Below are 72,089 nucleotides of genomic sequence, written 5' to 3' on the forward strand. Positions count from 1 at the left end.
GTGGTTAATCTTAATTAAAAATTTTCTCTCAGTCTCATATTCGTGCATCTTGCGAAATTACCCCCAGTTTATGAGATGAGGGCATCTCGCATTTTTCAAGTGGGAGAGAATGTAAGATTCCTCCTTAGCCTCTCAAAATGTCCAGCATATTCCCCTGTAATCAATTCCCTCTTCAGAAATATAAGAGATCTCATCTCTACCTGTTTTAACCTAGAGAGAGAAAATATTCTAGAGAGAGAATATTCAGATTTTGAATATTTTTGGATAGAAAAATATCTCTTATAATTAAGATGAATTCCCCTGAAACATAAATTCAAAAAGAATTTTCCAATGTGCAATTGGAATTAATTGGAAATAGGTATAAAGAACCTTAGTCTAAGGGTCTAGATTTTCAGAAATCTTTGGATTATGGTCCAATTAAGGTTCCTATGGGCCAATAGCATCAATCTATGTGTAGGGAGGAGATAAATCCAATTTGTAAAAGAAGATACCCAAAAATGAGTAAATGCTCACATAAGATGAAGAGTTGAAAATGTACAAGGTTTATTAGTAAAAAACTATGAGCAATATTAAAATATATGAGATATTTTGGGTATCCAAAAATGAGTAAATGTTCACATAAGATGAAGAGTTGAAAATATACAAGGTTTATTAGTAAAAAACTATGAGCAATATTAAAAATATGAGATATTTTGGGTATAATGATTCCATTTTGACACATATGTAAGGAAGGGGAGTTCTTTAAAGGAGGTGCATATTTCACATAAGATGAAGAGTTGAAAATGTACAAGGTTTATTAGTAAAAAACTATGAGCAATATTAAAAATATGAGATATTTTGGGTATCCAAAAATGAGTAAATGCTCACATAAGATGAAGAGTTGAAAATGTACAAGGTTTATTAGTAAAAAACTATGAGCAATATTAAAAATATGAGATATTTTGGGTATAATGATTCCATTTTGACACATATGTAAGAAAGGGGAATTCTTTAAAGGAGGTGCATATTTCACATGCTTGAATGAGTTTTAAACTCTAAAATAATGTGATATTTTTATCTCTCCTCTCTCTTGAACCAAACCAAATCAAAATGGAACCAAACCGAATCAAAAAGTAACCAAACTAGGTTCAAATCTAGTCAAAAAGTAACCAAACTAGGTCCAAATTCAACCAAACTGAATTTGGAAAATTCTAGAATTCAGTTAGCTTTGGTTAGAGCTTCCCTCTCCTATAAATAGAACATGAGACCTTTGAAAAAAGGAGAAGAATTTTACTATACTAGAGTTATGCTGAAATAATGCTAGTTTCTACTATTCTCTAAAATTCTCTCCAAATTGAAGAAATTGAAACTTTCCTCTTTCTTCAATCCCCATTGGTGGCTCCATCAACATACTTAACCAATTGATTGGTTGGGGGCCTCTACCGTGAATAAAGAATCAAGCAATTTGTAAGGTAAATGGTGAATTTTGATCTTTTCTATAATTTCTCAATGCTTCTCTCTTCTCAACCCCTCTCAAGCTTGAGAAGCTTAATTGGAATGGTTTTTGAATGCTATTGAAGTTAATTGATGAATGGTAGTGAAGAGTTACATAATTTGATGAATGCTATTGAAGTTAATTGATTAATGATAGTTAAGAGTTACATAAATTTTCATTTATGTTTAATTCAAATGGTTTTTATGTAATTTCTCTCTCTCACTCAAGAAATGGTCACTCATGACCCATTCTCAATCCAAATGAAGCTTTTCATAAAGTTTTTCCTTAATCCAAGATTAATCTATGCTTGAGGCCAAATTAATGGCTTTTTTCTATGCTTTTAGTTTATGTATTTCATGAATATTGATGATTCAATCCATTAGGGATTAATGATCCAATTAGGGATCATTCTAATTATTTCCTTAAAGATAAGCTTTATCCCTTAGAAAAATTGAGATTTATCAGTGATAGCAGCGGAGCTATGGTAAAATTTTTATAAAAATTACTCATAAAATAATTTCATTCAAAGCATAAAAAGAGGACTTCCTACCATATTCTAGGAATTATCATCCTAGATTAATTGCAAGATATTCATTTTAATCCTAGAGAAATTGATTTTTATATTATGCATATTGAATTTCATGCATAGAGGTATGCATAAGAGATGAATATTTTATTATCAAAAGAGTTACTTTTAGCTTAATTGAAATTCATGCATAGAGGTATGCATAAGAGATGAATATTTTATTATAAAAGTGTTACTTTTAGCATAATTGGATTTCATGCATTGAGATATGCATAAGAGATGAATATTTTATTATCAAAAGAGTTACTTTTAGCTTAATTGAAATTCATGCATAGAGGTATGCATGAGAGATGAATATTTTATTATAAAAGTGTTACTTTTAGCATAATTGAAATTCATGCATAGAGGTATGCATGAGAGATGAATATTTTATTATAAAAGTGTTACTTTTAGCATAATTGAATTTCATGCATAGAGGTATGCATAAGAGATGAATATTTTATTATAAAAGTGTTACTTTTAGCATTATTGAATTTCAGGCATAGAGGTATGCATAAAAGATATGGGAAGTGATAAGATATGATAAGATGCATATGAGATGAGTTAGGATGTGATAAGATGAGTTAAGAAGTGATAGGATGTGTATGGGATGAGGTAAGAAGTGTATGTGATGGGATAAGATGTATATGGGTTGTGATAGGGTGAGAATATGGATGTGAATGTGGATGGGTATGTATGGATGTATGCATGTAGATGTGGATGCATGAATGTGGATGTATGGATGTGAATGAGGATGTGGATGTGGATGCATGGATGTAAATGTGGATGTGTATGTATGGATGTATGCATGTAGATATGGATGCATGAATGTGGATGTATGGATGTGAATGAGGATATAGATGTGGATGTATGGATGTGAATGTGCATGTAGATATGGATGTATAGATGTGAATGGGAATGTGGATGTGGATGTATGTATGTATGTGGATGTGGATGTATGAATGAGGACGTGATAATGGATGTATGCATGTGGATGTGGATATGGATGTGTACATATGAATGTGGATGTGGATATGGATGTATAAATGAGGATGTGAAAATGGAGATAATGGATGTATGCATGTGGATGTGGATATGGATGTGTATGTATGAATGTGGATATGGATGTGTATGTATGAATGTGGATATGGGATGTGGATGTATAAATGAGGATGTGAAAATGGAGATAAGTATGTAGATGTGGATGTATGGATGTGAATGTGGATGTGGATGTGGATGTATGGATGTCGATATGGATGTGAATATATGATATGTGATGTGAAGGAATCTGAAGTGAAGAGATGGAAAATGAGGTGATTGGATGAGTACACATATAAATGGAATGTGGAATAAGTAATGTGGATTAATGAGGGATAATGTGAAAAAATGAGAATTAATATAGAAACTGTATTTGTAAACTGTTTGTAAATGCTATTTGTAAATGGCTGTTTTATGTCAAGAATGCTGGGGAAGCATTTTGACCGTCTTGTGATTAAGGTCGTGGAGACCTAATTGATAAAGTTGCAACTGCTGACGGAGAGTCAATGGAGGATGTCTCGCGTAGCAAAGTCGGCCGAGGTCTTGACCAGCCTCAGTTCGATTAAAATGGTGAGCTTCCGGTACGGTGGATGAGGGACCAAGGAAGCGGCCTATGAGTGAAGCGCTAGGTCACCTGCGAAGGATCCTAGAGGGTGCTGACCATACGGTGCTCGGGCTCTGGGTCCCTAGGATACCCACGCGTGCGTCGAGGAAGATATTGGAATAAGGAGTAAGAGTTGTTTTTCTGAAAACGGGCATGGATCTGGTTGATTGACCTTGCTGGTCTTCAATGGACGAGTCCATGGCTCTTTTTATGGATCTGGTTGATTGACCTTGCTGGTCTTCAATGGACGAGTCCATGGCTCTTTTTATGGATCTGTTGGTTGATCTTGCTGATCTTCAACGAGAGTCCATCTTGATTTTTATAAGTGATTATATTGCCGAGTATTATGGGCTAGGAACTATTGAAAAGGCCCCTAAGTGGACAGGTGGTGAGCGTTCTAATTGCCAATGATGCCATAGATACTCTGATGAAGGAATGATGGGAAATTTGAGAATCAACCGGATAATTTGGAAGACTGTGATCAGTGGTACTATGGTTTCATTAAAGGATTGTTTTAAAGTTAGCTGATGCTAAGAAAAAGGCAATTTCATATTGGGTGTGTAAGTGGTGTGCCTAATTTTATGTTTGCATGAACTTCCGGCTAGGGGGCCTTGGAACTCTTTTCCTTGGTACCTGGGACAAAACCTAACCAAATTCCAAATTGGATCCCATCACTACAGCGGTTGGCTAACCCATGGGATCGGATGGGGTTAGGCTGGACTGATGGATCCGTAAATCGAGACTCAATTTCTGTTACTACGATAGATAAAGTAAATCCCGGATAGTAATTGTTCTATGGATAGGAATCAACGGCTGTGCCTCTTGATGGGGAAAAAAGCATTGATCCCAATGATCCAAGTGCAAGTTTCTTCCTTGATCTGACCGTATCTTTATAGATGCAGTCGGATCAGTTTGATCTAATGGTCTTGACTATGTTAGAGTAAAAAGTTATCCTGGAGGAATCGCCCGTGCTTTCCAGATAAGGGAAGTTTTTCCGGGTTCGGTTTGGAAAAACCGACGGATTAGTCTTTTGTCTGGATATCCGTGGACGAGGCCCCGAGTGTGGGACCCTACCTCGCGCATGAAGTGCTACTTCCGCTGCTAGTACCCCGAATCCGTTGCGCGGTGGGAACATGGATCTCACATTTACCATCCATTTGCATAAGCTTGATTATGGTAGTTCTCACGGTCTAATCTATGTTGTAGTTATGTTTGGCTATCCAACCCCTTCCAAGGATGATTTCTTCTAGCATTATCCCTACAGTAGAGAAAGTTGAAAAGGCATCAATTGCCACTCATATGAATGATCTTAGGTGTCTCATTGATCGGCTCTCTGGAGCAGGTGTTACCATCTTAGAAGAAGAAGAAGAAGAAGAAGAAGAAGAAGAAGCTATTTTTGTACTTTTAGCATGCCTCCAACTTTTAAACAATGTGTTTATGTCATTTCAAATCAACCTAACCTCACACTTGTCTCAATAGCATCATCTTTAATTTTAGAAGAAACACGAATGGAGGCAAGTGCACTAGCATGCCGCCATTGGTTTTCCCATGCAACGCCCACATGTCCCATGCATTATTAGCGTCGTGTAAATCCAATGTATCAGTGTGTCTTCATACCACACGTGTTGCCATGTTTAAGGGTCATACATTCTTTTCCCCTTTTAGGAATCATCGTCCTTGATGACAAACTGAGGATAACGTTTATGAAATTGAAACTCCGTTTCCCAAGTTGCATCTAGTCCTTTCCATTTTACACTCACAAAAAATACGATTTCATAATCATATTTCTCTTTGTTCTAGGTTCTATTCTAGTCTATGACCTTCTTGATTAGTTTCCTGCAAATCAATCATACCATCAACTAAATTATCATCGTCGTAAAGATAACACTTCAATCAACTCACATAAAATACTGGGTGGACACGAGAGTCTTGTGGTAAGTCTCTAACTTATAAGCCACATATCCGACTAGTTTCAAAATCATCCATGGCCCAGAATATCTAGGCACCACAACTTAGTAGAATTACTTGCACGAAGCATCTCAATCCTCCAAGGAGCAAAAAGAACCACTTTCTTCCCCTGTGTAAAAGAACGAGCTATCCACTTGGGATTAGTTACTTAACTACTTGATCCGGATATAATCTCAAGATCTAACTAAATTTAATTATATCTAAGAAAAATTCAGTGACATTGGGTGTCTTTTGAGGTAATTTAATTGTACCTAGCATCAATGGATTATACCCATAATTCAATTCAAATGGAGAAAATTTTATAGAGGAATTCTTGTGTAAATTATATGCAAACTCAAATAAAGGTAAATATATTTCCTAGTTCCTTGACATAAGCTCTTAATATATCCTCCAAGACTTGTTTGACTCTCTTGGTCTGACCATCAGCCTATGGATGCTCACCCTACTCATGCAGATTTGTGTGCTGAGTTTGCTAAAAACATGCTACCAAAAATAACTTGTAAACTCCAGATCTCTATCCAACACAATTGATTATGGCAAGAAATGCAATCTAAACACATTGGCAATAAATAATTTTTCTATTTCCGAAGCTTCAACTTTGTTCATAGTAGAAACAAAATGTGCCATCTTAGATAATCTATCCACAATGACAAAGATAACATGATAGCCTTTCCTAGTTCAAGGTAAACCCATAATGAAATCCATGGAAATATTATGCCATGGTGGATTTAGATGAATATAAATTTCTAATAAAGATAGTGGCATCAATCCATAAAAAGGTCATTAATTTATTAACAAGAAGAGCCCATCTCTCTTGTTATGCATGCAAAGGGCCTCAAATAAAAGCAAGGTGGAAAGCTTTCTTGTGCAAGCGGTTAGAAGCCACTTATCGTTGTGCTTGTGTGCCATTGGGTGTTTCCCAATGTTGAACTTGTAGTTCCAATCAAGAGCTTGGTCTGCCACTTCTCCCTCCAAGATTGTTAAGCTTAGGGAGTCTCAATGGGTTGTAGAGCCACTCACTACACCAAATTCAAAAGAAGAGGGGTTGGTGAAAAGCCCTTCTCACATTCTCTACCCTCCTCTACTTCTTGCTCCCTCATCACATAAGTAAGTAATCAAGCATGTGTAGAAGCAAATAATAATCTTAAGAAAAGTAAGAGCTCGATAGACTAATGGGAGAGTGTGTTTTATTATGAGAGGACATTGACTTATATACAAATTTGGTGTGCCCTAGAGTGCCCAAAATAAATGCTCGAGCTCTACACTCTAGTAACTCTCCTCCCTTGGACAATGAAGCACATAGCGGGTAGCTTTTATAGATCCGATTCCGCTTATAAACAATAAAGGATGGAAAATTTTACAAAGTAACCATCAAAAGAGTGTCCCACTATTATTCAAAGAAGGCAACCAATACATTTATATTACTTTATGAGTGGAATTTAAGGCTAAAATGAGTCAAGAATGTATTGAGAAAAGCCCTTAGACCCTATGCTAATTGTCGACGCTTCCTAAATGTGATCACGTCCTTGGGTCATTGGTAAGAAATGTCACATGATTAGAAGTTGTTCATAAAGCCTTTACAAAAAGCCTTGACAAGTGATCCTTATCAAGGGTTATGATGCATAAAACTTATTTCTCTTTAAGATGCATGTACTACTGATATGGTAAATGTAATTTTGTAAAGCAGTAAGGCAGTCTCTTACTCTCAAGGCAAGCACATAGAGGACCAACCTTAGAGAAACTAACAGAATAGATGTCCAGAAGCCCAGCCCAAGTGGTCCTTACAATCAATTAGGTAACTGAAGGAATACCCATGTTAAGGCACCTACCCCCCCTAACTGGTGCACAAATATATGCGGGGAGGCCATAGAAGATCAATTTTAAGGAGCATGATATAACCACTACTCCTCAAGGAGCAGTAGAAGTCATAGACCAAGTGGAGAGCAAGAATGCAGAAGGTGTCGTGCCCACCCCACCTAGTAGCGGTGGGACTACAAGGTCCTTTACAACAATAAGTAATAAAGAACCATCATATGGGTCCACTACAAACATAGGGGTAGGTGGCTTAGGCATGCAAAATGGCATAAGAGAAGTACCACACATCAATATTAGAGGAAGCAGCAAAAAAATAAAGATTGCTTTGAAAATTAAAGCCACGATGGTAGAAGAAGTGTAGAGTATAGAGCAAAGCATGAAGTTTTTAAGATCGAATCACATGGGGACGATGCACACATTGGAAAATATGATGTGCATGTGAAAGACGAACCGTGTTATACGTGTCCTGATTTTGGCAGATAAAGAATCCAAGAAGAAGCCTTCTCTTGCATGCAAGCACTTGTACTTTATATATTTATGTGTTCTTGGCTTGAGCCAAAATGAGCATATGTTCATCCACCAACCTATCCTCTTAGACTTGGAGCTCTACAATGCCTTGTCTCGTAGCAGAACCTACCCTACTTTAGACCATTGAATGCATGGAATTTCACATCCTAAATTTTCTCGTTTCATGTTCTATAGTATTTTGGGACTTCTATAACTCATTGGAAGAAACCTCATTGTAGAGGGTTCGATTGTGCAATATTATTGTCTCTCCCTCCCTCCCTCCCTCCCTCTCGCCTCTCTCTCTCTCTCTCTCTCTCTCTCTCTCTCTCTCTCTCTCTCTCTCTCTCTCTCTCTCTCTCTCTCTCTCTCTCTCTCTCTCTCTCTTGATAGAGGTAATGTTTATGAATTATGTGATCATGCTTCTAAACAAAGTCTGTTAAGCTTCTCATATTACATTATGAGACTAAAGTTGAGTTTGTTGAATATTGTTAATCCATTCCGTTTTCAAGTAGGTATTGTATTGCAGAACGTGGTCTTCTATTGATGAATGGTAATCATGTTACCAACATTAAACGGTTAGAAATCTTAGGGAAATGAGTAGGCTTTTTTGAATGTAGAAACTTCATAATGCAACTTTATAGTGCCAACTTTTTTAATGTATTTGTCGAGTTTTTTAGATGGTTATGTTTTTTGATGTTTATCTTGTAAACCATGATGAAGGAGAGTACAAAGAGAATAAGGAGAGAGATGACTAGATGCTAATTTTAAAAAAAATAAAAAATAATTATATATTTATTTTTATATATACACATATATATACATACATACATATATATATACACACACACACACACACACACACACACACGCATATATATATATATATATATATATATATATATATATATATATATGTACTCTATGTACACACATATATATATATATATGTACTCTATGTACACACATATATATGTGTGTGTGTGTGTGTGTGTGTGTGTGTGTATGTGTGTGTACATTATTTTTGACCCTTTTCATATATGTGTATAATGTACAGATATAGGCATTACACATGGCACACACCACATGTAATACCACATTGAGGCATTACAAATGGCATGTGTCACACGTGGCACCACAGCAATACACGTGGCTTGCCACATGTAATGCTATGTCAAGGCATTACACATGGCAATGTCACGTGTATTGCTCGAACACGAGTAATACACATGACAATGATGTGTCAACACCATGTATATTACGTGAACTCGGGTAATACATATGGCACCCGCCAGCACCATTGGGCAGGTGCCGTTTAAATGGCTCTCACCCTTGCTCGTTCTCATCACATAAAGCACCCCCTCTCCCTCAATCGCCCCCTCACATAAAGTGCCCCACTCTCCCTCAATCGCTTCGTTCACATAAAGCACCCCCTCTCCCTCATTCGCCCCTTATCAAACCCCCTAGGAAACAACTCTGCCCTTCTAATCACCCCCCTCTTAGCATCTCAAACCCTCCTTTCCCTCTCATGCAATGAGAGACACCCAAATTTCTTCTTTGGATGAGCATTCATCGTGTGGATACATTGTCATGTGTACTGGTTCTAATTGACCAAATACATGCTACAACTCTACGCAAAGTTGGAGGAGAACTCATCCACCATGCCGACATGTATGAGAGAGCCACACTCGACTCTGGTGTGGGTATCATGGATGCCTTCAAAGCTTTTAGGAAGGCGCGCTTTGAAAAGGCGTTCGTAAGGTGGAAAGGGCAAATGCGTGCCACCTTGGATCCTAACCAGCAACCACACTTGTTGTGCACGGCACAGTGCCAACATAATCAATTATATGTCTCTCATTTTATTGTTAGTCCATCGTATTGAAAAGAGTATTCAAATGTTTCTATATTAGGTGGTGGAGAAATTGTGTGTGTAATCGAGTATGTATTCTCGAGCACCCTTTGGATGCATGGGTGCAATCCGAGAGAGAGGAGATGGTATTCTACCCCAAAGGAGTGGATCAATGAGCTACTTGGCAAGGAGACATAGACATCGTGCCCATGGTGGATAGACTACCCCAAGGGAGAGTTTCCTCTTATTTAGCAAGGCTGAGCAGTTTTAGAGTAAGTATCATTGTGTAGGGTAGCATTTTTGTATGAACTATGAAGTTCGTATAGGGAGTTTATAGTTGCTATATGGGTTGGATGCAGGAGTAAAAAAGGGCAAGAAGTTGGCCATACATGCATCTCCATCAGCCACAACCATGACATAAACACCCACAAAGAGGTCACGGGGGGCAGAGTGGAAAGGGGAAGACGATGATAAGGATGTTGAGAGGAGTGTCCCTAAGCATGATGAGAGCATTGATCGGTAGGATTCCTATGCACAGGGTGATGAGAAGATGATCCCTAGTGGTGAGAGCAAAGAGCATGGGATGAAGAGTCCAAAGGAAGATGACATATACCTATTGGGATTCGGTAAGTGAACTTAACATCTTTGTATTTTAGCATAAGTTTATTATTTAAACATTGGGAATAGCATGTGATTGGTCTTATCAAAATGACTTTGAAGCTGATTCATAAGTGGTAGACCATCTCCATTTAGGTCTCAACTCCAACATTGATAACCTCCGTCTTGCACTTTTACGAAAGCAAAAGCAAAGGTATGATCTCTTACCCATGCCAATCACTCTCTCCATTTGTCGTGGTTATATAGTTTGCAAAGAACTTATATTTTATGTTGTTCCAGGAATATTACACTATTGTAACAATTCATGGGATTGTTGATGAAGTTGGGAACCATGGACACATACGATAGCCTTGGAGGCCTACATGCTTGGTGTGGGTAGATTTTCTTACTACAAATCTTAAGAAAGAAAGTGACAACCTATATTTAGCCTCATTAGCCTAGAATTAAGGAAAGCATAAGAGATTAGCCTAGGATTAGAACAAGAAGAGAAAGCAAAGAACTTGTGTAATCTTGATTATCATGCTCGGTTGGCCATAGTTTAAGTGAGTGTGAACACTTATGGCCATGTATATAAGTGAATTTCTCTCATAATACGAGCGATTCTCCCATTGTACAATTAAGTCTTGCTCTTGCTCATCCTCTTGCTAATCTCTCTCTCTCTAATGCATGCTAATGAGTGTGTGCGAGTGAAGTGAGGTGAAAGGAGAGGGACGAGTACTCGTAGTGCAACGCAGTCGGTGGAATTGCTTCTCAAGGAGTTGTAGATCTTGGAGACCTCAAGGATTATGAGCTCATCCATTGGAAAGATCCTCACGATAATTACGGTTCACTAGGTAATCTCTTGTTGGATGTGTTTCAAGGGGGGTTAGGGTGAGCCATAACATTTTTGGCACTGCTTTGGGGAGCCATCCCTTGGCTTTTTCTATCGTTTTTTCTCTTATCTATGCATCAACCATTTCCCATTGTCTTTATTAATGGTTTTTCATGAAAAAGATGTGGATTTATGTGTGATTTGTGTTTGATTTGGTGTGGAATAGCTCTCTTTTTTATTTTTGTAGAGAATGTTTTTTTGCTTAATTTTAAGCTTAATTTGTTGTTTTTGTTGTTAAGTGGTTTTTCACGTTCTTATAGGACTTGCACATAGTTTGTATTAGGTTTAGTTTGCATCAAACAATGCAATAGAATGCAATTTTTAGTGAATGTAAGCTCTCTTTAGTATTAAACATAGAACTAAAATCATTAATTTTAGCTTAACGTGTGTTTTTTGTTTGTATGCATTAGAGTGTTAGCAACTATTAGGAGTAGCTTAATCCTTCCAAACATTTCTCAAAAACATCAAAAAACTCTTGAAAATGACTAATTTCTCTTAATTAACTAGTTTTTGTCATTAAGAGTGATTAATCCACTTTAAGCAAAAAAATTTAGAAATGGATAAATTGGGGTCCAAATTGATCATGTAAGTAGTCAAAATTAGTGTTTTTGAGTGTTTTGAGAGCATTTGCATGCATCAAAACACCTAATTACATCAATTTCTTCATCAATTGGAGGAATTTGACTCTCTTTTGCTTAATTTTGCCTTTAAAAAACCAAAATTAAGAGCTTAATTAATCTCTAATTATATATTAATTTACACATTAGTTGATACAGATAGCTTAGAAATTTCTTGCTCTATCCAATGATGTGCTCAATTGTGTGAATTAATTAGTAATTAGGGGTTAATTAGAGACCTTGATTAGTATAAAAGAGAGAAAGATTAATGAAAATATTAATCTTTGATTAATTCTTAATCACTTTTTTTTATATAACTCATTAAGGCTAATGAGCATTGAATGAGTAGATGCTCACGAGTTGTCAAATCGTCCATTTTGGGGATCATTTATGAAGGATGTAAGGGGGTGACATAAAAAGGTTGACTTTTTTTAATTTATACTTACCTTTTTGGAAAAATTCCCATATCTTCTTAATTTTAAATTCAAAAAATATTCCTCCCAACAATAAAATTTAAATTTTTCACTAGACTTAAAAAATAATAATAATTAATTTTTCCATGAAGCGGTTCACGACGTGAAACACTAAATATGTCACGGCATGAAACAATCCAAAAATAAATAAATTTGATAAAATTTGTGAAGTCCGCTTCACGCCGTGAACTGCACCCTGCTAGTTCACAACGTGAAAGGTATGTCGGCTTTAAGAAAAACACTCTTAATTTTAAATTCAAAAAATATTCCTCCCAAACAATAAAATTTAAATTTTCCACTAGACTTAAAAAATAATAATTAATTAATTTTTCCATGAAGCGGTTCACGACGTGAAACACTAAATATCTCACAGCACGAAACAATCCAAAAATAAATAAACTTGATAAAATTTGTGAAGTCCGCTTCACGCCGTGAACTGCACCCTGCTAGTCACAACGTGAAAGGTATGTCGGCTTTAAGAAAAAGACTCTAGAAAACACCTATGTTTGGAGGCTCGTATCTCCTAAACCATGAATCCGATGAAGGCACTCTAGTGCTCCCTGGAAAGTCGACATCGAGCTCTTCAAATTTGGTATGGTCGTCAAAAGTCAAAATCGATTGTTTTGGCCTCCGACCAGCAACCTCAAAATTCAACCCAAAAATTGAGGTAAAAAGCACTAAAAATCGTATTAAAAAAATAGCGCGAAAACGACTTCAAACTTTATTCGGGCTACTTTTTGAGGGTCTAAACGATAAAATCATGAACGACTCAGAGAGACAAAGTTGTAGTACTCCAATAATACTACAACTCTCTCATACAGAGTTTTTTCAAATTCCTTTTGGAACACCCTCAAAAACGTGCTATGAAACAGGGAAAAAAGTTTCATCTTGAGACAGTGATGGAAAATAGGTTTTAGGACCTCTTCCATCTAGGAAGTTACTAGCATGCACTTTTTTCGAAAAAATATCCCTAAGAGGTCATTCACGTGCATGTAGCGTCTAAGCTAATTAGGGCAAACAGACACTTGTTTGGCCCAACTGAGAGTACGCCATACCTCTTGAGGTTGTAAGTAACGGGCTGTGAGAAAATATAAAAAGCAAAAAAAAAAACCACAACACATGTGTGCTTGTTCATTAAGAAGTGATCAGGCAATCAGATAGGGAAACGATAGAGAGACTACGTGGGCCGACACCCTCACTAAACCCCACTAGCTGACATCTTCGCGTCATTGAGATCTATGTCCCAAATGCACCTCTCAATACCATTTGCCATGCCAACAATAAGAATGTCATTAGGTTTTGCACCCCCTGTCACTTCAATCCCACCAGGCTTTAGTCCCTTACCTAACATTTCCAAACATCCTATAGGTACCAACCCTTTCCAACCCCTGGATGCCCACACCTTGGACATACTGACTAGTCTAGGAAGGGGGGTAGCTCAAGGACTCAGTGAGTCACTACCATCAAGAGCACTCACATACGACCTCAATGACTCATACAGAAATACAATGACACATACGACCTCAAGGACTCAGTGAGTCACTACCATCAAGAGCACTCACATACGACCTCAATGACTCATACAGAAATACAGCCGTGTGTACAGATCTCCAAAATCATGGGAAAATACGACGGAATAACTAATACTATTCAATTCATTATTCAAATGTTTGAACAAAGATGTAAAGCCTTTGGAAATCCAAACTGCCCCACCAAGGTACATGCATTGAACCTATGCTTAAAAGGAAAAGCTAGTCGATGGTTCATCACAGTGATGCCGACGAGACCAACTTCATAACCTTGAAAACAGCCTTTATCCATGGTTTTCCAAGACAAGGTGATCGGTGGAGTGCAACGAAAGAAGCGTAAACCAAATAAAACCATTAGAGACTTTATCCTTCGAATAAAACTCTTGGACTCACGATGTGAGTCATGGAAAAAATTAAACGATTCTCAATTGAAAAGATGTTTCATGATGGGCTTAAAGAATAATAGCTTACACAACTTGATCATTGTATCCAACCCGAAAACATTCGATAAATGTTGTAAAGAAGCTATACGTTTAGATGACAACATGCTGGAAGATGATTATGCTACGAGATGTTTCTCAACTAAACCAAGTGAAAGCAATGGCAAAAGAAAGATTGACCCCAAATTCTATGATGCCTTGCTTAAAATCTTTCAATCGACATCTCTAAGAGAGGATGAAATCCTTCAAAGCCAAACATCCTTAATGCCTATATAAGTAAGGAGCGAAATGCCTTGTGTTAAGTGCAATCACTACGACCATCCCAATCCCCATTGTGTATACAAGGCACCTATCTTTTTGTATTGCATATATTGTAAATCCTTTGGTCATGATACTACAAAGTGTCCCAATTCATCAACAATTGACTCAAAATCTTCGTCTCATATGCACGAAACACAAACAGTCGAAAGGGTAGAAACCACTCAAGAAGTAGTTAATCGAACATTTCAGTGTTTCTATTGTCGTGGACCTCACAAAGTGGTAGACTACACAGTTTGGAATACTTCCATGCCCATAGTCACTAACACTTTGCAATCCGTGTATGAACGATGTGGCATTGATCACATGTTCCAAGATTGCCCAAGACAAGTTGCTTCAATGCAACTTGTCTCACAAAATACAACTCTAAACATCTTAAGTGGACAAAACAGGAAATTATCCACATGGTACCCTTGAATATACTTACACGCTTATAAGCCAAGGCACCAGAGAGTGTAAAAAATAATACAAAAGATAACACTTCAAAATGGGTAGAGGAACATGCCTTAAAGCAAAAACCACAAGAGAAAACAAAACCTTCTCAACCTAAGAAAAACAAGGGACATCAAACTATCCAAACTAAGGTTGGATTAAAGGACATGGAAAAGGAACCTGTGTGGAGGACATAAACCCAAAAGAGCCAAAAGCTACACATGATGTAGAAGCATCCACCTCAAAAACCACCACAACACCCATATGTGTGATACATGATACAAAAGCCCAAAAGAGAATTCGATCTCGTTGCATGGGCAAACATAAAGAAAACCTGACAAACCAAAGAAAGTTAAAAGATGAAAAATGTTCTAGTACACATTAGTGAATGTTGATTCGTCTCACTAAGTGCACTTAATAGACCAATCAAGAAACTAGAACCCGCCCAACCACCCTAGATTGAAAATCATGATCATATAACATATGCGGAACGCAAAAAGCAAGCTCAGGAGAGCATGCTTAGCATGGTTAAGTGTCTTACATGATCACTGGGGTTGTGATTGAACCTCATAATGCCAATCCTAAAAAAGCAACAAAAATACAAAACCCAAAGGAGTACTGCTTCCCCTTCCAGGAGGAAGACATACTCTCTACAAAAGAGTCATTAGAGACAAGTTACACAAATTATGCGGTTGAGAAAGCACGTGAAGAATTCGATAATTCCCTTACAAAATTAAAGCGGTCTCTCAAAACCTCATTTGGAGGAATTCTCTTCTCTCATAGTCAATCCAGCATAACACTTGCACCTTTAAAGGGCTTAACATGAGTTATATCAAGACATGAAGAGCTCCATAGAATAGGATTGTGAGGATTCACAAGTTTCCAAACATACCTCATTTAGAATAATCAGAGGACCAGTGTACACATTGGGTACTGAAGAGGATGAAAGTGAATGGGAATATGAAACAGAAACGAGATCTGAAGCTAAAACACAAACTGAAACATCCATGGTTCCTCTCAAAGATTCTATCATGGTATGGTTAGATTTCCCTATAAGCAATGATGTTAAGTATAAACACGCATTGATTAGCCCTCAGCCTACTCATAACATCGTGACAATAGACACTTGGGTGTCATTGGGACAACCTAAACTAATCCCTACACACAATGGTCTTGTAAGGGGAGCCAATGGACAAAACATTGAAGTTCCTGGTTACTTTAGCTATGCTACTCAAATAATCGATGGAGATGTGGAATTTACATTCCATGTTATCCTAGATTCCCTTGAGTATGATGTTGCTCTTGGTGGAACTTGGATACGTGACTCGTTGTATTCAATTGTGATGAATCCATGCAAACAGTCACCTTGAACACTCATGTAGGCATTGTACAACTGCTATTAAGGGAGGAAGAGACCTTGGAGGAGCTGGAACTTCCAACATATCTTACGGAAAAGATCCCTAAGATCCTGGTTGGATTGGAACTTTCTAATAAAATCACCACAGCTCAAGCACATCTTTATCCCACACGAGAACACAATCTCATGACCCTCAAGTTATGGGACTTATTAGGTCAACCAACACTCACGGCTCATCCTAAAAGAATTCCCTTTACACAAGACTTGAACATACCATGTTTGGGGTACTTTGAACATACAATGTATATTGAAACTAACCCCCTTACTTGCAAGTTTTTTATGGTTGAGCATGTGTTGAAAGCAGATTTGATCTTGGGGCATAAATGGACTGTTGCTGCCCAAGCACCATTGTGCTTTGCTAGCGATAGAGTCATCTCATGATGGTCAACGACACAAAGTTGACAATACCATACTACAAGGAAGAGGATCCAACCTTAATGGATTTCTATAATGCTGAACGCAAAAGGTTACAAGCCTCTTCCATAAAAGCCTCTCTACATAATGACCTACCATCTACATCGACGACCAACTCTAATAAAGCATCTACTCCTTCAATCCCATCCTTACTGTTGAAATATACAAGTGAATAGGGTGTGTGCGGGAACAAGCCCTTAGCAAGAGGCTATAAAAGAGAATTTGTAAATGAGAGAGAAGCTGTGAAAAGGTGAGAAGTATCTATTGGGAGAGAATAAAGGGTAGCATGAGAAGATTTAGGAGGTGTGGAGATATTCTGAGAAGAGGTGGAGAGAATCAAGCAAAAGAGGCGGAGTGAATCAAGGAGAGATCAGTGGGATTAGATGCTTGGATGTAAACTCTATAAATTGAGGCATTGGCCTAATGAGAATTTGTTGGTTTTTTATTATCCATGCCTACATTAAGCTATCATTTCACTAATCAATCATCATCTAATCTCTTTTCTAATGATGTTGATTCTAGCATTTGATCTACCATAGCTCATCACATTGTTGTAAATTTAACATGGTATCAGAGCCTAGCTTAGAATCCATCAAATTTATGAGTCCATTATCTTGCTAATCACTTAGCTAATTAGGATTAGTAGATAATCAAGTTTTTACCTCTTTTTTCAAATAGCTTCTGGTGGAGGAGCTCTCTCTCCCTTCACACATAAAATTGGCCCAAAACCTCTTAGCCACATGTAGCCATACCCCTTGTGCTTTAGCCCATCTAAACAAAACATCAAACCCCTGCACAGAGCTACTATTTTTCGTGATTTTGCATGCGCCACCTTCCTAAAGCAATTTGGAGATCTACACTTCCAAAGAAGACATTGCTCTAATTCCTCTTGGCCCTAGGGGTTTTCAAGGGTGCTCTACAAGCTGGTGAAGACAGTTTTTTATTTCATCAAGTCTACAGTGAGATCCAAGCTCTACATCAAATCTGTAGGTGACTTTGGTAAAACAGAGATTAAGCATTCAATGTTTGGTCAAATCTTGTGTTTCTTGGCTTAATCCTCTACTAGACTAATTGCTATTGATGGCTTTGAAAGGGGTTGACCTCATTTGAACTCTAAGGCCCCAGATCTGGACTCCCCGCATACTCTGTTTTTTGCATACAAAACAGAGGAATATTTTGCTAATCAATGATTAATCAGCACTAATCACTGTATTTTGGTGTAATTGAGGGTTCAAATTAACCATTGGGTATCTGATACACTATATTTTGGTGTAATTGAGGGTTCAAATTAACCATTGGGTATCTGATACAGATCCCTATAGCTTCAGATTGTAATTCGGAGATGGTTTGATACTCCAGTACAAATTTATTACCCTTGGTTTAATGTAATTTTTGGTGAGTTTATGTTGATAAATCTGTTTTGTAATCATCACCTAAACAACAGATTGAGTTGTAAAAGGGTAGACACTGCCCTTATTTGCATCCCTTCCATCCTCTTCAAAGGAGAGAATGGGAAGCAAGGATCCCTTCAATCCCCTATACACATGTCAAAGTGGCTTTATAGGAGGGTAGCCTACTTTGAGGGACGAAAGGCTTGCTTAGCAGAGAGAGAGAGAGAGAGAGAGAGAGAGAGAGAGCCACACAAGGAGGATCAACCTAGGCGATCATGGCAATAAGAGACCGGGAGCCAAGTTGCCGCACTATAGCCATGTAGTTAAAGAGACTCCCACTAAGAGGAGCAAAGACAAAGGGGAGGTGGGGGCTCCATGTGAGAAGGAGAGATGCCCAGCCATTGAGAGGAGCCAAGATGAAGGGGAGGTGGGGTCTCTCTAGGTCATGAATATCAAGAGAAAGGATGGAGGAAAGATAGGCGAGCTGGCCAAAAGGTGACAATCGTCCCACCATCTCAGAGGGGGAACATGTAGGGGAGACTATGTGGGAGGTTAGCAGAAGGAGAAGCTCAGGAGGCACCACATTGACCCATGAAGAAGAGAGAGCCAACCAGCGGTGTGTGTGTGTGTGTGTGTGTGTGGCTCTCTCTCTCTCTCTCTCTCTCTCTCTCTCTCTCTCTCTCTCTCTCTCTCTCTCTATCTATCTATCTATCTATCTATCTATCTATCTATATATATCCTAATATATATATGTATCTCCTAAAAAATATATAGCCACCTACACACACATGTATATATTAGGCTATAAATATATTAGACTATATGTATTTCATGCCATATACATATACCCTAAAATATATAGGTTATTTATAATCTAATGTTTATGTGTATTTATGTGTGTTTGTGTATTTTAGGATATATATATATATATAATGTAATATATAAATATAGACATATATATATTAGGATTTATATATGTTTTAGGCTATATATATTTTAGGATGTGTGTGTGTGTGTGTGTGTGTGTGTGTGTGTGTGTGTGTATTTATGCTGTATATATTTTAGGCTACATAATGCGCACGCACACACACACACACACATACACATAATGTGTGTATATTTATATCTCTTTATGCTATATATATATATATATATACACACACATAATGTGTGTGTATATTTATATCTCTTTATGCTATATATATATATATATATATATATATATATATATATATATATAAGGCTACATAATGCACGCACGTGCACACACACACACACACACATCTGTATGGCTAAAAATCTATTAGGTGTTGGCAGCCAGCCTACACATCTGATCACCGCTCAAATTTCACCCTTTATGTAACTTATTATGGGCTAAGGCTTCTTGTTTTGTAACAACCTTGTAATGGTGTCTTGCTGCAAACAGGTAGTACCCAAGTGGATGTAAGAAGGAAGAGTGAAAAACTCTAGAGGATATGTTATGCAAGATAGGAGATCAATAGATGTTGGATTGATGTACTGTTGAGAGTCTAAGCTAATATTCAAGAATGTCTTGAGGGTTGGTATCTATCTTGGCTGTATTTTGTACTGCATAATCTTATGTACTCAATTGCATACTTGTCTATGTGTTAACTCCTATCCGAAAACATGAAGGATCTAGAACTAACCTCCACGTAGTTATGATTAACTCCCCTAAGCATAAACAGACTGGTAGCTCAACGCTGTGCATTGGCTTGTCATATTGGGCACAACGTAGTTAGTCACCACTCTTTAAGAGCCGACTAGGTGGTTCGGAACCACATAAGTGTCGGGTCTTGATCGGACACTGACATTAGGCTATATATATTTCAATATAGTATGTGTGTGTGTGTGTGTGTCATATTTTAGGCTATATATGCATATAAAAATGGAATGAAATACACTAAAGGATTTTTAAATAATTAAAAAATAAAAACGTAATTGTAAAGTTAAAATTTCTCCCTTCTTGGTGGCAACCCCGAGGATTATGATGACCAAAGTATTCTTTGCATTTTACATTATGCCTAAATGTAACTAAGCAGACATTATCACATAGGCCCAATCATTCAGGATATGAATCCTCATGCATGGCTTAGGGGTTGTCTCAAATCTTATGATTGCCCATTTTAGAAGGCATCATGAATATGATACAAAACTCTTGTTTTTGTAGGAGGGGCCAGTCGATTATAATCAAATAAGTATTGAGGCTCCATCATGTCCAAATAGAAAACCAAAAACTAGAGTAAGAAACTGGGAATTAAAGCTAAAGTTAGGGATGTGAAAGAGAACCATTTTAGGTGTTGAAAATCTAAATGATTTTGTAATACACATAAGGATGCACACATATGTGTGCATGTACACACATACACACACATGCACGCACACACGTAGAGTAAGAAACCATCTTGTTTTTTTTTAAAGTTTGCCTTCTGTGGGCATTTTCTCCTTTTTGAAGATTGTGGAAGAAGGAAAATAGAGACCACACACACATATATAGATTAAGAAACCATTTTTATTTTTAACAAGTTTGCCTTCTGTGGACAGTTTCTCCCTTCTAAAGATTGTGGAAGAAGGAAAATAGAAACCACATACACACATCTTCTTGAAGGGTGATCCTAAACCCTAAACATCTCTCTCTCTCTCTCTCTCTCTCTCTCTCTCTCTCTCTCTCTCTCTCTCTCTCTCTCTCTCCTTTATAATTTATGAAAAACTATTTTCTTGATTATTTATTTCTTTATTTGGTTTTTGTAGATAATAACTTCTTAAAAATAACATATATAAATGGTGTAAATTTGACAATGCTATATTGAAATCTAATAAATATTTAGAAGTTAATGACTTCTTGAAAGTAACATATATAAATGGTGTAAATTTGACAATGCTATATTAAAATTTTATAAATATTTATAAGTTATCACCAAAAGCAAAAGGTTAAGATATGTTTATTACCCTTTAATTTTAGTTATGGCAATCTCTTTAAATATCATCCAAAGTGTTCTATCAAATAAGGATGCCGATGATTTGGATTTTATTTGTTCTACTCCATTAGAATGATTTAATTTTTGTGCCACTAAACAATTTGCATGGGCAATATCGCCTTCGAGAGGTGCTACTAGAAAAACATGTGCATTAAGGTTAGGAACCATGTAGGTGCCTGCCAACAACTGATGATACTACAACTAGGGAATACTTAATGGGAATATAGATGGAAGTCCATGGATCGAGAGTGCCTACAAGAAAAAAGAAGTGCCTGCCAACTGATGATACTACAACTAGGGAATACTTAATGGGAATATAGATGGAAGTCCATGGATCGAGAGTGCCTACAAGAAAAAAGAAGTGCATAATACTTCATGTTTAGCATAACTTGAGCGATGTCATTTCTTAAATGTCACATGTAGAGCCCGTTGCAAATATATTCGCATGCACTTGGATCATATGTTTGTGTATCTATGAATGTATGGGAATAGTAGATGGAGGTTATTGAGTTTCGTTCTCTAGTGCACAAAGGCAAAATGGATTATTGGAAGTGTATAATACTGCACATTTCAGCATGACTTGAATGATCTCATTTCTTAGATGTCACACAAAAGGAAGAACAATACTAAGAAATCAATCATGTAGGTTTACAAAAGAAAGGGTGAAAACTATTAGGAGGGGAGTACATGAATGTCGGGAAAAACGTGAGTTAGGAGTGTAAGATTCCTCCCTCCGGCTTTGAGGTGTGCAGGTGTAAAAACCTCTCCTTCTGATCTTATAATTATTCCCCTCTCTGAAATAAAAGAAAGATCCTGTTTTACCTTGTTTTGGCCTAGAGAGAGAAAATATCTAGAGGAGGGAGGTAATTCAAAATTGAGATATTTTTAGATATAAAAATCCTCCTAGTGTCTAAAATGGTTTTCCCTAAAACAAATATTCAAATAAAACATTCCAATGTGCAATTGGAATAAATTGAAATCAGGTAAAAAGGACCTTAGCCTAAGGGTCCAGATTTTTTAAAATTTTTGAATTAAGGTTCCTATGGACCAATTAGATTAATCCAAATGTAGGGAGGAAATAAATTGAAGAATAAAAGGAAATCCCCCCAAAAATGAGTAAATACTCACATAAGATGAAGAGTTGACTAAGGACAAGGTTATTAGTTAAAAAAGAAGAGATATTTAGAAGAAATGATGCATTTTTGACACCTCAGTGTGGGGAAATTCCCCTCATGAAGGAGGTGCCTATTTCACACGTGTGGTTGTATTTTAAACTCACAAATAATGAGATATTTTCATCTCTCCTCTCTCCTGTTTCAACTAGATCCAAAAAGTAAGCTAAACTAACCTAAAAATTGACCAAACTGATCTGAAAAATTCTAGAATCAGTTTGCTGGGTTAGAGGCTCACTTTTTCCTATAAATGAAGCCTCCCCCTTTGTAAATGGTTAATAGTGTTTTATGCACTATTACTCTACTCCTCTCTCCAGAGCTAAAAATAGTGAATTTATTGATAATTAATTAGTTTTTGACCATTTCCTCTTCAAAAGAATTAGTGGCCACTCTTGTTGCAAACAAGAGTAGATCCCTCAAACCATCAAGCCAAAGGAAAGCTCACAAAAATTCATGTAAGCTAGAAATCCTACTTTTTCTTTATTCCATTTAATGGTTTTCTAATTTTTATTTTCTTTAAAATAAAAAATGATGCTATGCCTTGTTGGAAAGGCTTTCCCCTCTCTTCATTCTTGAATTCAGCCTTTCTTTTTCCTAGATGTGTAATCAAATTGTTAGATTTAAACTTTTCATATCTTTTCTCTTTAAAAAGTGGAATTTGATTAGTTTAGAATGCTTTAAACCATTTGGGATAATTTCTAAGTAACTTGAGAATGAAAAAAAATAAAAAATGGTCAGCCATACAAAGGAGGTTATGGCAAAATTTTCTTAAATTTTGTGAAATAAGTTTTATCTTTTATTATTCAAAAAGAGTAATCCCCACCGCTTGTGTATTCTAAAAGTGTTATTTTTATTCTATGCATAGAAAAATGCATATTAGAAATATTTTTATAATAAAAGTGTTATTTTCATTAGAATTAATTTCTATGCATAGAAAGTTGGGAATATTTTGATTATAAAAGTGTTACTTTCATCAAAATTTATTTTTATGCATAAATAGATGCATAAAAGATTTTTTTATTGTAAAAGTGTTACTTTCATTAAAATTAAATAGATGCATAAAATATTTTTTAATATAAAAGCGTTACTTTCATCAAATTTTGATTTTATGCATAGAAAGATGCATAAAGAAATTTATTTTTATTTCAAAAGAGTTATTCTCATCAATTTTGATTTTATGCATAGAAAGATGTATAAAGAAATTTATTTTTATTTCAAAAGAGTCATTCTCATCAATTTTGATTTTATGCATAGAAAGATGCATAAAGAAATTTATTTTTATTTCGAAAGAGTCATTCTCATTAAAATTGAATTTATGCATAGAAAGATGCATAAAAGATTTATTTTTATTTCAAAAGTGTTATTCTCCTTAAAATTGAATTTATGCATAAATAGATGCATAAACTGATTTTTATAAAAGTGTTATTTTTCACTGAAGTTGTTCTTATGCATAAATAGATGCGTAAAGAATCTTTATATCAAAAATAAGAATTCTCTTACATTCTATAAATAGATGTGATAAGATGTGATATGAATCAGATAGATGAGAATGAATAGAGGATGGATGTGATGAGAATAGAAGTGATGAGAATGAGAGGTAAATAGATGTGATGAGATGGGATGCGAATCAAATAGATGGGAATGAATGGATGGATGGATGTGATGAGTATAGAAGTGATGAGAATGAGAGGTAAATAGATGTGATGAGATGGGATGCGAATCAGATAGATGGGAAAGAATGGATGGATGGATGTGATGAGAATAGAAGTGATGAGAATGAGAGGTAAATAGAAGTGATGAGAATGAGAGGTAACCTAATTGCTCACCCTTTTTAAAAAGATTTTTGAAGGAAAAGTAGAAAACAATGAAACATGCAACTTCAACATGGAGAGGTTGCAAGGACAAAAAATTAACAAAATGCAATGAAAAAACAATGGTTTGTCTTCCTTTAGGTCCTCCCAAGTAGTAACAAACCAAAAAATAGCACAAAAATACAACGAACACTTAAATTTTCTCTCCTTTTCTCCTCTTCGCCCATCCCCTATGTGCTTCTTAACCTTTTGATATCACTCAAAGAGTAATAGCATAGGGAAAGGAGAACTCACAAGGGGAAGCTAAGACTCTAAAAGAGTGTGGGAGGAGCTCTCAGTGCGGCACCAAAAATGTGATGCCCCTTTCCTATGCTCTTCCAAAAATATTATGTCCATTTCCTATCCCCTTCCAAAAATATGATGTCCTATTCCCTTCCAAAAATATGATGTCCTATCCCCTTCCAAAACTCTACTCATTCATGGAAAGCAAGAAAGAAGTACAACCATCATAGGGAACTTACCTCACCCTTGAACTCAATCCACTTGAAGTATACAAGCTCAACTTGTTGTGGAGCTCCACCTCCTTGAATCTCACCACCAAATTGGGGTTGCATTTATACTTGGAAGGACATAACTCTCACTCTCCTCTCTCACACCAAGAATAGAAAGGATCATGCATGAACTCTCACACACTATACACGTAGACAAGAGCAATAGTAAGGTGACAATTGCCATAAAGGGGATTACATGTTTGTATTATGAGAAAACCACTTATTCATACTTGGGCGCTTAAAACTCATAAATTAAATAGAGCATGGACATGGTCAGCTTTCTCATAAAAAAGATGCCTTTTTATGACACTTATTGCTTGCCCTGGAGAGAAGCTTGTTAACCCATAAAAAAGATGCCTTTTCATGACACTTATTGATATGTAGTGGAGAGCATCTTGTTAACCCATAGATTGAGGTTAACACCATTGTCAACTGTGGATTTTGAGCTTCCATGGCAAACCTTCACTTTCATGGTTCCTTAATAAACCTAGCTTCTTTTCTTCCATGGTGGACTTTCTTCTCCCATAAAAAGGCATTGCTTCTTTGTTTCCATGCTAAAACCTAGCTTCTACATTTCTGGAATGTAGGTGAAGAGAGTGAGGGGCACATGATTGTGTCACCTCAAGGGCACAAAAGCAAAGAAAATTGATGGAATGTAGGTGAAGAGAGTGAGGGGCACACAAAGCATTATAAAGAGGGGGGAGGAAGCTTTGGCTATGGCGTTTGGATGAATGAGGATGGGGTTGATGTAAAAGAAGTTGACACTATTTTAGAATGAGGATGGGGAGGAAGCTTTGGCTATGGCGTTTGGAATGAATGAGGATGGGGTTGATGTAAAAGAAGTTGACACTATTTTAGAAGGGTGCCATAGTAATGAGAAATGATAGAAGAGATTCCAACGTCAAAACATTTTAGAAAAATATTTAGAAAAAGAAAAAAAAGTATAGAAATAGAGAAAAAAGTGAAATTTCACAATGACACGTAGCTGAATGAGAGCTCACCATTCTTTTTGTTACCTCATAATTGCCTGCATAAAAACCCCACATATAGATCTACAAAGCAAGAGAACCCTATGCATAAAATGAAGGCAAGCTCATAGAAACAAACTCACATGCAACTCTCACACTTGAAATGGATACCACCTAATAATGGATACAACTCTCACACTTGAAATGGATACCACCTAATAATGTAGTAGGCCAACAAGGACTCTCATGCTTGATAATAACTTACTAATAAAAATGTAATTACCTGATAAGCAAACCTTCCTTATTAATGGAATAGGACTTGCTTTCTAGAAACTATTAACTCCAGGCCTTTGCATATATTACTAACTAGAAAAGTAGCCACCTATTTAAAATCCTGCCACACTTTAACATCCATGCATCGAATAGGTGCAAGGTGTTGTGTTAGATATGAATGCCAATAGATCTAAAAGACTACAAAAATGATTGACAAAGCAATAGTCCAAATTTAAGGCAAATTCATAAAATTAAAGAAATTCAAAACTAAAAAACCCAAAATATTTCTACCTTGGATCATACAAGATATTGACTTTATTTATTTATTTTGGGATCAATAATAATTATATATATTAATTGAAACTGTTCAAAAACTATAGTACAATCAAGTTAGAGCTACACTATCCATATTTACAACTCCTTAACTTCATTCAGAATTTTACATAAAAATTTCCATCTCTATTCTTCCATCAAAAAGCAGGATTGTTCCTAAGATATATGGTATCCCAAAAGTATGCTATCCTCCATCATAGCTTCTGTAGAGCATTCACAAGGGGACTGTTTTTGCAACATTCCCCCTTTCTTGGACCATATTTTAACAGTGGGTTTGGTTCCCACAGGGTTTTCTATAAAGGCAACAAAAGTATGATCAACCTGTTTTTCTTTGCGATACCACCTTAGAGTTTTTGGCCAAACTTCGGGGGCCTTTTCTTTCCTTCCCCCAACATCTCACCTGCAACATTGTTAGGAGTTTATTCCTAGTATGTTTGATGCTCACGAAGCACTGGGGCAGGATTCGGATCATATTCCTTTGCAAATTCTGAATCAACATATCCAGCTCAGAGCATCTTATCTTTATTCACATTGCACACAGACCAACACATATACACACACTTATGCATCAAGTCTGACTCTTGCAAATCAGTATATACAGCCTTCATAAATATAATTGCATTCAAACTCGATCAGATTTCCAACAAAATGTAGGCTTTGATGATATTAAAAACTAGACTAATATGTCATCTCACTGATTGACCATTTACCCAAGATCGAGTCCTCCCAGCATGTTTTCATACCCAAGCTCTTCTCTATCCATTTAAATATTTTGAACCATCAAGTACCTCTGACGGTAGTCCCAAAACACATGTTTACCATCTTCAAGTGATGACCTGCACCTTGGACAAATGCCAAAAAGAAGTCTCTAATGAATTTTCTAGCACTGACAAAAAAGATGTGCAGGCGTCTCCTCTCGAGTCCATGGACGAGCCGACGCCAATACTCTGCTTTCGTGCGCAGGCATCAAGTGTTAGGTCCGCCCACATGGGCATCTTTGGCTCCGCCCAACTCCACGGTGTCCACTCGGGCCTCTTGGACGCCGCCCATCAACGCCATGCTTCTGCAGCAGGCATCGCCTTCGCCCCTGCAGTTCTTCTTGGAAAGATCACATGGTTGTGGGTTCTGCACAGTAGCCTCTCCCAAACCTTCAAAGGAAAGCAGGCTGCCCTCTTCTGGACCAGGCCTCCATCATTTCATCAGACAAGGGCAGGCAGGTCCCTGTGAAGCTCATGATTTAAAGTAAGTGTAAAAAATGAACATTTGTAATTCTATATTTTTTTGTTGTTTCAAAAGTAAACCTTTTGTCCCTTTGTATGATTTTAATTTGCTTAATAGAAGTCTAAAAAAAGAGTAATCCCATGGTGATTTTTAAAATTGCATTTATTAAAAGCAAAAAAATTCTCAATTTCCAGCTCATGGTTCTGAGGGATTAATTACTTTAGATGCCAGAATTTGAGCCCTGTCGTGTTGCCAGGGTTTTTACCATGCTGGCAACTTTTTTCATTCATTATGGCTCATTTTATGGTGTTAACACAGTTTAAATGAAAATTTACATTTTCCTAAATTGATACTATCTTTAAAACAATCAAGATTCAAAAGAGAAACCACCCCCTCTCCCCCCCCCCAACCCACCCCACCATGCCCTCGTATTAAGCATGAAAAAATATACAAGAGGAAGATTTCAAACCAAGTAACTAGAAATCTCAACCAATCTAGTACCTTGTGTTGCCAACAAGGTCCCATACATGTGGGAGTGAAAAAAATGCCATAATCTCTCTCTCTCTCATAAATTGGCCGTGCTTTCTCTCGGTAGCCTTCGAACATCTTTGGATCCTGGCGCAAGTGGCCATGAGGGTGTGGATGATATCACTCCAAATCTTGCAAATGCACTATGATTCATAAACCAAATTGTCCTCAATGGCCTCAATGCATCTAGCCTTCCAAATGTGCTAGGCTGCAATACTTCTCGATTGATCATAATGGCTAGATCCATGACATTCCCCTCAAACTTGAGCTATGGCTCAACTGTGTCAGCCAAATGATAGCACCAAAAGAAATGTAAGCATCCTTCATCCTCCCAAGGAGATACGCTATTGCAGTCCAAATCCTCTATGCTTCCGTGCACCCCAATAAGCAATGGTAAACCTGTCTATGAAGCTCCTGCAGAACTTGACTCCGACAAGCAATCTCAACTGGTTGGTGGCAAGGCCACCAAGAAAGCCAAATAAAGGAGGATATCTGTGTCCTTGGCAAGAGTGCCACAGCCTCCTCCAAAAAGTCATGTGAATGTCAGGTGTGATACCATAAGCCTCCCGATGAGATCTAAGAGTAGGGACTCTTTGAATGTGTCTGAGAGCAATATGCCTGGTGTTCCGTAGAATACAACTGAAGCAAGGCATGCTTTTCATGGGGTTGGTAGCATCCCTCCAAGCCCACCTACCATACAACCAAAGGCTCCAACCATCTATGATTATCCCTAGGGTGGGATGTCGTGCAAGAAATGCCATGACCATTCTTAGAGGCTAATCTAGAAGGGGCAGCCAAGAAAAACATCAGTAGAGCCAGGACATGGAGCACAGAGTACAGTGAGGACTTGGAGAAGGACCCAGAAGATGTTGTCGGCTAAGGACAAAACCTATCGGCTGCGTTGGAGGCTGTCGGGAGCAAAGGATTTGCTATCGGCTGCATGAGGACCAGACGGCAGTGATTATGGACATAAAGAGATCCAATCGGGCAGCGCTGAAGAGCATTTAATGCATATTTGATTGGCCGACCAGCAGTCGGCCAGTATACCAAGTGTCCAAGAACCCTATAAATAGCAAAGTGTGCTCATAGTTTGATTCATTCATTCCTTTATGGGGATGGGTCCTTAGGGTCCAAGTAGGGACCGGATTTTGGTGATGTTTCACCTTTGCTCCATTCAGCCTCTCGAGAATATAATCAATTCGAGGCATCGGGAATCTGCTCTTGATAGTCAGCTTGTTGAGTGCACGATAATTGACACACAAACGGGAAGACCCATCTTTCTTCTTGACAAATAAGATCGGTGTTGCAAATGGCGACACGTTGGGGCGGATGAAGCCAGATTGCAACAATTCTTGGAGTTGGCGGTCCAACTCCGATTCCATTGCCTTGGAAAGGCGATACGGAAACTTGCTCGGGGGTTCCGAGCCTGGGAGGAGGTCAATCCTGTGGTCCTCTGGTCTAGACGGGGGGAGCTGGGGAGGGAGGCTGTCCCAAAGAAAAATCTTCTGGAACTTTTCATGGAGAACCGAGTACTTCTCGGAAGCATTGGCCACCGTCTGGGCTGTCTGGATGTAAATCATGGCACACTGTGCGCCTTTCCTGACTGATCGTTTAGCCTGCAAGTGGCTTATGAGCGGAAACTTCGGAATTCCTGGCTCACACTTAATAGTCACCGGGACGTTTGACACATTCCGATTGATCTGGAACGTGTGCTTGTCCCACTTGACATCAGGGAGAAACTTGTGAAACCACTGAATACCCAAAATTATGTCTGCTCCTACAAGAGGGGCAACCATAAAGTCACGCCCAAACTCTATGCCCTGAATCACTAACTTAGCACCTAGAGCTTCATACTTGACGCTCGTTGTCATACCCGTGCTAAAACCCTCAACCTGTTTGTCCACCAAAGTCCGCTCGAAACGGGTATGCTGTTCCGTGACTACATCCTCCGTGCTGCCCGCTGTCAAACAAGACAACGACTCTCTGGCCACCTATGTAGCCAAAGGACTTGAGCAATTCGTTGCGTTCATACTCCTGGTCATGGGTGCCCTTTTGCTTATCTTCGAGGTTCCTTGTGGATATCTTACCCTTAGACCATAACACGTAGCATCCCTCTGAGTGATCCACTGAACGAACGATTTATGGATGGTTTGAAATCATCCTTTGAGCTAATGTGCATGTACTCTGTCCCATGGTCTTTCTAATATGTGGTGTATGGCCATGATAGTGGAGACTTTCAAGTCTCAGACTCAGCAACAGGCGGCAAAGTCAAGGAGGTGTAGTTTAAGATTAAGGATGGTAAGGACAAGCCTAGTGGGGAGCTTCAGTGCCTTGCCTCACCCCTAAAGAATGTTGTGCCAATCAAGCCACCGGGCAATGTTTCTATTGTGACTCCATCGATTTTTTTGGAAAGCACTAATGGAAGAACCTGAAGAAGGAGAAATTTAAGGGCAAGGAGAAGTCTAAGGAGAAAGCCAGTTTGTCCGTTGTAGTAGTTCGATGACACTACCAGTATCTCTCGCCTCCCACTCCCTCAAGTATCACAACTCCTCTTCATTTTATTCGTTTTGTTATGGTCTCAGTTGTCCTTAGCCAGCATGGTACAAGCTGTGTTGAGGGACGATCCATTGGCATCTTGTGTCTGTACTCTTTGAATGGAGGAGCTTTAGTGGATATCATCTGATTTGGTTGAGTGGTTGAAGTTGCCTTCAATAGTGGACAACAATGGTCATGGCCACCGCTACAAGGGGCAAATGGAAGAAATCAAACCAGTTTCAGGTTGTCGAGACATTGGGGGTTGGATTGAATATCATACAGAATGCAGGCAGAATTTCAGAAATAAAGACAAAACCTCAAAATGCAGGTGGAGCCCTAAAACACAGGAAAAAACCTTAAACACAGAGAGAAACCCTAAAATGCAGCCAAAAACCCTAAAATATAGTGCATCCATGTGTGTGTGTGAGAGAGAGAGAAGACAAGAAGCAGATGCAATCCTTCGTTTAGCAAGAGTGACCCCCACAGATAAGGAACCTGTAAGACAACGCCATAGGAAAAGCTTTTGCTTGAGAGGCAATTTACTCCTCCATAAATTGCGAAGATTCTTTCGCCACCAAGCAAGTGATTTTGTCATATGCCAAAGAGAATTAGCATGTGAATGAATACATGGTGATGGCTGGAGGAGAGAGTATGTCGACCTAACCGTTAGGTCAGAAAGAACAACAGGACGAGAATTTGAGCCCACCGGGTGTAACTGCCAATCCTGTAATCTGTCCCTGTTAAATAAAGGAGGGATGGGAAGAAAAGGCTGCAACAAGTCAGCAATTTTCCCCCAAATGAACCTGTGATGCATGGCTAGTGGATAGGAAGCCATAGCCTGAGGGAAGGAAAGCATGGCCCCTTTTGAAATGGTGCCTCATTTGTTTTGGACGTGCTCCAGCACTAAGGCCTTCATCCGCAAAATTTCCATGTTACTTCGCCTTCGTTTCCCTAACTCTTTTTTTGGGAAACACTTTTGGTTTTTTGGCATACTCCCTACAACCACGGTCCATTACTCTTTACTTTTGTACTGGGTCAGATATTGGGCTTTCTGGACCATATGGCAGGATCACAACATGAGATTTTGGGAAACCGTTTTTGCAATCTTATCAGTATTTTAGAAGCTCCTTACGGCAATCTGTTTATGATGCTTGCCACCAAGGAGATCTTCATCAGTCATGCCTGGAAATAGTTTCTCTTTGCTTCTGATTTCCCGTTGAGGCTCTCCGTTTTGGAGACTCTCATGTAAATTTCTTTGATAATATACTGTTCATGGATTTACAAAAAAAAAAAAAAGTGAGAGAGAGAGAGAGAGAGAGAGAGAGAGAGAGAGAGAGAGAGAGAGAGAGAGAGAAAGAAAGAAAGAAAGAAAGATTTTATTAACGTCTTCCAAAAGACCGAACTCGGCCTATGAGACAAATCGGAGTACCTGTATGGGGTTATCCTCTGTCATCCCAACAAAATGAAAAAGTACTGAATAAAAAAGCTGAATCTGGGTGTGCAGGGGATGGAGCTCTATTACTAGGAGAATGCAAAGCTATATGCATGGAGTATACAATCATGATATGCAACCTAGCTAGCTCCATCCTGTACCATACTGGGGGTATAAAATGGTATACATCAGTGAAGGGGGTGTCCACAGCTCCCTGAAGAACATGCCTGGGTGTGCTCTGAAGCGAGCCAGTCGCTCCGCACCCTCTCTGTGAAACTGAGCTCTGATCTCTGTCATCTCTCTCTGGTATAGGCGTGGTGTCCGAAAGCCAGGTGTCCTCTGTCTCCTGCGGGCTCTAAGTGTCTCTGCTCTCTGGAGAGTAATTCCCTGCCGTGTAGGGGCTGGGAGGGGTATGGATCTCTGAAAAAATGTAGTAATCTGTGTCTGTCGCCCCCCCTCTGGAGCTGTCTGAGCCTGTAATAATGTCTCTCTGTGGCGCTGTATGTCTAGAATGTATCTCCCCAGTATGCGCTGGTCTGCTGTCTCAAAGATCTGGCGTAGGGAATGTGGCTCTCTGAATAAAATGGGATATCTCTCTCTGATGGCTGTATATGCTCTGCATCTGCATACATAATGCTCCTCACTCTCCACCTCCTCTCTGCACAATCTGCATACCCTCTCCTCTCGGGGGATCCGTGCTGCTCTGCCAGTCTCAATCTCCAATCGGTGTGATGAAACTCTGAGAGAGAGAGAGAAAGAAAGAAAGATTTTATTAACGTCTTCCAAAAGACCGAACTCGGCCTATGAGACAAATCGGAGTACCCGTATGGGGTATCCTCTGTCATCCCAACAAAATGAAAAAGTACTGAACAAAAAAGCTGAATCTGGGTGTGCAGGGGATGGAGCTCTACTACTAGGAGAATGCAAAGCTATATGCATGGAGTATACAATCATGATATGCAACCTAGCTAGCTCCATCCTGTACCATACTGGGGGTATAAAATGGTATACATCAGTGAAGGGGGTGTCCACAGCTCCCTGAAGAACATGCCTGGGTGTGCTCTAAAGCGAGCCAGTCGCTCCGTACCCTCTCTGTGAAACTGAGCTCTGATCTCTGTCATCTCTCTCTGGTATAGGCGTAGTGTTCGAAAGCCAGGTGTCCTCTGTCTCTTGCGGGCTCTAAGTATCTCTGCTCTCTGGAGAGTAATTCCGTGCCGTGTAGGGGCTGGGAGGGGGATGGATCTCTAAAAAAATGTAGTAATCTGTGTCTGTCGTTCCCCCTCTGGAGCTGTCTGAGCCTGTAATAATGTCTCTCTGTGGTGCTGTATGTTTAGAATGTATCTCCCCAGTATGCGTTGGTCTGCTGCCTCAAAGATCTGGCGTAGGGAATGTGGCTCTCTGAATAAAATGGGATATCTCTCTCTGATGGCTGTATATGCTCTGCATCTGCATACATAATGCTCCTCACTCTCCACCTCCTCTCTGCACGATCTGCATACCCTCTCCTCTCGGGGGATCCGTGCTGCTCTGCCAGTCTCAATCTCCAATCGGTGTGATGAAACTCTGAGCTGACCAATAGCCACTCGGGAGCCGTGTGGTAAAAAGCCCTCCATGTATCTAGGCCTCTCTATAAATCCATCATCAGTGATACTCATGAAGTGATCTCTGTAGTATAGCATCTTCGGTGGAAGAGGCTGTGTAGGCGATATCCATGTCTCTCGTGTATAGAGCTGCCATAGATCCTGTCTCAATACTCTGTTTCTCTCACTATGAGAGAGACGGATATGTGGTGCATCCCTGTCATACTGGAATGGTGGTAGATGATCCATGTCTAGGCCATGCTGTGAGAACCAATGTGTGACCTGTGCATACCATGATCCTCTGTCTCCTGCCTTAGCCAGCTGTCTAGATGCCTCAAAAGCTCTGTATGATAATCTGTCCTGTGGCATCTCTCTGAATCTGTCTAGCAGGCATATAGTCTGAAATATGGCCTCTACCATCATAGGAGGCGCAGCAAACTCTGCTCGGATAATGTCATGAGGTACTGACGGTTTGCTGCGTATCATGCGTGCCATCATGAGGGCCTGTGGTCTCTCTATATGTGTCCACCAATGGGTAGCAAGGCCTAGCGCCCATACTGCTGCTCCATACATCAATGCCGGTGTGACTAATGTGTCAAATAGCCACCCCTTCGTCCGGGGCTCTTGAAAATGCGCTTGGTGGCACTGTCTCTCTAGCATAGCCAATGCTGCATATCCCCGTGTCAATCTAGCTCTGGCTGCTGAACCCATGGTGAAGCGTGTGGCTGCTGCAGAGAAGGTAACCCCTAGGTACACGTATGATGTCACCACCTCCACCTGGCATCCTGCGAGAGTGAATGTCAGCTGACTCCTGCCCTGTCTCGATGTATGAAAGACCATAACCTTGGTTTTCCCAAGGTTCACAGTAAGACCCCTCTGTGTGCAGAAATCATGGAGTGCATGTAGAGAGAGAGAGAGAGAGAGAGAGAGAGAGAGAGAGAGAGAGAGAGAGAGAGAGAGAGAGAGAGAGGAGGCTGGAGCATTTCTTTTTTCAGTGCTGTGCAGGTTCCTTATCTTCCAGGGACCCTTACCAATGCTGTGGAGCAAGGCAGATTATACATCGAAACGTATGGATGCCAGATGAATGTCAGTGACTTGGAGATTGTGCTGGCAATCATGAAGAATGCTGGGTACACGGACATTGTTGAAAAGGCAGATGAGGCTGATGTAATTTTGATCAATACGTGTGCGATACGGGACAATGCAGAAAGCAAGGTCTGGCAGAGGTTGAATTATTTCAAACATCTCAAAAGCAGGTGGAAACAGAATGTTGTGTCGGGAAGTTTAAGGCCGGAAGTGGCTCCGAAGGTGGCTGTTTTGGGGTGCATGGCTGAGCGGCTGAAGGAGAAGCTTGTGGAGGCTAACAAGATGGTTGACGTAGTGTGTGGTCCAGATGCATATAGAGATTTGCCTCGCCTACTTGCTACGGTTGATCAAGGTCAAGCAGCAGTCAACACCTTGCTGTCGCTTGAGGAAACCTATGCAGATGTGACCCCAGTTCGCATCTCCAAAAACTCAGTATCAGCATTTGTATCTATCATGCGTGGCTGCAATAACATGTGCTCTTACTGCATAGTGCCATTTACTAGGGGGAGAGAGAGGTCAAGGCCAGTGAATTCTATCCTTGGTGAGGTTGGACAACTGTGGGAGCAAGGGGTGAAGGAAGTCATGCTACTTGGCCAGAATGTGAATAGTTATAATGATCTATCTGGTATATCTCCTAAGGATAATAAGGGGCCAGTTGAGAGGATCCATCCCTGGTATCACAGTACAGGTTTTTCTAGCATTTGTCGGAGCAAAGAAGACGGTTTGCGGTTTTCGGACCTACTAGATCACGTATCGGCTCGGTTTCCTGAAATGAGATTCCGTTTCACCTCTCCTCATCCGAAAGACTTCCCTGATGAGCTATTGTTTCTTATGCGTGAGCGCCCAAATGTGTGTAAAAGTGTTCACTTACCAGCCCAGAGTGGAAGCACACTGGTTTTGGAAAGGATGCGTCGAGGCTACACACGGGAAGCTTACCTGTCACTCGTAGAAAGGATCCGTTCTATCCTTCCAGATTCAAGTTTGAGCAGCGATTTTATTGCCGGTAAGCACTCTGCAGCACAGTTTGTAATGTGTACATGCATGCTAAGCTTTTGTGGATGAACGTCTTATGAGCTGAGCTGAATTGCATACTTTGAGTTAACATAAAGATGTAACATCTGTATTGTGAATGTTGTGATCCTAGTAGCTTCTAGTAGTAGTAAACTTGTCAAATAGAGCCCACAACTAAGCTTTTTTCATGTCTTTAAAAAAGATAACAGGTTAACCAGCACTAGTATGTGCTATATATACGTGTGTGGCCAGACTGACATCAGTAAAACAGGTTGACCAGCACTAGTATGTGCTACGCATACATCCGTAGCAAAATCATCAAAATCTATAGTTGACGTTTTCATTGTCCAGGCCGACCAGCGCTAGTAGGTGCTATATATATGCACATCAAAATCATCTGTGTTTCTCAATGTCCGACTTCACAGAGCGTTTCTTTGTAGAGGCGAAGTGCCAGTAGCCAGGAGTATAAAGTAGGCCACATGGTTGCAGTTGATGTTTTCACTCAGAAATATCATTTGTACTTGAATTCCAGTTGTAACACTTAATTCTTTTACAGAATACAGAGTAGTAGTTTAGAACTCTTATGTGTGATTCCGCTGCACGCTTTTCTATCTCTGAAAATCCTAGCACATAGGCACAAGTGTTTGACAGTTGGTATTGCTGGAGAACAAGCCTTATCCAAGTACAAAGTACGAAGGCATTTGAACCCACTCTTGTAAAAGAGACCAGATAAAAAGTAAAAAGGTTAAAGGTCAGAGAGCATCTGCCTTTGCAAAAATCAAGGAGCTGATTTAGGAGCTACCTAGCATCTAGGGGAGGTGGAGAGAATCATGGGCCCCTAATTCTCCCATTGGCAAAAAGTAAGCTGTATTAGCAGTTAAGAAGATTCTTGTAGTGGCCTATTTAATGGCACCATTCTCAATGTTAAACATGCAAGTATTTTCTATCATTTTATATTACTGTTTCTCAGTTGTATTGTTTTATCTATTACTCTCTCTCTCCTAAACACGCCATAATGTTTTTATTCAAGCCACCTCTTCCAGAAATTTGAGAGAAAGCGCGGTGAGAGGCCCTAGGACTGCCAGTGTCCTGTTGCTGCCAGAGTGCCCTTGACCTTGGGCATCTGGATCCTACGGCCTAGCCATGCGGTGTATGCAAAGAACGGGGTATCAGATTCTCCTCCTTGTTTGCAGGATCACACCAGGTCCACTCCCCTTGGTTCCACTAGGAAGGTGCGTCATGGGCCAGCTCTCCCAATTCCATAAACGCCAGAGTTTGTCCCTGATCACCTTGGCCGGAGGTGGGTCTATGTGCCACTCATGTGCATGGAATCCGATCACACTCACCCTTTGTAACGTGCATCCCTTGAAGTCCTCCAAGAGGGACTTTGATCTCACTAATCTACCTTGAGGTCCAATTGAAAAAGTGAGCAATGCGGAGCTCTGATCCACGCCATGAGTTGCCATGAGAATATCATGCATGGTAAACACTCCCAGCCACTGCGGAGGAAGAGGGTCTGGGGTCGGGGTCGGGGTCGGGGTCGGGGTCAGCCACTCTGGAGGAAAGGTAGAGTCCATGTCGAGGCTGAGTCTGTCTCTGCCCCCGATCCTAGTTAGGCCTCTCTCTTGAGCCACTAGGGGAAGTTGGCTGAATGCAAGCCAATCTCCAAGAGACGTAGCAGGTCCCATGCACAAAGCACATGAGGCCCGGCCCCTAGCATGTGACCACTAGGTAAACGGATCAAGGGGTTCTAAATCAAGGGCTGTCGAAAACACTTCTTGGAGGCTACCGAAATTGAATGTTGGAGGGCCGGCCATATGTTGGCTGCAAATCTGTCCTCAAAAGCTGGGCTAAAGCCATGGGTCCGCATCTCCGTGAAGATCCATCTCGTGCTTTGCAACCAAGCTCAGTGTACGGGCTGAAATCTTGGCCAAGAAGAAATCCTTCCATGGCTCGCCACATGGAAGAAGTACTCTAACAATCAACTTGCCTAATAGGGCATGGCTCTGAATGGCGGGGTCAATGATGTCGAGGTCCCCTTTGTGGTGCAGCTGTATGATCACTCTCCAGGCCACCTTGGCCTGGGCAGGCCTCCCATCACAGCCAACCCACAGAAAATTGCGGATGATCAACCGTTGAACCTGACCAATGTAGGCCCAAGAGAAGGCCCAGCAAGAAGTAACATACCACATGGTGGCAAGAAGAACCTGGTTCGCCACCACCACTCAGCCGGCCAAGGAAAGCCTTGTTGAACTCCAGTATAGAATGTGACTCGTGAGGATTATATTGTTAATCCCTCATATGGTGTACTAATTACTACTTAAGTACTTAACTTAGATAACAAGAGACTTCAGGAAAACACTTGAGAGAAGATTGAATTGGATTGATTAAACTGAGTACAATAGGTCTCTTATATAGGAGATGAAGAGACACATTTGAAGAGGCATGTCCTTTGACGAAAGGACATGACCATAGACGAAAGGATATAACTTTAGGCTAAGGGATGTGTCTATTCAATGACACAACCATTCATCAAGGGATACAACCATTCGTCGAAGGGATGTGGCTATTCGATGAAGAGGTACATCCTTTGGCGAAGAGTCGCAACTAGTCGAGGGTAGGGGTTCCCTTGGCTGGTTACTCTTTGCATCTGCAACAGGAATCAGCAATGAAGAGAGGATCTGATACATACATACGTCACAATCGTGACATTCCCTCCCATTTAAAATAAAACCCATGTGTCAAATGATAGACATCCGTTTGTCAAAGAACTCCTGAAGAAGATTAGGGTACTGCTGCATGTCTTCAGCTGTTTGCCAAGTGGAATTAGACTCATCCAATCCATCCACTTCACAAGAAATTCTGTAGTCAACTTTATTCTTGTTTCCTTCTATCGCACGTCAAGAATTACTTCTGGAACAAGGATAATATGGTCATCTTCAATTTCTGGTACATATGAAGATAAGTCTGGAACAGGCGAATCTCCTTGAACATATTGTCTGAGCCAAGAAAGTGAAAAGTCGGATGAACCTTCCCCCCATGAAGGTGGAAGTTCCAACTTGTAACTGACAACTGAATTTTTCTTAAGAATCTTGAAAGGCCCATAGAAGCGAGGTCGCAACTTTGGAAAAACTGACTTCACTGTTTTGTAGCGGTGAGGTGCCACATACAACAAGACCAAATCTCCTTCTTGAAAATCTGCATGTCGACGATCCTTGTTGGCCTGTTTTTGATATTTTTATTGCACATGGACCAATTTATCTCGAACTTGCACAAGCACATCTTGCATCTCTTGAACCAACTGATCTGAATGCCACTTTGTGTTGTAAAACAAAGTTTGTAGGCACAAGAGGAGTATGCCCATATGCTGCTTGAAATGGAGTTAATCCAATTGCTGAATGATGGGAATTATTATAAGCAAATTCCACGAGTGGCAAATAATCTTCCCATGATGCCAAATGGGATTGAATGTAATGTCGAATCATTTCTTCCAAAATCTGATTGACTCTTTCAGTCTGTCCATCTGTTTGAGAATGATAGGCTGAACTGAACAACAAATTCGTGCCAAGAGATTTGAACAAAGACGTCCAAAAATGTCTAGTGAACTTTGGATCTCTGTCAGAGATGATGGTCTTCGGCAAACCATGCAATTTGAAGACATGTTGCACGAACAATGGTGTCACATCTGGGGCTGAAGCAGCTTTCTTGCAAGGAATGAAATGCGCCATTTCGGAAAATCGATCAACCACCACAAGAATCTGAGCATTGCCTTTGGATGAACGAGGCAAAGTGGTAATAAAATCCATACTGATACTTTCCCATCTCTCATTGGGAACTGGCAACGGTTGAAGTAACCCTTGAGGAAGTTGTCGAGAGGCTTTCATTATCTGACACGAATGACAAGCTTTGACAAATTTGATAACATCTTGCTGCATCTGAGGCCAGAAGTATGTAGCAGACAAAAGCCAATATGTCTTGTTGATACTAGGATGAGCAGCATAAGGAACTTCATGATGCTCTTGAATGAGAATCTTCCGCAACGAAGTACTGTGAGGCACACAAATGCGATCAGAAAAGAACAGCAATTCATCTATGATGGTGTAGGTTGTAAACATGCTCATTTCTGCAAGACTGGGATTAGAAGATTTGAGAGCACGGAATGCATCTCCAAAATCTCTATCAGTCAAATACTCATTTTTGAAACAAGCAGGGATTTCCATTTTGCACATCTGTGATGGCAAAATTAGTGGCTCGAGGCATGCGGCTCAAAGCATCTGTAACCACATTCTGAAGACCAAGAACATACTGGATAGTCATGTGGGAATTAGCCAAGAATTCAACCCATCGACCTTGTCGAGAGTTCATTACTGGCTGAGTGAAACGGGCGCCGGAGGAAAAGTTCCTGGGAGGATGCTTGTAATCACTAATGCGCTCGACATACGAGATTGCTTCATCCAGGGTGGCAGGATTGTACTTATGGACTTCGTCTTGGATCGTGGGTTCAAGCCCGTCAATGAAGCTATGAAGCTGATCAGAGGGACTCTATCTCGAGAGCCAGTTTTTGAAACTTTGAGATGTACGCGGCCACGGAGCCAGTTTGACTCAGGCGGTGGAGAGAAGACCTGGCATGAAAGTTCGCATTTGCAGGCTCAAAAGCCTTGGGAAGAGCACGCTGGAATTTATCCCACGTCGGAGTAGACTTGCCATGTGAAATCCTGCATCGCCACCAAAGGAAGGCGGTATCTTTCAAGAGGGTACTGGCCAATGCCACCTTTTTATTTTCGGGCAATTCGTTATTTGAGAAATAAACCTCCATCTTGTAGAGCCAGTGATCGATTAACCGCTTATCGCGGCGGCCATTGTAGGGCTCAGGTAACTTGATATCCATCTTTCTTGTCTGTGCTGTGGTCATTAATTTATACAAAAGTTTGAGTTCAACATTGTCTACCCTGCCATGTAGCAAACGACTACCACCACCGGCAGCAGGGAGGGGGGTAATCCAGGTATGCATCAAGGGTTCCCTCTCTGAAACACACACGGTGCGTGTATGGGTGTGGATTTTTTTTTAATTTTTTATTTATAACATCACCGTGGGCAAAGATTTACGCCAAGTCCACCATCGCTCCGGTGCTTCCATACAACACCAAGAAGAGGGGTGGACGAGGGAGTGCCGCGGAGAGGGTGAGCGCTTCACAACCCACGGGTAGGAAAAAATTTTGCTCTGATACCACTGTGAGGATTATATTGTTAATCCCTCATATGGTGTACTAATTACTACTTAAGTACTTAACTTAGATAACAAGAGACTTTAGGAAAACACTTGAGAGAAGATTGAATTGGAGATTAAATTGAGTACAATAGGTCTCTTATATAGGAGATGAAGAGACACATTTGAAGAGGCATGTCCTTTGACGAAAGGACATGACCATAGACGAAAGGATACAATTTTAGGCTAAGGGATGTGTCTATTCGATGTAGAGGCACAACCATTCATCAAGGGATACAACCATTCGTCGAAGGGATGTGGCTATTCGATGAAGAGGTACATCCTTTGGCGAAGAGTCGCAACCAGTCGAGGGTAGGGGTTCCCTGGGCTGGTTACTCTTTGCATCTGCAACAGGAATTAGCAATGAAGAGAGGATCTGATACATACATACGTCACAATCGTGACATAGAAGCTTCTTCCGAATGCTCAGAAGAAGAGGGGCTAACTGTTGCTCTGGGGAGATATCGATGCCAACCTGGCATCCAAGATTACGGACTAGAGTGCCCCTCGGGATCCACTGGAAAGCCTCAACTGGACGCCAAGGTGGGGCGGGTGGAGAGCCAACCCAAAATGCCAATGACTTGTGCCAGTTGATCTACACTCCTAATGCGTGACAAGATCTCTATCGCCTCTGCAAATCTCTAAAGGTTTTCCACATCTCTGAATAAGTATGTTGCTGTGTCATCTCTGAACTCTTAGCAGCTCCTCCAGAGTACGGATGGGGAGACGCAATCCTTGGAGCCCAGTCTCCTGAGCTGAGAGAAAAATGCTCATGGCCTCGATGACAAATAGAAAGAAATAGGGTGTTAGAGGGCAGCCCTGTTGGACCAAGTGAGAAAGAGGAAATCTGTCACCTCTCACTCCCTAAATGAGAACCTGACTGTGAGAGGCCGTGTAAAGTCCAGAAACACCACGGATCCACTCCTTTGGAAAACCCATCCGGTACAGCGTGCCCTCCAGAAAGCCCTAGTCAACTCTATTATAGGCTTTCTCGAAATCCAGAAGGAGCACAATGAGATCCTGTTGCCGCATCTTAGCTGAAGCTGTCGCCTCCCAGAAAGTGAAGATGTTGTCCTCCGATCCTGAACAAAACGTGTCTGAGTATCATGAATCAAGTTGGGGAGGAAGGCCCGAAGTCTCCGGCTGATTGCCTTGGCCAAAATCTTGTAGGTGGTCTTGAGGAGGGTGATGGGTCTCCACTGCCGAATCTCCAATCTGTCACCGCCCTCTTTAGGAATCAAGTGAATCAGACCCTCTAAAAGTCTCTTTGGCATGGCACCCGTGGTCATAATCTCGTTGAAGGTTGCTCTAAGGCCACCTTTCATATGAGATCCTAATGATCAAGAAAAAAGGAGTCTGGAAACCCGTTGACTCGCGGGCATTTACCCCTAGGAAGAGGCCATCAAGGGCTCTCACATGGGGGGTTTTTAGAAACGATAGATCCATCCTGGCCTTGCAACCTGTGGATACCATCTCTCTGCCTGTGGGTGTCTGCACTTGAGCAGTGTGGGCTACTACTAGTTGGGCAGCCCGGGGCAAACTGTCAGAAGCAGCTTGTGAAGCACGTTTTAAGGGACTTGTTCAATATCTCACATGTTCCCAGAATTTCTGCAGCAAAGGCGAGAGGAAGATTAAGAATCAGATCTTCAGAGAGCTTCGGCATCTAACAGCAGCATTGGGCTAAAATCAGAGAGATTACCTTTGTAGATAGAGAACATTTGGTTGTATTTTTCTTTGTACGCAGTACAAGGAATAGACTGGGGTACTTGTGACTTCCGTTGTTCATTCTATGTCTGTTAACACTTGCATTACAGAAAGAGAGCTAGAACCACCTGCCTAGCGACCCTCACACACCCCTCCTCTCCCCTCTGAGCACTACACCGTAGCCCCCTTTCTTGCCTATGCTGTCCCCTCTCCTTTGTGTGGCTACTGCCCGAGCATCCTCTGCCTTGACAAACCACAAACCAACCCCCCCCCCCCCCCCTTTCCCCTTAAAACTGCGCGCGGGGAATCTTTTGCCCCATACCACTGTCTCCTGTGCCTGCTCGTTCCCTACTTTTTCCCCCTCATCCCCAGTAGCTGGTCAGCCTACTTAAGGGGAGGTCAGCCTGCTGCAGACCTACCTGACCAGCCTACAGCCCCACTAGTACTGGCCAACCTGCCTGTACACCCGACCTACGCCTCTACCAACAGGCCTAATTGCTGGACTTGTGTCCAGGCTGCCCGTTCAGACCTGACCAGCCTGGGCCCCTTGTTCCGACTAACAAGGATGCCTGTTGTTGGTGCTGTCCAATGTGTGGTTATTTCACGGGGGACGGGGTGTGTGTAAAGTTGAACACAAGGACAAAAGAGGGAGGTAGTGGAAGAAGATAAGATAGGCAAGAGAGGAAGTCAGTGCATGAAAGAGGAGGGAGAATGCATGTATGCAGGTCTCTTTCATTCAAGGCATATCCAAGTGGTTATTGCTGTGCATGGCAGCCAGAACGCATACTGTAAACTAGCATGCATAATTTTGTTCTCCAAATATTGCCTCATTTTTTTTTTCCGGAAAAACGATTAAGGCTACAAAGCTCACCTCACAAGGAGGGATAAAAAAACACACACTGAACGCCTGAGCTCCACCCCCGTGGCTGGCCGCTCTCTGGGGGGGGCTACCTAGTAGTACATGTGGGAGGTGAGAAAAGCCAAACTGGAGGCCTATAGTGCCAAGTGACATCCTCGCCCCTCGCGATGAGGAAAGGGCCAGGTTGCCAAGTGCGGAGGAAAGCCTTGCGGCGACCTCTCATGCGATCCGAGTCGCCCTGAAGCTTCCCCCAGTGTGTGAATGATGTCCACCCAGAGGGCCTGTATGACCTCCGCCGGTGGAGTCGCCTGGCGGTCAATGGCCTCCCTGCATCGGGCTCTCCATATGTGCCAAGCCGTCATGCTGCTGATCATCTCCCATCTGTGCCCGTCTCCCTCCTGAGGGACTGCCGAAGAGAAGTCTGGCGTCGGAACCACCGCCATCGCCCTGTCAGAGACCTGGATGGTCGTACTGCCAGGGACGTCCTCATATCCAAGGGCCGGGCCATTGTCCGTGGCCCAAGCCACCGCACCCCACGTCACCAGCATCTCACCTGGCGAGCCTGCAAAAACCATCCTGAGAGCGCTGTGCCAGACCTGCTGTGCCTGTGGGCAATCCCATAAGCAGTGCCACTGCGACTCCTGTGCATGGCCGCACCGAGGGCAGGACGCTGGGTGTCTGCCAAAAGCTAGCCAAGCCCCCACAGCCAGTCCTCTATGCGCTGTGAGCCAGAGAAAAAGCGTCACCTTCCGGGGCCGGAAGCTGGCCCAAAGGCGCTGCCAGAAGTCCCTAAGAAAGGCAGGGGAGAGCCCCTGTCGCCGCCAATGCTCGGCCGCCGCCGGGGTGCTCGCTATCCTGTGCCTCTGAATCCGCCGCCCCAGCCTCGCTGTGTACTGAAAAAAGGGGATGCCTGGGCTGGTAGGGGCCGAGTAGGGATCTCGCCAAAACCACTCACCTGGATCCCACTGAAGGCGAATAAGAGGCCTGCTGTCCCAAGCCCATAATCTCCAAGAACAGTCCTCCCCTATCGAGGCCGGTGAGGGGTCTACATGCCACTGTCTCTGATGAAAGCCGACCCCCTCTGAAAAATACAACCCTGGAGCTCATCCAAATCTAGTCGTGTCCTCTGAAGCTGGCCACCCTCTCCCACCTCGAAAGTGAGTGGGGCGGCTCTCTCCGCTGTGCCGCAGACCGCTAGAAGGATCTCATGCCGAGTGAAGACGCCTATCCATTGTGGAGGTGGAGGGTCCTGTACTGGGGTCCGCTACTCCCGGGGGATGGCCAACTCAATGTCCTGTCTCATCAACTCTCTGCCCCTCATCCCACTGAGTCTCCTCTCCTGAGCCTCTAGAGGCAGCTGCTGAAAACAAATCCAGTCATCTAAGGACTGGGCTGGGCCGGAGCTCAACGGGCCCCACGACACGTGAGACCGCGATCCAACCATATGGCCACCGGGAAGTCGGATCAAGGGGTTCCAGATCAATGGCTGCCTCAGGCGCTCCTCATCGGTGCCCGGGGGAGTCTGGAAGAGTGACGGCCTCAGATGCGCCCAGGCCCTCAGAAGGCTAGCTGCAAAACGCTCCTCGAAGCCAAGGCCCACTCCTCTGGATCGCTGCTCTGTAAAGATCCACCTGATGCTGGGGGTCTAGGGGCCGCTAAGAGAAGGAGTGCGGCTGAGCATCCTGGAAGCAAGAAACTCCTTCCACGGCTCAGCGCCTGGTAGGAGGCCACGAACCACCAACTTGCCAAGCAAAGCTCGTCTTTGGCAAATAGGATCAACAATGCCCAGGCCGCCTCTCTCCCTCGGCTGAGTGATCACAGCCCATGCCACCTTGGCCCTGGCGGGCCGCCCGTCGCCACCGGACCAAAGAAAGTTCCTGATGAGCCTCTGCACCTGGCCAATGCACGCCCGAGAGAAGGCCCAGCAAGAAGTGATGTACCACATGGTAGCAAGCAGAACCTGGTTGGCCACAACTACTCGGCCAGCCAGAGATAAACGAGCGGTACTCCAATACAGAAGCTTCTTTCGAATGCTCAGAAGAAGGGGGGCTATCTGCTGCTCCGGAGATATGTCAATGCCCACATAGCATCCCAAATAGCGCACTGTAGTGCCGGGGGGCAGCCACTAAAAACCATCAACTGGTCTCCAGGTCGGGGGGGGGCATAGAACTGACCCACAACCCACACGACTTGTGCCAGTTGATCAAAGCGCCCGAAGCTCTGCAAAACCTGTCCATGGCTGAGGCGAAGCGGCGGAGGTTCTCCTCTCCTCCCTGAAGATAGACAGCAGTGTCATCCGCAAACTCCGAGTCTAGGAGCTCCTCCGAGGTGCGGATGGGGAGCTGGAGGCCCCGCAAACCTGTATCCTGTGCCGTCAAAAAAGTGCTCATGGCCTCCGCCACAAAAAGAAAAAGAAAGGGCGCCAAGGGGCACCCCTGCCGCACCGAGCGCGAGAGCTGGAACCTCTCTCCGCGCACGCCCTGTATCAGCACCTGGCTATGAGCCGATGTGTAGAGTGCAGAGACCCCACGGATCCACTGAGGGGGAAGCCCATCCTCTCCATAGTGCCTTCCAAGAAGGCCCAGTCCACCCGATCATATGCCTTCTCGAAGTCGAGAAGGAGCACTGCCAGATCCTCCTGCCGAAATCTAGCCAAAGCCTTAGCCTCCCAGAAAGAGAAGATGTTATCCAGGATGCTCCTATCCTGGATGAAGCCTGTCTGCGTGGAGTGGATGATGTCTGGAAGGTGAGGCTGAAGCCGCCTGCTGATCGCCTTAGCTAGGACCTTGTAGGCCGTGCCTAGCAAGGTGATCGGTCTCCACTGTCTAATCTCCAGTCTGTCTCCTCCCTCTTTGGGGATCAAGTGAATCAACCCCTCTGCCATGCTGTCCGGCATGACTCCCGACTCCATAATCTCCTGGAATGCCAATCTGAAACCCCTATGTAAGAGACCCCAGTACCTCTGGAAGAAAGCCAGTGAGAGACCGTCCTCTCCTGGGCATTTGCCCCGAGGAAGTGCCTGAAGAGCCTCCTCCAGTTCCGTATCCGAGAAGGGGGAGAGAAGGGAGTGCTGCAGATGGGCCGGCACAACCGGTCTCATGAAGCTCCAGACTGCCTCCCAAGCCTCTCTCACCCTGTCATCTGGTGGCTCAGCAGAGAGCAGATCCCTGTAAAAATCTGTGGCTATCGCCCGAACCCTGGGGGGATCCACCACAACCTGGCCATCAGCCTGCCGAAGACGCCTGAGACCCTCTCGTCTGAAGCGAGGCCCTGTCGCCTCAAAGAAATCTCGAGTCACTCTGTCTCCAGCCTGTGTCCAAAAATAAGCCCGAGCATGGAATCGGAACTCCACCCTCCTCTCCTCGATGGATCTGATCTCTGTGCGAGCTGACTCCATCTGCTCTGAGATCCAAGGGCTCGTAGGATCCCTCTCCTGGAGTCTCTGAAGGGACGCTAGACTCCTCCGCAGGCTCCTGTCCTGCTCTCTGAAGGCCTCCAGACGGTCCAGGGCAGCCTGTCTGAGCATCCGACTGATCTCTTGCAAGCCCCTGGCAAGATCGCTGGCTGCCGATCCTCTCCTGAACTGCAGCTCCTGCCAGACCTGCTCAACTCTGGTCGCAATCTCGGGCTCCTCTATGAGACAATCTGGAATCCGGATGCTCTGGCCTCGCTCTCCTCTCGTAGGGTCCTCGATCTGGAGAAGCACTGGAAAGTGGTCTGAAAACGAGGAGCCTGCAAGTATGCCCACAGTGCCACCTCTATCACAAGCCCACTCATCAATGTAAAACCTGTCGATGCGGGAAAGGTTAACTCCTGTGGCCCGTCTATCCGAGCGCGAGAAAGATAAACTCCCCTGCAACCTACCAAACTCCGGGAGAGTCCACGGATCCTGGCCTCTCACCTGCAGCACTAGTTCCTCCCAGGCAGCGAGCTCCGGCCCATGAATGGCCCCATCCTGTCCTCTGCATCCTCCAGCATGTTGCAATCCCCCCCTAGGCACCAGTGGTCTGCCAAGGGGAGGGACTGCCTAATGGTGCTCCAGAACTCGGCTCTCCCGGTCGCCCCATTAGGGGCGTAGAAGTTGAGGAAGCCAATGCGGTCTTCCCCAACCCGAAGGATGATCCACTGCGCTCGACCCTGGACCAGAGTGCCAGAATCCACAACCTCGGATAGAAGCTGCTCGCTGACTGAGATGCATACTCACCCTGGTTCCCCTGGGAGCCATATGCCGGTGACCAAAAAGTGTGACTTTTGCCTGGCAAGATCTTCCCGTAGGTGCGGGTACGCCCGTCAGAAAGGAGGTGCTCCTGGATGAAAAGGATATCTATGGGTCCTCCAACGAGAGCCCTCTGGATTTTCCTGGCGAAGTCTGCCCCGACCAATGTAGCAGCGATGTCCACCGAGACCTGGATGTTCCATGAGAGGATCCTCATGGATGAGCTATGGCAAGTGAAGCAGCGCCACTGGCTCACCCCTCTCAGCCGGCCCGGATGATCTGCCCTCCACTCTGTGAGTCTTGGGCGCCGGCTTGGAGGGAGAATAGTCACTGTCTGTCCGGGTGCGGAGTCTCTCCAAAAAGAGGGTGACCTGTCTCTGTGTCCAGCCCCACTCCGCCTTCGCCCTGTCCAGGGCATAGGCGTGAGACCAATCCTCTGCATATATGTATCTAAAGGTAGGCTGCACCCTCGGGGCGGCATGGAGGAGAATCAGTAGCACCGCCTCAACTGAGGTGTGGACCGGATCCACCCGCCAATCTCCTATACCAAACAAGCTCATGCGGGCTGAGTGTAATCGGGTCTGCAATAGGTCCGTGAGCCCAAGTCACTGAAGTGGTGAGAAAACTCCAGTATCTGATCACGCAAAACTTCCTCTACAGAGTGCAATCCCATGCTGTGTCTGGGGCAACACTGAGAGGAAAGGAGAAGGCCACCATGCTGCTCACCACTGAAGGAGAACGAGAGGGATGGCACACCACGCAAACTCGCAAGGGCGCGACCAGTGTCTCGAACGGGCCAGCATCCAGCTGGAGACACCTGAAAAAACCGTAATCCACTGGGAGCCCCATCACTCGCGGGGGCCCCCCAGGGGAGGCTGGAGAGAACTCTGTGGCGGGCGAAGCTAGGATCGCCATCTCCACCAGCCCAGAGTGGCGGTGGAACAGCCGCTGGACTAAACTCTGGCCTACCCAGCTGCGCTGCCCCGGGGCAGTGGGTGGTCTGGCAAAGTATCCTGGAGAGGCCGAGGGAGGGATGGGGGCTCGCGGAGAGGAGGGGGGAGAGCGAGGAGAGGATGGAGAGGCATCTGCCAGAGGATAGGTGTCAGGGGGGCCGCCGGGGAGGCGGGAGGGGGGGGGGCTGGGGGGGGAGAGGGGAGTGCTCTCCGGGTGAGGGGAAGAGGAGCCGGGGGGTCGCACAGTGCGGCCCAGGATCCTCAGGAATCTGCTCCACGGAGGGGGTGGGGCCCCCCGCGGGGGGAGGCGGGAGCGGGGTCTCCACGTGGAGGCTCCACCGGCGGCCTCAACGGGCACTGAGTCTGAATCCTCGTCCATCGGGGTGGGACCTGGTGGCTGCCTATCCCTGACTGGAGCATAAGTGCGGGTAGGTGCCTGGACGCCAGCCGGAGTCGCCTGTCCGCCAGCCGGAGCTGCCTGCTGGCGTCTGCGACGGTCCCTGCGGGCCGGGCGTTTCCGCCGGCGAACCTCCTGCCATCCCCGAGCCTCCTGGGTCTGCGCGGCATCCTCCGCCGGGCCTGCTCGTCAGATGATGGCGCCTGCTGAGGCGAGCCAGGGATGTCCGGTCTCTGAGGTGGATGGCCACCCCTCGGGTCTCCTGTAGGGGGTCCAGAGGCGGCATAGCGTGAAGGATGAACCCCCTTGCGGGGACAGGCGCGTGCGAGATGGCCCATCTCCCGACAGGTGTAGCACTGGCCGGGGAGGCCCGAATACTCCACGTGCTGTATCAGATGTCCTCCAGAAAGACAAGGGAGGAGGATCGTCTTCGGGAGGGACTCCGGTGACAGAACCACAACACGAATGGCCGGGAGTCCTGCTGCCCGAGCTATCACTGAAGCCGCTGTCTGAGGCGTCTCCACCACCTGCCCGAACGCCTTGCCAATGGATGACAAGAGGGGCAAGTACTCCCTACGGAGTCCAGGAAAGCAGATAGTGATGGGAAAACCTGTCGCGCCTGCTAGCGGGTCAGAAGCGGGGTCGAAACCGTGAGTCCATCGCGCCAGGAACGCCCGGGAAGAGCGGAGGGCAATGGGGCTCCGAGCTAGCACCATCTGAGCTGCCTGGGGGGACTCGAAATCCACCTGGTAGTAGCCACGTCCCAAAAATCTGCGCTGACGATCTTGGGAGGCACGCCAACAAGGCTGCCTTGCAGAAGGTCGCGAAGCTCTCTCCGCATCGGACGGCTACCCACTATCTTGCAGACCAAGGAGGAGGCCTCAAGAGCGGATACTGTGGAAACAAACAACTGATGATCTTCAGCTGTGAACTCCAGACGGAGACCGGAATCGGCAGGGGTCGTCGGAGCGGCTTCCATGGAGTCCTCCAGAGGGAAAAGGCCAGAAACCGGGGTCACCAACGGGAGGGACACAGCCCTGCGAGGAAAAGGAGAGGCGAAAGGTTACAGGATAGCGGGGGCGGGGCGGGGGGGGGGGGGGGGGGGGGGGGGGGGGGGGGGGGGGGCTGAGGGCGGGGGAGCTAGCGTGGGGGGAGGGGCGAGACGGAAGGGGAGGAGAGGGAGAAGGCGGGGGGGAAGAGCCGCGCAGCGGAGGAGAAGGCGGAGGGGGCGGAGATGGCGGGGGAGAGAAGCGAGGCGGAGGAGAAGGCGGCGTGGGGGGTAGAGAGGCGGGGGAAGAGATGGCGGGGGGGGGGGGGGGAAGGCGGGGGAGGAACGTGGAAGGAGGCGGAGGAGGAGAAGGCGGGGGGGGAAAGAAGGCGGGGGAGGATGCGAGGAAGGAGGCGGGGGAGGATGCGAGGAGGAAGGCGGGGGGAGCGATGGCGGGGGAGGATGCGAGGCAGAAGGCGGGGAGAGATGGCGAGGAAGGGTGCGAGGAAGGAGGCGGGGGAGAGGACGGAGGAGAAGGCGGGGGACAGGCGGGGGAGAGAGGGGGCGCGACGGCGAGAAGCAGCGGGAGGGGGGGAGGCGGAGCTCGCAGGCGCAGATCACAGTCTGACTATTCGATTACTTCAATGACCTCCCAAATATTGCCTCGTTTGTATCAGGAGCTTTTAGAATCTGTCTGACAGAGTTGTAGGCCAAGTGATTGAAGGTTTCACCCAGGACGCGCCCGGGGGGGGGGGGGGGGGGGGGGATTCTTGGGTTCGAGCCTCCCCAAGGGCTACCTGAAGGCACCACTGTCTACGGATAGGTTTTTAGACTGCCTACGGGTGGGGCTTCTCTACGCGCCTATGGGCGGGGAAAATTTTTTCACTGCTGCAGGATCTCACTTTGGGAAAAAAAAAGTTTTTAGAATTTCCTTGTTTTTTTTTTTGTACCTGTTGGTTGTGTTCTTTTTCTGAAGCTTCATCAATGCTGCTGCAGGATTTTGTGGCGAGACTGAAGAAGACCATGCAGATACTCTCAGCCTAATCAAGACAGTTGGTTATGATATGGCCTACATGTTTGCATACAGCCGTCGTGAGAAAACACATGCTCACAGGAAATATGAAGATGATGTGCCAGAGGCAGTCAAACAGAGACGGCTGTCTGAGATGATTGACACGTTCCGTCGGGCAACGGTTCCAAGGTTTGAGTCTCAAATTGGCTCCACCCAATTGGTATTGGTCACCGGACCAAACAAACGAGATCCAACGGAGTGGATTGGGCACAGTGACAAAGGTCATAAGGTGATCTTTCCAAACAAGTCTTTGCCTCTTACCATCTCTACTCCTGATAAGGACGACATGCTGGGAGGTACACCCGCTGCAGTGTGTTGTGGGGTCCATCAAGACCCAAGGCCAGGGGATTACGTTGAAGTGAAAATTTTGCAGACGAGTGCAGCCTCACTGCGAGGTTACCCACTTGTTCGCACGGATCTTAAGAGCTTTTTTTTGAAATCCTTACCAACTTCTGAGATAACACTCCAGAGTGTGAGTTGTGGTTGAAGGTTATGGATTGGAAGTTTGTATGGTTTTGCTCGAGCAACTTCAATAAAGAAAAGTCTAGGTTCATGCAAAAATGAGGCTATTTCTTTAAGAGTACCTTGGCTTGAGAAGGAAGTCTAGGGTTTGGTGTGTTGCATGTTTACAACAACAGTATGCCTGGAAGCACAAGTTTCAAAGCAAGCATGCATAGGATTAAGTGATTGATTGTAATGGGCTGTGTGGCTGTGTCAAGAAGGGAGCGCTACTAAATTAGTGGATGCACATGCTTGGATACTGCATTATGGTCTGAATCACCAATTCTACATGGTACATCCTAGTGTGAGACAATGCCATTTTTGAGTAGGGTTTGGTGTCCCATGGAGCCCGAACAAGGGAATGATGTCCAATGGTCATTGAATCCATGTCCCTCCCATCTCCCATATCGTAAGATGGCAAGTGTATGCTTTCCAACCAATTGGTTTTCTCAGTATATACTCTCTCAAAACTGATGATGAAATTTTGGATCATGATTTCCTCTTTCTATGGTCAAGTTTTGATGATTGGTGCACACTGCTTAAACATTGATGTCTTTATTCGATGGCAATCAGCTTGTGAGGTGTTGCCACAGGAATTGCTAGGTACATTACAAAAAATGAGGCACGAGTAGGTTTGGGCTTGCAAAGAGTCTCGAATGAGGGCTTTAACCATCGATGAATGCTGCCCACTTTTGTTCTTGTGAGCTGCCCAAAGTTTGGCAAACGCTACACCCTGTTTCTACACTAGCATTAGCGTAAGCTCCTCTGCTATCCATAGTTATATTCCTTGGAGTGTCTTTGCCTAGTTAAGAACAGCAGCATTGCTGGTTTTATAGTTCTGTTAGTGATGAGAGAATGAGAGAGAGAGAGAGAGAGAGAGAGAGAGAGAAAAGAAGAAGAAGAAGAAGAAGAAGAAGAAGCTCTTTTAACGTCGTAGGAACAATCCCAAGAGACCAAATATGATCTATCTGACTGACGAGAGAGAGAGAGAGAGAGAGAGAGAGAGAGAGAGAGAGAGAGCATGGGCTGACCACTAGTGAAGATTATATTACCATAGTTCTTATGTACAAATAAATATTAATATAGCTATAAATCACTAAAATTAATAGTTTTACTAATCACTACATACAGTTTATAAGTTAAGTTATAAACACTTTGTTGAATTTAATGATTCTAGGGTACTTAAATATGTTGATTACTACTCTTAGGGGGGTTTAAAAAGTGAAAATGAACTATCTTCTTATGGGACACACTTATTATCATATGGATCACCTCTTCAATATGTTTTCAAAGAAACTTTGTTACCTTTACTTTGATTGTAATGATGGCTCTCATGGAGATGACTCACACACCAACACCCTTTGTCAAATTGTATGCATATGGGACCAAGGCACTAAGAGTGAAATGCTTGAAGCAACTCAAAGGCTTGAGTTTTTAACATGTTTTCTTGATAAAGAAGAATAATGATAATGGTGTAGTGTTTCTATATGGTAAGCAAATGTTATATTGTGATAAAGAAGAATAGTGATAATGGTGTAGTATTTCTATATGGTAATAAGCAAATGTTATCGAGTGGCTACAATCAAGTGGTCTATAGTTTTTAAATAGACGGTCTGCAATTTGTATATGGTCTACATTCTACCAATTGAATGCATGAACGAGCTCGAAGACGCTACAGAGTTAGGCAGAGAAATTGATTCCAAAAAGGTGCATATAAGAGAGAAAAATGTTACTTGACAAAGAAAAGCAATATGCAAGACAATGAGATGTGAGATAGTGGTGGGAAGAGTTCTTTGATGACCAAGCGTGAATTCTTCTTGTTCAATTGTCATGGAGAAGATTATGATCAATTGTCATAGAGAAGATTGGAATCTTGTAAATCCTTTTATGTGACATATGTTGCACTCAAATAGGCAACATTCGAGAGGAGATTGAGGACATCCTTCATGCCAACTAGAAGATATAGCTAGGGTCTAGAAGATCCAAATCAAGAAGAGAATCACTCTTAGAAATTTGAAGTGGGGATCCGCAACACATCAAAAAGGGCACTCTTATGGTGGACCATGGCAAAGGAGGTTCATAGGATGGAAACAGAAGAACAATCTTGTCTATGACAATTCATTGGTATAGAACAAAACATGGGCATATCATCAAGGAAAATTACAACTCGAAAATGTGGAGTCTCATGCAAGGAAGAGGTTAAAAAAAAGGGAAAACAAGAGCAACAAGAGTACCCTAAGCATAAATACCTTGGAAACTTGATGAGGTGGCTATACTTATTAATGACTTTACCGTTACAAACTTTAAGACAAGATATATGAAAAAGTAAACTGTAGCTTCTTCTTTTATAATTGTAGGAAGAAGAATTCTTAGGTTGATGCTTTATCCACATCATCTGGCAATACAATTGATGCAAATTGGGTGTAGGCTCACTATCCAATGATTGGTCGGCCTAGTGTGAAAACGTTTAGATAGCTGACTGGTCATCTTCTATTCTGCCCACCTCGGTCGTTGTGATGTCCACACCGGTATTGTGACTCTTTTGATCATGGTGTTTGCATCTTTCTTTAGCAAGGGCAATGAAGCTTATTCAAAGGAATTGCCTGTTTTAAGCGCCTTCTTGGTTCAAGTCTTTCTTCAGAATGTCTTCTCCCTTGTAGCTGGTCTCTGAGTAATTCTTATGTGAGATGGAACCCACATCCACCTAGGCAAACAATCTCATTATATCTGCAACGAATGAATCAACTGCCTCCTCAGCTATGGCTTAGGTGGTCCACACTTGAAACTTGTCTGCTGCTTGGCATGGTGATGAACTCGAATGTGCAGAATGTGAATAGGACATCAAGTAGAGAGTAGAATCCTGTAGAGTATAGCATAAACACGAATGCACACAGAAGAATGTGAAGATGAGAATGAATGATATGTAAAACTAATAATCTGATTAGGGAGGATTGTAACATAACTAATCTAAAACTACTAATGATTAATCTGATTAGGGAGGATTGTAACTAACTAATCTGATTAGGGAGGATTGTAACATAACTAATCTAAAACTACTAATGATTAAACTTAGTCGGCTTTAATTGCTAATAATACTATCTACATGTTTTCAAGCTTTTTAAGAGTTTAAATGTCAATGATGATAGGGCCAGGCTTTAGTTTTTGAAGTAGTTATAAATTCCTAGAATCAAAGTGATATAGCCAAGTGGTGCCATTGTAAACTTGGTCCATGGAACATTGAGATTGGGATTTCTTGGCCCCATTTTGTCTTTATAATCAAAACCAAATTCCCATGTGAAAGTCTTTGAGCTTGATGTGGCTATTGTATGAAAGTCTTTCTGTCGCCTGGTTATAAATTGCTTTCTGAGACCAAATCCCTAGGGTCTATCCTAAACGGTTCAATTGTTCTAACCTTTTCCATAAGATTCGTACTTCTCCAAGATCATGATTGGCCACTATCCTTAGACTAAGAACTTGGAATTCTACAGGTACTACCACTTCCAGTTAACCGAAATGGAGTCTAACTAGTTGTACTATCATAAAAGATGTGCAATATGCATATACCCATATGTGGTAGGAAGTTTCCAATCCCAAATGTGAGGTTCCTCCTAGATGATCTTAGTTAAGATCCTCTTGGGTGTTGTGTTAGTGCTCTCTGCTTGCCCATTTTATCGAGGATCGATCCCAATTGTGAGGTTCCTCCTAGAAGATCTTAGTTAAGATCCTCTTGAGTGTCTTGTTAGTGCTCTTTGCTTGCCCATTGCATCAAGGATGATAACCCTTGGTTTTTTTTTGAACAATCGAGGATTCTGCTCTACCGGCTTTTTTAAAAGTTTATTTAGAAAGTGTGTTCCTTGATCAGACAGAATCTCAATAATAAGGCATCCAAATCGGGTAATTAATAACTTGTAAAGAACAAGGTATACTATGGGCTGAGTTATCCCCGGTAATTTTTTAGCTTCTATCCACTTGGTTACATATAGCTTCTACCCACTTGGTCAGATAGTCAATTGTTACCACATGTTACTATTCTTCTAGGGGTAATCTTTTTGAATGGACCTATGAAATACAACACCGACTTCATAAAAGCTTAAGTTAGAAATTGTTCCTTGCATTATATCAACTATGAACTAACTGCCATCTACTTCTAAATGTGCTTCTCTGAAAACCTCCAAGAATCTTCATGTATCGTCAGGCACCATAGTCCCACTTGGAAATTGCTCCTTCTCTGAAAACCTCCAAGAATCTTCATGTATCGTCAGGCACCATAGTCCCACTTGGAAATTGCTCCTTACATTATATCAGCTATGAACTGACCACCATTTAGATTCTTTGGTACTTCTCATGCGAGCAGATGAGAATCTAGAAAGTACTCAAGAATTCATGTTACTACAGTACTCGGGGTTTCTTCAGAGCAAAAGATGTAGCCAGCTCTAAAGTGAGTGTTGCTGGTTTTGTGGATAATCTTAAAATTAGATTCTTGGAGCACTAACATCGATCTCATTAATTAGCCTTGAATCACTACTTTGTTTGTTTAATGAGATGCAGTAGAGTCTGATGATCCACATAGAAATGATGGAAGAAGTTACCCTAAACTTTTGAACACCATTCCTAGTGCTTCCCTTTCAATCTTTCAGTTGTAGTATAGAACTAATCATTTTTAACTTGTAAAATAGACCAAAAAATCTACTACTCCATCAAGTTGTACAAGTGTTGATCACTCTGTAGGCTAACATGGTTTCACTTGTTCGACCTATTGTAAGGTGCTTTGCCATCTTATCCGCTCGAACATGCACTTATTGTTTGTAAGGATGACGTTGGAACATATAAAGCAACCTTACCTTATGCTTAATATCAAATAGGGAAAGTCTATGAACTCCATAAATATACTTGCTTATTAAGACTAGTAATAGAGGTCGGGCCATTTGTAAGATTTGTCAGCCTAGTGTGAAAACTAGTCACTTGTATATAAGTCATTTTTGACAATAAGTAACAAGCATGCCTTTGGAATAGAATACTTGTGAGCTCTTCTCTTCTCTTCTCTTGGATTGCCTGTATGCTTGTATACTTGTGAGCTCTTCTCTTCTCTTCTCTTGGCTTGCTTGTATGCTTCTGGATTTGTGCATGCTAGATGGATTCTTGCTTGAATAGGTTTGCTCGTAGGATTCCCTCTTGCATTTGTTGGTTTAAAAAGGAGGATTAGAGGAGGCTCAAGCTAGATCAAATGAGATAATCACTATCATTAGAGCATAATTAGTGATCTAGAGAGATTAAAGTTAATGACACACTAATCAAGCATAATAATATAGAAGAGTAATGATTAGAGTTAATGACACACTAATGGGTGAAACCAAGTAATGGTGTCAAAAAAAGCAGTGTCCGCCAAACAAGGGTGATTGAGGGTGCATAAAGCATTGGCATTTTTAGAGCGTTAGAGATAAAATCGATTTTTAAATGAAAGGTAAAGCTTCAATTTTAAATAAACCTTTGGGGTCTTGGGTCGTTACACTCCCCCCACCTCTCTTTGTTTGCAACCGTCTGCTGGCTGCTCTGCGGATCCCTTCTCTCTCTCTTTCTCCCCCCCCCCCCCCACACACACAGAGTTGCAAATTGAAAGCTTCAATTTTAAATACACCTTTGGGGACATGGGTCGTTACTACACTCCCCCACCTCTTTGCCGTAATCGTCGTGGACCCCTTCTCTCTTTCTCTCTCTCTCTCTCTCTCTCTCTCTCTCTCTCTCACACACACACACACACACACACACACATGCAACATATAGACATTCTAGTATTAGGAGAGGAAGATGTTGAGAGAGTTTATCTCTCCATGGGTTTAGGGATACAAGCTATAGAGGAGCTTGAAGTTGGAGTGGGTATTAACACCTTACATTAGGTTTTCAAGGTTTGGAAGGGGTACATATTATCCTAATTCTGATTAAGCTAGGTGTAGCATGCATATGGCGAGGAGGGTTGGCATTGCTAGCTCACCTCAAAGGGAGGTCATAAGGGCATGGGAACTAGGTAGGAGAAGGGAACAAAGGGAGAAGAGGAAAAGGGAACTTCAGATGGATCCTGAATCCAACAAGAGTACTAAGAAGCCAAAACTTGTCGACAAGATTGTTTGTAGCTTAGTAATAGACTTGAAGAGTTTGGGAAGAAGACAAGGTTTGAGATTATGCAACAAGTGTTTTGTGACGCGCGCATTTCAAGATTTGTGGAGGAGCAGCATACAAGAAGGGAGAAATTACTTATGGCACTGAAGGAATCCAAAATCTGGCGATGAACTATTTGTCAAGAGAAACACACTAATTTTTTTAGTTAGTGCATTGTCATCAAGGGATGACCTTACCATCACTCATGCATCTAGATTATTAGACTTATATTTTCAAACCCTTTACAAAGCCCAAAATAGACTATTATGTGATGGTGTGAGTGACTTGCAGTTGTACAAGCCATGTCCAAATTCAAGTAAGTTGGATTGTATAAAGGATTCTGTGGTTGGCTTTTGGATATACCAAACTTGCGTGTCACCAAATAAGAAAGACATTTGCCACAAACGAATTAGAAGAATTGTATATGTTAAGCACCCTATCCATTTTCTTGATGACTCACATGTAAGATTTAAGGTAATCAACATAATTACCGGCATATGTTTTACTACATGAGTGGCTTCTTACTACACTTTCATTAGCGCATAGCTGCATGTATTTATACACCAATTAATGTGCTTTATCTATGCTCATAAGTAGAGAATAGATACTCTCTACCACATAAAACATGCTTTATAACAAATAAAAAATGTTGTATATTCTATGGAATGAGCTATAGAGTCTATAAAACATAGAAGAAGCACATCCAAGTATAACCTCTCAACACTTGTAGTACATCCTTTGTGCTTCAAATCATTCAAAGTCTGCTTGAAAGCATAAATGTAGCACATGAGCCCTTCCATATTGCTTGAAAGCATGTATATTCTGCTTGAAAACACAATGAATGTACATAAGGATCCTTCTTTGTGCTTGAAAGATCACCCTTTTTCTTTTAAGCATAACCCAAACACATAATAAGCTACTAGTGTGCTTGAAAGTACATTTAAGAAGCTTTAAAACATAATTTGTGTGCTTGAAAGCACATGCTATAACCTGTAAAGCACAAAGTAAACACATGCAAAGCACATGCTATAACCCAAACACATAATAAGCTGTTAGTGTGCTTGAAAGCACATTTAAGAGGCTTTAAACCATAATCTATGTGCTTGAAAGCATATGCTATAACCTACAAAGCATAAGGCAAACACATGCAAAGCACATGCTATAACTTGCAAAGCACAAAGCAAACACATGATGCTTACTCTCTACATTTTATATGCTAGAAATCACAATATGTATACTTATAATCACATATTGTGTGCCTGAAATCACACAGATAGTATCAGTTTATGCTTAAAAGCACCATGTGGTATGCTACAAAGCATACTATCATGTGAGTTGAACCATATTCTTGCCATATTGTCATGTGGTTTCCACCATACCTAGATGGTGGATGTATTTTTGTGTTCTTCTTGGCATGCAAGCTAGTGGCTCTTTCATGACACATGTATTATTGGGTGTTTAAAGAAGTACATTATGTCGTGCTAATGTTTTCTTTGTGAGATATAAGGTTGTAATTTGCTGATAATTGCTTGTTTTCACACATTGCCTTTGGCTTTGTTTGAATATGCAGGCATATTTTTTCTTGAGGTTCAAAAAGGTAAATTCTAATGTAGATATTGGACAACAGAGTTTTGAGAAGCTAAATCCATTCTTTGCTTTTTCAAGTTGAAAGATAGAAACACTTGTTGGGGGCTAATGCAACACATGTAGATGATCTACTACAAGGATGCCTTGAATCGGGTATAATCTTTTGCGTTTGAACTTCATGGATCATCATGCAACTGTACATGTGGCTTATGTATATCTAATGTGGAGATAGAAAACTGTGGGGCTTGTAAGCATGTCTTCACAGGTGTGACAACATTGTGGGAATCTTGTGTTTGTCCCAAAGAAGAGAATTCAAAGTATCATCGACTGAAATGCCTTATGGGTGAATGTACGGCATGTGGGCCAAACATGAAACTTCTTGTGTGCCCTCTTGAAGCAACAAGGACACAAAGAGTCATCCATGTTGAAGTGTTTAAGGATATTGTTGTGACCATTTAAAAAAGGGGACATCATACCTAAAAGACAAGAATAGTGTGGTGAAAGATGGGACCAACAAAGAGGGTAATGGTGATCTCGTTTGGTAGTAGCAAGAAGGGAAAGGATAGTAGCAGCCACAAGGGAAAGGAAAGCACGAACAAGTAGGGAGAGGGTGGCTGCAAAGAATCACAAGACAACAGCAACAAGAAGGAAAAAGAGGTTTGCAATGAATAGGAGAAGGACTCAAAGTGGAAGGCTTTATCTCACAAAGAGGTATCAATAGGATGAGCTTTTGAAGATGCTAAAGAACCACACTACATAGTTTATCAAGCACAATTTTATATACAGATGGCAAGCAGATCAATTCAAAGAATGCTTGAAGAATTTCCTAGAAGATATTATTGTGTCTGTATATTGGATCTTGTTGAAAACTACACATTTAAAGAGCAAAATGAGATCCAATCGATGCATTGGTATAATGACCAATGTACCACATCACTTAAAACCACCGTGCAACCAAAGTCACTATTGAAGGCTAGAGTGGAGACGAGGATGTAGAGGAAACCTTGATGAAAGAGATGCACTTTTACATTTTAGATGTTAAAAATCATGACACACTCTTTGTGCAACATTGTTTTTTGTTGCATGAAAAGTGGTTGTAAGAACAAGGCTTGACATTCAATAAGAATTGGGTGTGGTCAGATGGGTGTGTAGCATATTTCAAGGTAAAGAGGCCATCTTATTTTATTGCAAGGTACTATGGTCTCACTAATGTAGAGATGACTTGGAACTACTTTGGCTTTAGTCATGGAAAAGGTGAACATGATGGCGCAGGGGTGGTTGTGAAAAGGACCCTTATACACGAGCAACTTACAAAAAATGGGGCGAGGTTGAAAAATGCAGATTATGTAGTGGGATTTCTCAAAGGATAAACTTAGTGGCATAACACTCACAAATAGCCTGCAAAAGAAGGAAGTTTTAGGATTCTTTTGGAGTTGTGCAACAATTCAAGGCTCTAGATCATATATATAGTTAAGTGTAAATTATTATGTAGAAGTGCTACATGTGAAGCCACAAGAGGTCAAGTTTCTGTAGTAATTAGTTAGATTTATTACTTTATAGTACTATTTACTTTAATAAATGGGTAGGATGTACCTATATGACCTCCATAAAATGGGTAGGATATCCTTCATATTGCTTCTGTCCAATCCTCTTTTTGCAAATGTCTTTCTTTGATGGAGATTAGCTTGTCATGTTTATCCAAAAATCTACAACACACTGGACAACCTCAGGATTCAAGCCACCATTCATGGGCCTTCAACCACCAATAACCCATTTGAAATCTGGATCCTTTATGCTGGCACGATCTTTCTTTGAATTCCTTGGTGGATGAATGCGAAGAGCTTTTGCAACTTTGTTGTCACTAATTGGTAATGTGTTACTGCTATTGATAATCATGTGCAATGTAGATTTCTTTGATGCTCCCAACTTATTAGCACTGTGCGCTCCTTTTACATGAGCCAGAGACCTCTTCAAGTTCTCCCCATACATCCGCAACCTCTTTAATTTCTAGGTAGTGCAACATCCAACCCAAAATGTTAGCGTTTGTGCTTAAGTCAAGGTCACTTGTCTCTTTGTTAAATGGTCACACCATTAACAAAGCCAAGAATCATAATTTCTTTATAGAACAAGCTGACGGTTGTATAGAGTAAGATTCCTCTTTTCCTACCTCAACTGCACTATCACATTGTGGGAAGGAACAATTACTGATGTCTTCATACTCCATTATGATTGAATTGGAGGAATACATCTTGTGCAAAGAAATCAATATTTGATATCGAGGGGTTCACTATATGTAAACCCTCAGTATCACATGCATTCAAGGCCTACTTTAAAAACCCCTTATCTGTTAATTTTTCATGAATAGAACACACCACCTCCTTTAAATGGTACCCTTCTATACGTAAAAAAATGTGTTTAAAAAATATTTTAAAAATCCCTTCTGTTTGAACCCACGTGCTATGCTTACATATTTATGAGTGACCCCCCCTCCGAGTATGTGGAGGGGAAGCCAGTTCCTCCACACTCCACCGATCGCTCTGACCGCCATCACGATGCCCTCTGGATGACTCTGATCGCCGTCATCGTTGGTGTGCTCTGACCACTCCGACCGCCAGTGCCCTCCGATGACTCCAACCACCGTCGCTAGTGTCCTCTGACCGCTCCGACCGCCAGTGCTCTTCGACCCCTCTGACCACTGGTCCCCTTCGACATCTCATACGTGCATGGACAACTCCGATGGAACTCATGGAGGGAACACCCCTCTCCCTTTCCCGCAAGGCGGGGAGAGATCCTCTTCGAGATCCTGAGCACCATCTTCCTTTCCCCTCTCCCTTTGCCAAGGCAAGGAGAGATCCTCTTGAGTACCACCCAAGGAGGAGGACACCCAAGGAGGAGTTAAGGGGAGCACTCTCTCGGTAGCATACAGACAGCCTGGGGGGACATACTCTCACAGAGGAGGACACTCTCTCGTGTATCACCTTGAGGTCTAGCACAATCCTTCTATTGGAGGGGAGTCTCCCTTGTATCATTCTTTGGGCTATTATGATTGTAGTGTTGCACTCTCTTGGTGTTTTATCTATCTCTTTGTGTGAGCGAGGTGAGTGAGGTGTGAGTGAGAGGCCTGTAGGGGTACTGCGGTGCTACTGGTGGTCGGTGAGCATGGTAGACAGTGTAGAGCATAGGTCTTGCATGTCTAGCCAGTGAGGTCGAATCATCCTTGGCGGGTATACTTCCCTGAGAGGATCCACGATCCCTTCTCCCCCAACCATAGTGTTTGTGTCGGTTGTGTTCGAGCTCCCTAGCAAAGGACCGGCGGAGTTATCCACAGCTTAGACAAAATTTGGCGATCACGATGGGACTCTCCTAGAGGTCAAGGATAGTCTCAAATTTTATTTATTTTTTCTTTTTTGGTGATTTTTGATCATGGTGAGAGGAGTGTTGTGCATGGTGAGAGGAGTGTTGTGCATGACCCCGAAGACTAGAGCTTCTGGAGGTGATTCACCCCTTCATTCTCCTCTTCGAACTAGTAGGGTTCTTCCTCGTTCCCTTTCTCTGCCCTCAACATCTTCCTCTTCTAACCCTATGGCAGCTCTAGGGCCACAACCATTGGCTACTATCCTTAACCACTTTTGCAAGTTAAGCTACCAACCTTCAAAGGTACCATCATTGAAGATGCGGAAGACCATGTGCGGTGGTTCCTCACTATTTGAGACTCAAGAGGTCTCAACCGAGATGATGCACGCTTGGTCTTGTTCCGACAATGCTGGAAGAAAGTGCCGACCGGTGGTCCCGGATTGGGCCACCCTCAGGCTACAGTTCTTGGCTACCTTTTGGCCAAGGAACTACTTCGACCTCATCACTCAAGAGCTAAACCAACTCTCCATGAAGGTGGGGGAGGCAGTGGCCCAACTTGTCACAAGAGCTAAAGTTTTGGTCGCTCGGCTACCCCAAGATCCTGGAAACTACATGCTACAATAGTGGGTGCTTTGAGCACTCCCTACTCAAATGGCGATGAAGATGAGAGAGACTTTTCCACCCCAAGGCACCCTGCAAGACTTCTAAGACAGAGCTACACAACTAGAGAATGCTCGCCTCATGGTGGAGCATAGTACCTCTTGGTCCCCACTTATCCCCGGCATGTCTTCGGCTCCTCCAATCGTTCCTCTAGCCCCGATGATAGCTTCTATATCCTCTTCCATGGACAAGCTAGCCAAGCTCAAGAAGGAGCTTCCCCTCTACCACCCCAAGCCACTTCATCTCAGCAGGGAGCTCAAGTAACCACGGTAGCATACACCAATACCCCTCATTCCAGAGCAACCCTAACATACAAACCCCTGCCTATGCAAATTCCTCATTCCAGAGCAACCCTAACATACAACCCCCTGCCTATGCAAATTCAATATCAACCTATCAACAATACCTCCCATCTGTGCCGGCCCCACAAACACCTCAAGTCTATCAAAACCCACCTCCGGTGGTCTATGGCGGCAACCCCTCTAATACCTTCGGCCTCTAACAACACGTATGGGGCTCGACCTAACCAAAGGTTCCCCAATCGCCGTCCTCCCAACAACCCCACCCGACCTCTTATATGCTACCGTTGTAGGGGGAGCGGCCACATGCAAGCTCAATGCACTATACCAGAGGGCTCACCCCCATGCCTCCATTGCCCGGAGAGCCGAGACCACTACACCTGGGATTGTCCTATAACCCCACTGGTTAACATGGTGGAAGCTATGGTGCCATCTCCCAAGGTTGACACTCCAATAGTGACAATGGTGCCACCTCCCACTACTGGCACTCAAATAGTGGCCGCTACACCAAAGACACCAACTCCTCTCCCTGATGGTGCAATCTACCCATCCATTGTGGACCAAGCTTATTAGAAGGTGGTGGAGGAATTCATTCAAACACCACCCATGGAGAAGGAAGCGGCACCTACCTTGGTCATTCTCCCAACCACCACACCTTCAAAGTCTACCCAACCCAAGGTTAGTAACTTAAGTTGGGAGGAAAAGTTGGCAGGAGTAAAGGTGGAAATCACCCTTCCTCAGTTATGTGATTTGAGCTAGGAAATAGGAGAGCAACTGTTAGGCTTGGTCCAGTATTGGATGGATCCAAAGGAAACTAGTAGGGGTAAAGCCACATCTAGTAGAGTAGTGGGCGACGGCCGAGGAGGCAGCAAGCAAGGGTATGCCTCACTGTCCCCAGGAGTGGCCGATCATCGAAGCCCAAGGGTGATAGTCTTCGTGGGAGGAACTCAAGTTACAGGAGCCATTGTGGATGGTGATTCTGGTCTTAACAACATGCCTGAAGCTACTAGGAAAGTCTTAGATCTCCGAATTATTGAGCCAGCTCCCTCACCATCCAAGTGGCAGACCAGAGAGAAGTGATGCTCGTGAGACTAGTCAGGCAAGTTCCGATCAGTTTTGAAAGATTAGTATGTGAAATGACTTTTGTGGTTATTAGACCTCCCACCAGCTCGAGGGGCCTACAACTTACTCATTGGAAGGCCTTGGTTGAGGGCAGCTCAAGTGATCCATGATTGGGGTCGGGACAACTTGCATATCCCTAACCTAGAGGGGACAGTGACCTTGCCCTTGGAAACAGGCCCCGATGAGAGTGCTCCGGCTGAGAGTGCTCCGGGCACTGCCCTACATGACATGATTCCCATTTGGGAGGAAGGATCCAATGACAAGGAAGAACATGAGGAATGGCAAGGATCACTAGTGAATGAGGCATGGGATCCATTCGGCTCAGAAGGAGAGGCAGCAAGACCTCTATGGAATTGGTTAAATTCCCATGAGGGGTTCCAGTGCAATAGGGTGGACATAATGGAGTTAGACCCAGACCCCATTCAAGGGGTGTCCCACGACTCCGCACCCCCGCCACTCTCTCTCACCCCCTGCTGGCGCCCTCACTCACTTCTCTCTCTTAAAAAAAACCACAAAAAATCCCAAAAAAACCCCACCTCGTCACCCCCCCATCTCTCGCTCTCTTCTCCTTCGCCCCCTCTGTGCCACACCCAAGGAAAAAAAAACCTACCTGTAGTCTTTTATATCAATAGATTGAAAGGGAAATTGGGAGGTGAGGATAACACAGTTCCTCCTCTCAAGAACTCGTTGAAGTCGAAGAATTATCCTATGTTCCACATGAACCTGATAAGGTACTTGAATTCAGGGAAAAGAAACTTTGTAGTTGACTAATCCTTGAGGTTAAAATTAGGTGGAAAGATAGGGAAATAGAGGATTCGACTTGGGAGTCGGTTAAGATTATTCAGTGCAGTTCTCCTTCTTTTCATTACAAGAGTGCAATGTTTTGAGAGAGGGAAAGTATGTTATATGCACATTATGTGTGCATGTACTAGGAGGCTAACCCACCTTAGGCTTGTGAGCATGGGAGCATGGGAACAAGCTCTAGTGGAGCATGGGTAACCTTAAGGGTTAAGGTTAGGGTGAGGCATCCAAGGGTCACACATGGGAGATGGAGAGTCAAGAGTCACTTGAGGGCCCTCCTATATAATAGGGGCATGGGGCACACTCAAGGGAGGCTTAGGCTATGGTCTCTTGATGTTATCTTGAGGCTAGGTTATGTTATGTTCTCTTGTGTAGAGGATCATAACTACTCGCCTACCATTTCACACTATAGCTACATGCTGCTGGATTGGAGTTATACCTCTTGATGGTATGGAACATCAAGGTAAAGGTATGATGTACTTTATTATAATTCATGTGTGCATCCCTTGGGGTGGTCCAGTGGATGAGTTTATGCTGCCTGATTTATGCATGTTTATGCATAACAAGTATCTAGAGAGATCTTAGGGTTTTAACACTTACCTATGGCAATGCATAGCCAAGCCTAGGCCATAGCAAAGAAAGGGCATGGCTTTACTTTGATGTAGGCTTGGCATATGTAAAGCAAGCATAATATACACATTCTGACAAACTCTAACTTTACACGTGTGTAGAATCATGGCTAATACCCCAGAATGCTACACCCCCTTGGACATGCTATGGTAAACCCCCACCTAACCTTCTACAAATTTTTTATTTTATGCCTACAGGACAAGTTCTTAGCCCATAGTAGTTCAATGAGTTCATCTCACAGGCTACCCCTAAGTAGAGAGTGATGGCACAACATTACTTTTTTTCTTTTTTCTTTTTCTTTTTTTTTTGGGGGGGAGGGTTGGTCCTCCAATCCATCCACCATTGCCTCACTAACACCGGCACGCTCCTCTAGCCATTTCTCGACTACACGTAGATGTAGTAGTGGTGGGGGTGGTTGTGATGGTTATTGTGGCACTGGTGGCACAGATGCAGTGCCTCCCACACATCAGCACCCACCCATATCCTTAACTATTACACCATGCATGTCTAGGAGTCCTTACACTCCTCACAGGACATCTACAGAGAAAGTGCCTTATGTGTGCAATGGAGCCATGGTCATGGATGACGTAGGAAAGGCAATGAAAGGGTGCATCCACCAAGGAAGGAGATGAAAGGGTGCATCGATGACGTGGTCATGGATGGTATAGGGAAAGAGATGAAGGGGCACATTCACCAGCTTTTAAAGATTCAATTTGTGCATGAAGTCATGAAAGAAGTGGGATGTAAAGATTAAAAAACTTCATCATTGAGAAAATCAAGAGCAAGTACACTTCTGCAGGTGATGTAGTGTCAAATCAATGGATCAATGGTGTTATGGTTAAAACCATGGTATCGTGTAGATCCAAGGTATGGGATGCTATGATGGGGGGAAGCCAAAACCTACTTGGATCGATGAGGAGGAGTGGTGCGGATCATCTAGGCCAAGTATAGACACACACTTGACATGTATAGCTAGTAGAAGGAAATCGCTCAGGCTCAAATGGACAGTGTGGGCTTGTCACACCTTGGTAGTGGAGGTTATGAGTCCTTCTGTGAGTACTTTGTAGGTTTTTTTACAAATCTCTTTCATTCGTTGTCTATGATGTGCATTGATTGCATGCCCTAAACCTTGTGCTATTTGGTTGATGTAGGAGAGTGTGGTAGGTCATCCTCCATTTTCGCAGGAGGAGAGATATGGCTATAGGTTTGGCACATAGGTGCTACTTGAGAAATCAGAGTCCAAGGGTATTCCTATCAATTGGGGAGCAACAACGAATGTGATAAGCATCCTACTACTACTTGCATCCATCTACTCATTTTTATTGGGATGTTTACATTGAATACTAATTTCTTCTTATGCATACATTGATATAGGATATGCCTCAGCCCCTCACCTGGAGACGCGAGTAGTGTAGTGCTAGCCAAGTTTACATCTATTTTTGGCATGTTGCTATCCATGATTTGGCTCAACACTTTCATGTAAATAATATTATTTTGTTAAACCTATTCTGGGTTACCATTTTGACTTGTACATATGATGGTATGGCACATATAAAGTGTTGTTATGCATGTCTTGGATAAACACTGGCATGTAATCACAAAAAATATAATTACCTTTTTGAATTAATATAAAATACAAGTTTTCTCTCAATTCTGAGTACAGTTAGATAATTACTCGTACCAATAGGTAGAATGGTGTAGCCAATTGCAATCTGCAACAATTGGTTGCACCATTGTCCAAAAATATTTCCTGCACAGAGCATCGGTATATACACCGGTACCGATATCAACAATGAAAATGTGTTATTACCGACACTGATACTGACGCACATACCGATGCATATGTACATGAGGGTATAAAAAGGTGGTTCAATTTATCCCAAATTCCCAATCATAAATTCCACTCTCTCTTTTTTCAATGCAACATCACGCTATGATTTGTAGGAGATGGTTACAAAAGTTTTCTTGGATATATATATCATGTCACTTGTGGCAGTTTGTAGATGTGTACAAACTCATATCAACAAGAAGAAATAGAAAAAATCGAAAAGATTCCTGAGTGTTCAAAGATTGTTGAATTGTAAAAGACAAAAGAGAAATCAAGAAGCAAAGAAACTCTATTAGGCAAAAGATAAAGAAAGAAGAAAGTTTGCAATCTTATATAATTGAAAGCAAACATTGGAGGATGCAAGCGTAGAGTCCAACAAGCAAGGTAAGAATTATTACTAAAAAATCTCAATTATTATTTAATATAATTTTAAATGAGTAATAGATTACTAAGATACTATTTTGTCAGATATTGAGAACACAATTTATTCTTTAGGAACACATTGGAACCAAACAAAGAAAATGTGAATCCTAATAACCTTCTAATCAAACAGATGAAAGGATTGGTACCTTCTAGTATTGTAAAGGACAATATTGATGATAAAAGCATAAAAAAGGTGAAAAGGAATGTTGTGCAACAATTTGTTGATAGCAACAAAGTTGATGTTTATGCAATTTAGGAAGAATTATGTAAGATTCCTCCCTCCAGCTTTTAAGGAGTAAAGGTATAAGAACCTCCCCTTCTATTCTTGAAATTATTCACCTCTTTGAAATAGGAGAAAGATCTTGTTTTACCCCTGTTTTGACCTAGAGAGAGAAAATGTCTAGAGAGAGATAATCCAAAATTGAGATATCTTTGGATAAAAGAATCCTCCCAGTGTCTAAAATGGATTCCCCTGAAACAGAAGTTCAAATTGAAATTTTCAATGTGCATTTGGAATTAATTGAAAATGTGTATAAGGGATCTTAGCCTAAGGGTCCACATTTTCAGAAATTTTTGGATTATGGTCCAATTAAGGTTCCAATAGGCCAATTGGATTAATCCAAGTGTTGGGATGAGATAAATCCAAGAGAATAAAATAAAATACCCAAAAACGAGTAAATACTCACATAAGATGAAGAGTTGACTGAGTACAAGGTTTAGTAGTTAAAAATTATGAGATATTACTAAAAAATAAGATATTTTAGAATAATGATGCATTTTTGACACCTTGGTAATAAGGAGAGGGGGAATCTTGAGGTAGGTGCCTATTTCACATGTGTGGAAGGGGTTTTTAATTCAAAAAACTTTTGATATTTTTCTCTCTCCTCTCTCATGGATCAAACCAAATCAAAAAGGGAGCGAAATTGGTCCAAATCTTATCCAAATTGAGTCAAACTGAACCTGAAAAATTCTAGAACCCAGTTGGACTTGGTTAGTGGCCTTCCTTGCCTATAAATAGACCCTCAGTAATTTGTAAAAAAATATTGGAGCTATACTATGCCAATATTATATTAAAATAATCATATTTTCTATTATCCCTTAAATTTCTCTCTCTCTCTCTCTCTCTCTCTCTCTCTCTCTCTCTCTCTCTCTCTCTCTCTCTCTCTCTCTCTCTCTCTCTCCTGGGAGCTTGGAGCTCTCTCTCTCTCTACAACAACTCTTGGAGTTGCTCTTCTCCTCTTGGTGGACCAATTGATTGGTCGGGGGATTCACCCGCTAATAGAGAATCAAGCCAAACTTGGAGGTAAATTCAACTTTTATGGTTTTTTCTAATTTATCTCAATGACTTTCTTCTTCTCAACCCCTCTCAAGATTGAGAATCTTTCTAAATAATTGTTTTAATTCAAATCAAGCTTTCCCTTAAAGTCTTAATGCTTAATTAAGAGAAAGTTAATCTTTATGCTTATTTACAATGCTTTCTTTAAGTAAATTTCTCTCTCTAAAAGAATAGCCATCTTTATGGCTAAATCCCTTGAAAAAGGATTCTTCTCAATGATAGTCTCTTCATTCAAAGCGAAACTCTAGGCTTGATAAGCTAGAGATTAAGAAAATTATTTTTTTATGATTTTATGTTAACAAAATAATGGTTATTCTTTTAGATTATTTATAAGTAGTTAAAAACTACTTTGATTGATTCTAAATGAGAAATAGATTATCCTATCAATTTTGGGAAAAGAAAAATAATAGAATGAGCTTAATCTAGTGGGATAATCATAATTAAGTTTATGATTATGATTTAAATTCATAGTTTGATTTTAAGCCTAAAAGAGGAACTACTATCATATTTTCATAACAAGCTTTTACTCTTTTAAGAAAAATTGAGAATTATCAGTAATAGCAGAGCAAAGCTATGGTAAAATTTTTAGAAAATAATACATATCTTATTTTTATGCATAATTCTAAAAGAGGACTTCCTACCATATTCTAGGATTGGACATCCTATGCAAAAAGAATGATTTTTATCATATTCATGAGAAATAATTTTTTGTAATTATGCATAATTAATTGATTATGAGAAAAGATTAAATTTTGATAAATTTATTTTTATACAAAAGGGGGATTCCCATGATATTTGAGATCCAAATGGTAAAAGAGAAATTTTTGGCATAATTCAAATTATGGCATTTATCAAAAGTTGATTAATTTTATTGAAAAATATGGGTAGAATTGATTTTTATAAATACCATGAATCTTTTACTTAAAAAGAAGAATATTGAATATATTTCACTTGAGAAATTTGAGAAAGAATATGAAAATGTCCATCGAGAAAAAGTACCTTTAACTAGGCCAAGCAATTGGTAGAAACTTAGAAAAGTCCCATCGGTATCGAAAGTAGAAAATGGTACTAAATGTGAATACGATGTGGATAGATGTGAATGCGATGTGAATAAGATGTGAATGCGATGTGATAAGATGTGAGTGGATGTGATAACATGTGAATAAGATGTGAATGTGATGTGATAAGATGTGAATGCGATGTGATAAGATGTGAGTGGATGTGATGAGATGTGGATGGGATGTGATGTGATGGAATGTAAATGGATGTGGATGTGAATGTGGATGTGAATGTGGATGTGAATGTGATGTGATGGAATGTAAATGGATGTGGATGTGGATGTGAATGTGATGAGATGTGAATAAGATGTGATGATATGTAAAAGGATGTGATGTGATGTAAATGGATGAGAATGAGATGTGATTATATTTGAAAGGATGTGATGTGATGTAAATGGATGAGAATGGGATGTGATGTGATAGATATGCATGTGAAAGAATGGATGGATGTGGATAGATGTGCAAGTGAATGAATGGATGGATGTGGATAGATGTGAATCTGAATGAATGGATGGATGTGGATGAATGTGATGAGATGTGAATGGATGGATGGATGTGGATGAATGTGATGAGATGTGAATGGATGTGATGAGATATGGATAGATGTAGATGTGATGTAATGTGCATGGAATGAATGAGATGTGATGTGGATAGATGTGGACGTGATGTAATGTGGATGGAATGAATGTGATGTGATATGGATGGAATGAATGTGATGTGATAAGGATAGATGTGGATGGAATGTATGTAATGTGATGTGGATGCAATGAATGTGATGGATGTGAATGGGTGTGATGGATGTGAATGGGTATGATGAGATATGAATGGATGTGATGAGATGTGAGTGGATGCGATGAGATGTGAATGGATGCGATGAGATGTGAATGGATGTGAATGTGATGTGATGATATGTGAATGGCTGCGCGATGAGATGTGAATGGATGTGAATGTGATGTGATGATATCTGAATGGATGTGATGTGATGTGAATATGATATGATGAGATGTAAATGGATGTGAATATGATGGAAAAAAGCATTGGACTCTAT

The 72,089-nt window shown here is 42.3% G+C and overlaps 1 protein-coding gene across 2 annotated transcripts; it reads left to right on the forward strand.

Annotated features, from left to right (window-relative positions):
- The first annotated feature begins 27,075 nt into the window (after window positions 1-27,075).
- Window positions 27,076-52,033, forward strand: LOC147615001 (Methylthiotransferase). Of its 2 annotated transcripts, none has more exons than XM_086780283.1 (3): window positions 27,076-27,683; window positions 34,733-35,826; window positions 51,214-52,033. In XM_086780283.1, the coding sequence occupies exons 1-3, from the start codon at window positions 27,313-27,315 to the stop codon at window positions 51,774-51,776; spliced, it is 2,028 nt and encodes a 675-aa protein (XP_086636409.1). In that variant the 5' UTR covers window positions 27,076-27,312; the 3' UTR covers window positions 51,777-52,033. The 2 variants fall into 2 exon arrangements, with proteins under 2 accessions (XP_086636409.1, XP_086636410.1); XM_086780284.1 differs by having other exon boundaries at window positions 27,547-27,683; window positions 34,743-35,826.
- Window positions 52,034-72,089: the final 20,056 nt, after the last annotated feature.

Source organism: Cibotium barometz, chromosome 41 (assembly GCF_041138505.1).
Source record: "Cibotium barometz isolate CiBa-2024 chromosome 41, ASM4113850v1, whole genome shotgun sequence".
NCBI lineage: Eukaryota > Viridiplantae > Streptophyta > Polypodiopsida > Cyatheales > Cibotiaceae > Cibotium > Cibotium barometz.

Coding starts and splice junctions, on each gene's coding strand:
- LOC147615001 (XM_086780283.1), top strand. CDS start 27,313: ATGAATTTTCTAGCACTGACAAAAAAGATGTGCAGGCGTCTCCTCTCG. Junction 27,684..34,732: donor TGTGAAGCTCATGATTTAAA/GTAAGTGTAAAA, acceptor TTCTTTTTTCAG/TGCTGTGCAGGTTCCTTATC. Junction 35,827..51,213: donor GAGCAGCGATTTTATTGCCG/GTAAGCACTCTG, acceptor ATGCTGCTGCAG/GATTTTGTGGCGAGACTGAA.